The 72089-nt window shown below is 34.6% G+C and overlaps 2 protein-coding genes across 2 annotated transcripts; both read right to left on the bottom strand.

Annotated features, from left to right (window-relative positions):
- Window positions 1-4444: 4444 nt before the first annotated feature.
- On the bottom strand, window positions 4445-11273 carry LOC145061521 (uncharacterized). Its single transcript, XM_079009025.1, has 22 exons — window positions 10486-11273; window positions 10172-10286; window positions 9923-10023; window positions 9671-9762; window positions 9291-9426; window positions 9100-9168; window positions 8919-9020; window positions 8756-8854; window positions 8006-8116; window positions 7700-7906; window positions 7509-7616; window positions 7307-7402; window positions 7179-7235; window positions 6793-6939; window positions 6657-6716; window positions 6462-6566; window positions 6217-6378; window positions 5672-5745; window positions 5447-5570; window positions 5215-5306; window positions 5004-5124; window positions 4445-4798 (listed from the first exon to the last, which is right to left on the bottom strand). Exons 1-22 carry the CDS (start codon window positions 11089-11091, stop codon window positions 4646-4648), a joined length of 2937 nt encoding a protein of 978 aa, XP_078865151.1. The 5' UTR covers window positions 11092-11273; the 3' UTR covers window positions 4445-4645.
- Window positions 11274-45711: 34438 nt separating this feature from the next.
- On the bottom strand, window positions 45712-55301 carry LOC145062804 (homeobox-1). Its single transcript, XM_079010396.1, has 18 exons — window positions 54648-55301; window positions 53904-54389; window positions 53200-53282; window positions 52815-53099; window positions 52402-52494; window positions 51585-51972; window positions 51289-51395; window positions 50927-51013; window positions 50686-50838; window positions 50235-50390; window positions 49590-49799; window positions 49145-49505; window positions 48405-48589; window positions 47870-48322; window positions 47229-47771; window positions 47012-47116; window positions 46652-46912; window positions 45712-46555 (listed from the first exon to the last, which is right to left on the bottom strand). The coding sequence occupies exons 1-18, from the start codon at window positions 54769-54771 to the stop codon at window positions 45875-45877; spliced, it is 4761 nt and encodes a 1586-aa protein (XP_078866522.1). The 5' UTR covers window positions 54772-55301; the 3' UTR covers window positions 45712-45874.
- Window positions 55302-72089: the final 16788 nt, after the last annotated feature.

The raw sequence follows: 72089 nt of genomic DNA on the forward strand, positions 1-72089 counted from the left end.
TTAAACACGTATGAAAATGATTTCATTGATATATATAATATAATATGGGATTGGGAGGTGATATTTCAACTTAAGTTTTTGATTTAGCTATTTAAAAACAATATGATTTCATATTTGTATTATTTATCGTGATTTCTTCTCTTCAATGTTATAAAAATTAAATCATCTTAATTTTAAGTAGACGAATTAAAAACCGAAATGAAAATAATACATCATATAAAATATTTGTTTCGAAGCATAACAATCAACAATCAAATAAGAAACAATTATTCACAAAAATTAACGAAGAAGAACCAAACTGGATACAACCGGTTTTTGGTCAATCCGGTTTTTTCGGTTTTTATAGATGCGGACCACTCATAATAAATATGGTTGTGAATCGTGATGTGCTTTTTTGTGTTTGACCAAGGCGCCACCTTTTTCACATAAGTATTTTGATATTTTATTCGCGATGTAATTTATTGCGTGATTTGCGGAAACGAGTTTTACCCATTTCTTTTACAATTTTGGCTTTGGGATTGCAAATACTATTTTATTAAACGTATCAAAATCAATCAACTTTCATTGAAAAGCAAGACGTTAAAATCTTAATTTAATAACTGATTTCTATATGAAAAAATATTACTTTATTGAATGGGTTTACAAGAAGTTGACCATGATTTTTTAAATATAGGAAAACTCGAGCAACATGAGCATGACGATCAAATGAAGTCGAAAAGCAAGACATTTATTCGATGTTATTAAACTAACAAGAACCTAAAAACAAAATAAACAAATTACATCAAACAAATAGTAAGTTTAGGGTCTTAAAACCAACCTATCTAATTAAGGTTCTCCCTTTCATTCCTATTGTTAACATAGAAATACGAATGAGTAGCGATTTTTCAAATAAGGTTGCTTTTTACAATGGTTGTTACCAAACAACAAGGAATTCCTATAAACAACTAAACATACCACTACATAGTATAAAAAAGTACTTTCAAGATGATCCTTGCCTTGTCATTTTAGAGCAAGAAACTTATAACCAATTCATATACCTAAGATAAAAAGATCATAAGCCAAGGAGCAACCAAATATAAGAAATGACATGTATATTACGTTTAATGCAATGGGTAGATGGTTTATGAAACATTGAAAATAGTAATTGTGTATCAGTGTAGTGTATGGTCATAGCATTAGTTAATGAAAATTGAATCGAAATGAAGAAGCTTTGTTGGTGATTCCTACGTACGATGAAGAAGTTGCAATTGTGGGTTCCTAAATGAAATTGACATGGACGGAAATCTTGTTATTTTTAAACTTACATACAAAAACTCATTTTATACTACAAATCATGTCAATTTATTCGTAATAGAAGTACGACTCAAGATGCATTTAGGGTCTTTTTCTATTTGTAAACAATAAATTGGTATGATCAAAGGAGAAATTATATGTTTTTAGTGATGCAAATACTTTTACGTCAATTTTGTTTATTCATTTACATGTAGATCGAGCTGAAAATTTTATCGCTCATAAATTTCCCAAAGAGCCCATTGGAATGATTATTAAGAGTCACATGAGTTGTCTGCTACTTAATTTACTACAAGTGAATCGTGTAAGACTGTATATAAGTCTATATATCATTAATTGACAAGGACCACCCTTCGATAGTGGCCCTTCTCCATATAGTAACCAACTTTTAGGCTCATTCATTCTTGTAACGTCGATAATTGTTTTTATTTTTTGAACAAAATTTATTCTACTTCTAAACTATTCATTAACTCCACCAACTCGATTGTTTTTATTTTTTGAACGACAATTTATCCTACTTCTAAACTATTCATTAACTCCACCAACTCGATTGTTTTTATTTTGTGGTACTCGATTGTTCATCTAAGATGTTTTTCATCACTTTTTAAAGAATTAATAAATTTATTCCTAAAAGATTAATATTTTGATTTGGAGGGTGCTTTTGTGTCGAGGATAACCAATGTGAGTACAAGGGGTATCGATCTAGATTCTATTTTGTATCCTTGTTGTTCGAAGGCTACCTTAGATGTTGAGCATTTATTCCTTAGTTCTGAGGTGGTGAAACAATCTTGAACTCGTTTTGGTTATTGATGGGATATTGTTATTTCTAGTTGTCTTTCTATTTGAGATTTATTTGTGTAGGTTGATTCATTGAATGTCTCTACTAACGTTGGATGTGATTGTGTTGATTACATTTGGATGTTTGGAGTTGTCGTAATGCAAAGGTGTTCGGATCCAAAAGTTATCATAGAGATTCTAATTTTATAACATTGTTTTTTACTCGTTTAATTGGTTTGTTCATAGAAGTAACAAACTAGAGATCATGCTTACAAAACCCAATATTAATTATCCCTTTGTAATTATTGATTTCTTTCTAGTTTCTTTTATATAATTCAGTAATTAAAAAAAACGATTTACTTATATGCATATGCAAACGGTTATCATTTTATGCTATATAACCGGTCAAATGAACTTGATGGTCACTCAATTTGTTAAAAGTTATGCAACTTTAATATATTTGTACATCAAAAATTATATCATTTCAACTATAATATTATACTCTCACACGCTCAAATGTTATTTATTATTGAATCTCATGATGTTCCAATTGATAGCACATATATATATATATATATATATATATATATATATATATATATATATATATATATATATATATATATATATATATATATATATATATATATATATATATATTTGGGGTGGGGGGGGGGAACGGATTTATAAAAAAAAGGGATAAAAGGTAATAAGAAGAATAAAAGAAATTTTCCAATTATTTTTCATCATTACAAATGGGTCCCTAAGAAGATGACTTTAAACCCAACTTATCCTGCAAATGATTAAAAATGGTTGTGACTAGTTATAATCGAATGTTTTTTATTATTTCTTAAAAAATGATAAAAATATATTGTTTAAAATACAGAAAAATCATTTATTTACTAGCATTCACAAAAATCTTTACATTTTGTTTATATGCGGAAAAACTTTTACATTTTTAGTTATCTTTCACATTAACCTAAGTATCCGATTTTTTTTTAAAGAAATTACTGATTGTTTTGTGGCATCACATTTATTTTTTTTGTTTTTAGGTTAACATAGAAACAAAATTAAGTAACGTTGCCCATTGTCCAAGGTAAAACATAAGAAATAAATCATTTATTTACTCCACGACCAATTACTCAAAAAAAAAGTGATATCGTTTATTTTCTTTTCATGTCAACTTAAAAACGAACAATATAAATATCATGTCACAAAACAACCGTTAACTTTAAAAAAATATTTGGATAAATCTAAAAAATAACTGAAAATGTAATAGTTTTTTGCATACAAAAAATATAAGTGTTTTTCTGAATATTGGTAAATAAATACTTGTGTTTTTGGTATTTTGTCCTTTAAAGTATATACAAATTAAATTAGATTATTATTTTAATTTGAGTTAAATAATTTGCTATCGTTTGCATTAAAACTTAATTGAAATAATAAACTAAAGTTTAATATTTTTGTTTAATATGGATGAACTCTCTATGTTTCTAAAAATCTAATGTCTAAAAACATTTACAGCTTTTAAAAAAACAATATGCATGATAGTTATAAATTAAAGATAATCAATAAAGGACCAAGATTAGTATATTTTCTATCACAAAATATTCACTTTATGTTATGAATGTGACCTTCATGAAACATTTTTCCTCATAAAATAACTTTTTTGAGAAAAAAAAAATACAAGTTTTTCAACAAAATAACGATTTCTTGAAGAATTTTTAATTCATAGAAATGAGTCGAAGCAACAAAAATGTTAGATTTTCTTGAATTATGAATATCATGATCGAAATTCATTGTCATTTCATGATAAATGTTGGAATTCACTTCTTTTATAAAATTTAACTTCATGAAACATTTTTTTCACAAAATGTTTTTTTGAGAAAAAAGACAAGTTTTCAAGAAAAAAAAACGATTTCATGAAGAGTTTGTGATTCATAAAAAGGTGTCAAAAACAACAAAACGATAACTTTTCTTGAATTATTAATATCATGATAAAAATACATGGTCATTTCATGATAAACATTGAAAAGATGGTCTGGCATCACACCTTTCAATTTGATCTTTTTTTTTTATGATTAACCCTACAAATTATCTAGTTGATTTTGATGTTTCACAATTTATAAAACTTGATAACAAAAAAAAAAACATTCTCAATAAATTAAGGTTTGAAATCCAATAAAATAGCCCTAGCAAACGAGTTTCCACAAAACTTACATAAAACAATCGCAAATAATTATTTTCCACACATAAGATAAATAAGCATACAAAAACAATACATGCACATAACGTTAGACATAACCTATAGCTACCTAGCTTGAGAAAGTAAGTCACAATATCCCAAATGTCCCAAAAATAAGGAGCACGATACCCAAGTTTGAACCAGAGAACTAGAGACCTAGTCTAGATTCTCTGATATCTTTGCTGCTAAGACAAACATGTAGAGACAATACAGACGATTAAGTTTTCATTGTGTCATTTATGGGGTCTTAATAAAGGTCTCCATTAAGTACATTAACTTCCAAAATTCTACAAAGATCAAAACTAGTTTATTGAACAACATATGAAGAAAGTGTTATAAGGGCAATTTACATGGCTTGATTCCCCATGTTTTTTCTGCATAATCTTCAATTGTACGATCACTGCTAAATCTTCCAGAACCAGCAGTAGAAAGTATGCTCATTTTGCACCATTTCTCCTTATCCACATATGCTCTATCTGCTGCAGCCTACACTTGATACAAATCTACTCAATTTCATATCTACTGTTTCTTTTTTTTACTTAATGGGGACATAACTTTATCTGGTAAGCTATATAAAGAAATTCAAGAAGATGGGTCTTCCCATTTTGCCCCAAATGTTTACATATTAGCCCTCGTTTGGAGGGAATGAGGGAATCTTGAAATTTAGGCAAAAAAATCAAGAATCACTTACCTGAGCTTCTAGATAGCTAGTGAAATCTGACCCTAAAAGATAGAAATCTTTGCCATTCTCTACTGTATCACATAAGGATTTGAAGTAGTCTTTGAATCCAAAGTACCCATCTCTCACCATCCTAGAAAAGTAGAAGGGATTTTGATTTATCAGACATTATGACATCTAATTTGACTAAAGGGTATTTTAGACATTTGGCTAATAGTCATACCTTACTACTCGTCTAAATTGAAGGGGTGCTTTAATGGTGGATTCTTTCTCACGCAATTTCGGGACTTCATTCATCTTTGCACCAAATATAAACTAAAAAGAAAGTTGTCAAATAGGTTTGTGGAAAACCAAATTTGACATGGGAATTAGAAATTATCGATTAAAAAAAACAAAAGAAAAGAAATGCAAATTCATCATGGAATATTTTTAGATATTTGAAGTTATACTTATACCATGTTTTCTGCACCTATTTCTTCAATAATTTCATTTGTTGATCCATCAGCTGTTGCAAGCAACAAACATCCATTCATAAGAAATTTCATGCTTCCAGTACCAGATGCCTCATGTCCTGCAGTGCTGAAAAATAAAACAAGCACAATCTCCATTAAACCTAGCTAGGGGTATGTTGGTAATTTTACTTTTATCTCAATAATCACTTTTCACATATCAATACATACCTAATATGTTGTGAAAGGTCACTTCCAGGAATAACTAATTCAGCAACCGAAACATTGTAATCAGGAATAAAAACCTGCAACAATAAAAAAAAAAAAAAAATTAAACTCAAGAATTTGAATTTAACCCAAATAATTAATACCTCTTCCACACATTTTTTTTTTCATCACAAAATGATCCTATTTTACCTCTTTGTCTGTATAAGACAATCTTTCCAATATATAATTTGTTTACCACTTTTTCTGTTTAGATCCAAAAAGGAATCTTTTTCTACTTTTTGGTTCTTATTGACTATTTTACCTCTTTGTCTGATTATTTTCACAAATTGTAATATCCACTTGTAAAATCAGATAAAGGGTAAATAGTCATTTTATTAACTATAACTGCAGAAAGATTCTTTCTTGAACTCAATCTAAATCACCATAATTGACAATCGATAATTACAATATACTAAAATGGGTTACTAATTTTGAGGCAAAATCACATCATAAATATTAACTTTTGGGAATTTAAAAAATAAAGAATACCAAAAATTATGTCAAATTACCAATTTAAGAAGGTCACCAATATCAGTGTCATTATTAATTTTTTCTGCAACAGCATGACATAATTTGATGATCTTCTTTGCAATTTCATAACCTGGTGGAGCTTTCCCACCAATTATGCAGACACGTGGCACCACTTTCCTTCTATCACTTTCCTCCATATTCTTTTAAATAAAAATAATATATACTTTGTTATTACAAAAAGTAACAAATCAAGAAACATTTTCCCTTTTCAAAAAGATGATACCTTTATGCAGTCATATCGATGAATAACACCTAATATATTCAAAAACTGTCTTTTGTATTCATGTATCCTCTTTATTTGCACATCAAACATTGCATCCAAACTAACCTACAGTTGTAAGGTAAAGAAAATAAGTAAAATTGCATTGCTATATGGAAAAAAAAATTAAATAAAATAGAAAAATAAGTTATCAAAAACCTTCACTCCACTCATTGTTTCAATGTATTCAGCAAGCCTCATTTTGTTTATCTTCTTTACCTAAAACATTAAAAGTTTTTTTTTTAGCAAAACAACACTTGTAAATGAAGTAAATGAAACTGAATTCAAAACCTACCATTTTCCATTCATGTTGTAACTCAGGATTTGATGCATGATTTTTGAGATGAGTCAAAAGGTCAACATCATGGATCCAAGATTCTGTTCTTAACCACTTTGAGATAAGAGCACACAGTGAAGGATTGCTTACTACAATCCATCGACGCTGTAATTACAAAAAAAAAAAAATTAAAAATTAAAAATTAAAAAAATAGCCATGTTATCTTATGGTGTTTCTTTCTGACTTAATACATAAAGAAAAAGTAGGCTTTCCACTTTTTCTTCATTAAGTCCTGACTTTCTATAAAATTTCCTTCCATTTTCGGATATTTTTTAAAGTAAGATGACACTTAATGAGGAAATAAAAAAGAAACATGGTGTAAGTATTTGTCTAAGAATTTTTACCTGAGTTACTCCATTTGTTTTATACTGAAATTTCTCAGGCCACAGCTCATAAAAGTCCTGCAAATAGTTTAAGTTCAAAAAATTAATATCTAAAATGAAATATAAATAAAAATATTAATATTAATTACCATGAATACACGTGTTTTTAGCAATTCAGAATGAGCTCTGGAGACTCCATTAACAGTGTGAGAACAAACAATGGACAGGTTTGCCATTCGAATATTCTGTCAACTCAATAAGAAAGGTATCAATATAAAATATAAAACCTTTTCTATTTTTTTAGTAAAATTTCTTTTTCAAGATATATAAAAGTTTAGATTTTATGAATACCTTAACAGCACCTTCCTCAATGATTGACATTTGTGACAAACGAACATAATCTTTTCCAATCTTATTTTTTAACTCCTCCATGAATGCAAAGTTTATATCATATATAATCTGTCAAAAAAAGGATTCATATCAGGAATTATAATAAAGTTCAAAAAAGGGTTCATATCACGAGTTATAATGAGTTGACTCACTTGTAAATGGCGAGGTAAAACGGTTTCAAATAAATCCATGGGGACTTTTTCCAATGCTTCAGGTAATACTGTGTGAGTAGTAAAAGTAAAAACTTTGCATACAATATTCCATGCCCTTTTCCAACTCAAATGTTCTTCATCAAGAAGCACTCTCATCAGCTCAACTACTGAAATAGATGGATGAGTATCATTCAGCTGCAAAGCAACCTGCATTTGATGAAAGATAAATGAGGGGTAGATTGGTAATTTTACAAAATAATATTAACAAAGATAGAAGCTGTTGAAGCTTTATATATATAATATAACCTTATCTGGGAATTCATCAAAGTTGTTATGCATGTCTTTGAACCTTCGAATAATGTCTTGTAAAGATGCTGACACAAAGAAATATTGTTGCTTTAGCCTTAATTCCTTCCCCTGAAATAATGAATATGAGTGTAAATGACCATTTTACCCTTGTGTATAGAAATGATGGTAGATAACAAAATGCAGTTAATGTAAGAAGTGTTATAAATCCCAGGTTATTTTTCTTGTAATATTAATACAAACAGAATTATATTAAATCACAATATGATCTGCAGAAACTTAAATGAAACACGGATATTGAATATTATAAGTATAATTATATGGTTTACTTTATCATAAAAATATACAAGTATTTTTGTTTGGTGTAATATCAAAAACTTGTTTTTCATAAAAGAAAGGGAATACGTAAAAAGAACAAAAAAAATATGAAAGAACTTTTGTCAATATATTTGCACTCTCTTTGTTAAACACAATTTTATATTCTTAGTCAATAGATGCTAAAGATCTGATACGATTGAATTTAATATTTACAATAATAGAAAATGTTATAAATTTCGCATGCAAATCAAAGTCAGCATATTCTAAAAATCATGAAATGAGTTTGGAAGAAAAAGGACATTCGAATATTTATTGAACATCATTTATCCAAATAGCCTTTAGAGGAAAAAAGAAAAAAGAAATACAAATTTCCAAATCAAAAAAAAAATGAAAAATGTAGACAAAAGTAGGTTGCTATGATTAAATTCAAACCTGATAAGAACGATCATCAGGATATAAAACATTGCTTATTATTTCTGCTTTTTGTCTATTCACAATAGCATTGATATAATCTCCAGTATTATAAGACTCCTGCAATAAAATTATAATTAATTGCAAATATTCTAAAAACAAATACCAAAATAATCACACTCACTATATCAAGTCCTTCACTCGGTTTAGCAGCCCATAATCTGAGATTTATTGTGTTTCTTGTTCCATAACCAGGTATAGGATTATCATAAGCAACAGCTTCAACCTACACCCAAGGGCAAAATGGTCATATAGCAAATATACTTAACATATTAAACTTCTTTATTACAAAAGAAATAACTCACTGTTTCTCCTGGAATCCAAACTTTACATTTCTTTCCATTCACAACCTCCTCTTTAACACTCCCGTAAAACTATCTTCGTGATCATTAAAAGTAGTTTAGACTTATCACAATATATAAATTATTAAACAACTATAGGTATATTTGAAAAGAGATATATAAAAAAAATAAAATAAAAAAGAATATTTTATAACCTTTACAGGATATGATACATGGACACGTTCTATTTCCCATGGGTTTCCAAAGTTGAGCCAATAATCAGGTTGTTCATGTTGGAAGCCATCTATTATTATTTGCCTAAAAAGCCCATATTGGTAACGCAATCCGTATCTGAAAATTAAAATACAAATTTTTTATTTTTATTTTTAATTTTATAACCAAAAAATGTAAATAAAAGTAAAGACTTTGAATTTTAGTAACATGACGGGACTCTTAGACTTGAGATTGTTTGGATGTGTGTTTCAAAGTGATTATTGTGGCTTGAAGAATTGTAAAGAGATAATTTGGTGGTTAATGTGAGGGGTAGTTAGGTAATTTCACACTTAGGAACCAATGAAGAATAAAATAATATTACCCCCATGCAGGAAAATCCAATGTTGCTAAAGAATCCATTTGGCATGCAGAAAGCCGAGCTAAACCACCATTGCCAAGGGCTGCATCTCCTTCCTTTACAATAATAATAATAATAAAACAAAATAAAATTACTCATACATGCATGAAAAAATCGTAAGTCTGCATTTGTACCAGTTACCAGTTACCAGTTACCAGTGACAGTGACAGTGACAGTGACAGTGACAGTGACAGTGACAGTGACAGGTGATTTTACCTGCTCTGCAAGAACTTCATACTCAAACCCAAGTTGGCTTAAGGCTTCCGCACATTGATCCTTTATGCCAAGGTTAATAACACTGTTTGATAATGAACGACCTGAAATTTGAAATTTGAAATTTGAAATTTGAAATTTGTTATTGTAAAGCAAAAATCTTGAATTTGATTCACCGAAATAGTTCAAGATTGATGACAAAAGACTTGTTATTAAAATAAATGTTGTACAAAAAAAAAAAAAAAAACTTGCCCATTAGGAACTCGAGTGAGAGGAAGTATAAACGTTTAGGATCCTTCTTTTTGAAATGTTGTTGTGTGTCATGCCATCGTTCAATTAATCGGTCTCTCACACTATGTGACAATGCCTGTAATAGCAAGAAATAGCAATGTACTTTACTATTGTTTATATTTATTTGTGTATTATATGCACTTTTTGAGATGCAAAAATCTGATTTGTTTTTGAAAAGTATCAAGAAAAGGCTAAACTTTACAAAAAAGTTTCTCAAGTTTCGTTATTATTACAAGTAAAAACTAAAAATACACAAAAACTGTTGAAATCGTTACCTGATAAGCTTCAAAATCATCAAAACTGAATCTTGATCTTGCTACTGTGTACTCAACATGATGAAGAATATCCTTTTGAAGACTTACTGGATCGTTTTTCAAGAACCCGTCCATCAATTCAAACATCCTTTCTGTTTTAGCCCCCGAGAACCCTGCTTTCCTCACCACAACACCTTCACCGCCATTAATGGCGTCCATCAATGCATTCTCGATTCTGATCAAACTCTCGTTATCTTCAATCTTATTCCCATTCGAATCAGTGACCTGAAACTTTACCACAAAATAATCTTCTTTTTCATCAAATTCCATTGTAGCTTTCTCAATTCTATGCCCTTTTAAAACCCTAGTGATTGCCGGAAGCAAACCCATTTTGTCTTGAGCTCGAATTACGAAAACGGTACCGTATGTTGCATCTTTTTCGACTGTTACAGATGAGATAGAAGTACTCGAAGCTCGAATTGTCAATTTGCAGACATTTGTAAAGGCTTTCTTGAGTGTATTTTTTCGAAGTGAAAGTGGTTTGAGTGACGCTAAAGACGAACATGTTTCGTTTCTTGGTTGATTACATTTTACTGTAGCGAGAGAAAATGGAAGGACTGCAGACATTGCTCAAATTTTCCAAGAATTTGCGGACGTTTGTGTGAAAATAGGGATGAATTCATGAACAGGTTGCAGGTGTGTGATCACGGGGATTCTGTGTGTGGGTTTAAGGATCCAAGAAAGAAGTCGATTTGAAGCAACATAGAATTTTTTATACATTTGAGCCACAATTCAATGCATAGAAATTAGAATCGAAAATTAACAAAATAAAATGTATTCGTAAAAGTAAAATCTGAGTCGTGGTTTGCTTTGTTTATTACATTTCTGATTGCGACATATTTTCGAGTTCTTTGAGCACAATTTTAATGGGTTTATTGAGTTATTCAAGCTCTTAAATGTTCTTTTTAGAGATTAAAGTGATGTTCTTGATTTAATGAATATAAGATTTAATCTTATAAACTATATAAAATGTTATTTATACATATTACAAAAAACTGTTTTAACAAAAAAATTTGAGAAAAAAAAGCCTATAGGCTATTTACAACTTTGTTTCTATTTATTTTACTTTTATTTATCAAATGTGACGTAATTTTTTAAAATATTTTAATCCGGAAGTTATTAGTCCCTGTTGTGGGGATGCAGACGGGTTTATCCGTATTGTATTTCAGAAAAAAAAAATATATAACATATTATGTTCAAAAAGACATTATACAAAAAATACACAATGTAAATTATGTAGATAATTTTTGTAATTTTTTTTAAATATGTGGACCGTTTCTGTAAACAAAATACACAAGGATATTTTCTATAAATTAAATATACAAAATCTAAGATATGGACTACTTTTGCCAAAAAAAAAAACCTGGCTTTTCTGTAAATTTAAAAATTACATGGATTAAATCTACATAAATCTAAAACTTTTATGGAAAAACTCCAAAAATAAACGGGCTTTGTTTTCCATTTAATAGAGACTTAAAAAGATAATATATATTTTTATTTCTACGGTCACTATTTCGTCCATATATACCTCTTTCAACTTATTTAAACTGCATACATTCAATCCTTATGACCGGCTACTTCAGGTAAGCCGAAAAAAATGACTTAATATAATAATATATTTCTCACTTTTATACATTTAGTCATTAATATTTTTTTGTTGCAAAGTATGTCCTTGTTGTTTTTGTATGTATGCAGTACTTATAACCGGTGTAACACTCGATTCTAGATATGAAATTAGTTTCGTTGTGTATGATATTTTCTTTTGAAGGCCACGACGTGGCGATAAGGTTTTGGGCGGCGGGAGTTTAATGACCCACCACGATGTAGAGGCGGTCGTTGGAGAAAAAACCTGAAGTTTATGGGTTGAGCCCTTATTTAAACTTCTTAACCTCTCATAGCCCCCCTCTTATCATCCTGCATCTCTCCAAATTGTCCATTGCAAACCCTAGATCCCTTGTGTGAGTTTTTGGCCTCTAAGTGTGTGTAATGTGTGCTTATGAAGGAAGAAGGTGGTGAAAGATCATATTGGGAGTCCAAAGCAACTTAGGTCCAGAAGTTTATCTTCCTCAAGTATCTCAACAAGGTATATAGTCTTCACCTTGATGAGTTAGTTGATAGATCTATGGATTTTGTCCACTTTTCTCTATGCCTTGTTGTTTGGAAGGTTGAATCTCATAAAGCTTGCAACTTTATGCATCCCCAAGCCATTTGGAGCATTTGGTTCTTTGTATCTTATTTAGATTTGAGTTTTGAGGCCATACATGGATCCTTGGCCTTTTTAACCTAATAAGAGTTTAAGTAATGCATTGGACATGCATGTCTGGAAAGCACCGATTTTTATGATATGTTTGGTGTTAGAAACCCTTATGGAGCCTTTGAGCAAGTAATCTTAAGGATTGAGTGAATATTGCTTAAGTTATGTGATGTTTTGGACCTTAAAGTTGAGATCTATGCACTTTGGAGGGTTCTAATGGATAAAGTTGGAAACTTTATCCATCTAGACCCTATTATGGACCAGATCTGAGTTGGAGACCCTTTTGGATCAAAGAAAGTGGTTTTATACGTTAAGCTGCCGAAAACCATGTTACCACGACGAGGTGGCGGGGTTGGTCGCGACTATTTTGTCGTATTCGACGCCACGACATGGTAAAGGGCTACCACGACTTGGCGGTCAACTGAGTTGACTCTTTTGAACTTTTTGACCATTTAACCCAGTTTGACCTAATGAGGTATTTTGGGTATTTTGGATTATGTTGAGAATTGGTCTTTTGATGGTTAGGTATCGGTTAGAGCAGAGATTCGGAGTTAGGGCCTCATCAGCTATTGATTCAGATTTAGAGGTAAGTTTTCTCACTGGGTTTAACGGGTCGATGACATTAATGTCGACCCATGATTGTTATGTTAGGATGTTAGAAGTCTGCGTGACTCTTGCATGTGTTATGTGTTGGTATGTATACCGAGCGGGGATCGATGTCGAGCGAGGCCCGATGACTGCTTTGTATGACATTGGCTTTGTGATTATCGTATGTGTTAGCATGATTATATGTTTATATGTTTATATGTGTACCAGGCGGGGCCCAATGTTGGGTGAGGCCTAATGAATGACAGATCTATAACCCGAGTGAGGCTTGAGGTCGGGTGGGGCCCGAGGCTGAGTAGGACCCGATACCGAGGGAGGCCCGATGTGGGGCGGGGGCCCAATATGTGTCTATTTATGTATGGTATGTGGTATTTTCGGGAACTCACTAAGCTTTGTGCTTATGGTTTTCAGTTTATGTTTTAGGTACTTCATGATCAAAAGGGAAGAGCCCGAGATGATTGTAGAGCACACACCACCTTTTTTCATATTCTGAGATTTACTCTGATATGATATGATGTAGTGTCATACTTTGGTCTATCTGGGTTGTATGGTGTGACATCCCCAAAATCTCGGCCAGAAAAGACCGATTTTCATTTATGCTTTTAAATATTTTCAGAGTAAATCTTTTGATTTGAAAGAGTTGCGGAATTTGTTCCCAAAACAAAACATGATAAAATAATATTTATCAAAGCATTTCATCAAGAGATGCATTTCATTATATAATCAAAACTCGGGATGTCATGTTCCGATACAGACCATAAAGCATAAACGATAAACATTACAAGTCATTCAACAAATATATACATATACAGACTTGTAAACAAAACAACAAGATGATCCATCCATCTTACGCCCTTGTGCCACTTCCTGTAATACAAATAAAACTGAGTGGGTCAGGCTTGGGAGCCTGGTGAGCATATAGGGTTTTCAACCCACAATAAATAAGTTATATTTAATTTCACCAACCAATCACTATCCCGATTACCCATTCCCGTTATCCTCACTTTACGTCCCTAAAACAACTATCTCAAGGGACCTAATCTAGGATTTTCATCGGGACGGACATCACTGCGAAGGGGTTTCCTCAACAATAGATATCCTAAAGGCAACCATGAGGGGGATAGAGTACACCGGTGAACACATCGTTCACAACACCTACATGTTATGAACCTGCTAGCGTTCCACTGGACTGTCTAGAAAGAGTCCGTGGTCGTTATCCATACTCCGCTGAATAACTAGATCAACAACAACAACAACATCGAGGCCTCTCATCTGTTTATTACACACCAACTATCTACCCATGTTCTACCCAACATATTAGTAGATAAAATATATATTTTCATACGTAGTTTAAAGAAAACCTGTATAGCATGCTTTAATCAACACATATATCACATAACAGATGAGGCACACACACACATAACACATATCTCATAAAGAAATAAGCAGATCTATAAGATAGAAGAGAGTGAATACTCATTCACACATAACACAACCAAATATATACACATAGCACGTATTTTTATATAAAATACTTCGTATTATTGTATTAGAAGAAATAACTACACACTCACTTGATCAGAAGACGATCCGACAGCACTACGGCTTATAGAAGTAGTAATCCACAGCAGATCTGGAAGATCTCCTCGAAAATCGAACTTCTCGCGGGCAGAGCTTCGACTCGGGAACCGCGCTTCTCGGGATCTTCGGGATCTCGGGACTTGCCTCGGGGCTAGAGTATGATACCGGGGCTTCGGGGTAGCTTCGGCACGAAAAACGATGCAAAAGACTAGAGAGAAGAGAAGAAAATGAACAAGAAATGAGGCTGTCTTCGGATCCTTTATATAGAGGTTGGAGCCTCGGAGTACGCGGGGCGTACAGGCGTACGCAGCGCGTACGCGTCCGAAATCGTCATTGCATGCGTCATCCGAAGTGTCGACACTATCGGAGTTACGCGATAGCGTAACCTCGTACGCGGGGCGTACTCCGGATTACACCGGTGACTCGGCTTCGGATAATGCCTCCGATTTTGAATTAAATAAAAATACAAAATGATTAATAAACTTCGGAAATTCATAACTTCTTCATACGAACTCCGTTTTCGACGTTCTTTATATCCACGGAAAGGTGAGACCACGCTCTACAACTTTCGTTTAGACTCCGTCGGCTAATTTTGACTTTATTTTTATTAATTATTTTTAATAGGCCGCGACAGAAACTTTCGTTATAAATTCATAACTTCCTCGTTTGACGTCCGTTCTCGCCTAACTTTTTATCGCTTCGATACCAACAATGAGATCTTCGATTCTCATTTAGATTGCTTCGGCTAACAACCGCTCGATCTCAAATCGAGTAAAACAGGCTGTATACCGCTAAGCCGGAACTTCGATAAATCATAACTTCCTCATACGAAGTCAGATTTGGGCGTTCTATATATATTCGGAAACCTCATTTCAACTACTACAACATTAACCAAAGATATTAAGTTTATTTTACACTTAAATTTTGACGCTTATTTTTATTCTTAATTAATCAGACCACATAATTAAGCAATTAAGCACAAAACACATAATACTCAAATAATACATTCTTATTATTTCAAAACGGGTTACAAAGGTTAACCTAGACTATTATATTGCTAAATATGGCAAGCCCGGAAACACAGGCGTTACAATTCTCTCCACCTTAGAATGATTCCGTCCCCGGAATCACACATCAACAAACAAATGCGGATAGCGACCCATCATGTCACTCTCCGTCTCCCAGGTGAGATTCGGCCCATTCGTGTGTTTCCATCGGACAAGCACTAACCCAACCATCTTGCGTCGCAATTTCTTAGTCTTTCGGTCAACAATTGCCTCTGGTTCTTCGACCAACCTTTTGTTCTCATCAATTCTCAATTCAGAAATTGGAATTATGTCGGGAACTTCTCCCGTGAACTTCCTCAAATAACACACATGAAAAGTGTTGTGAATTCCATTCAGTTCTTCGGGTAATTCGAGCTTGTAAGCTTGGTTCCCAATCCTCTGAAGAACTTTAAACGGTCCAATAAACCTTGGACTCAACTTTCCCCTTTTACCAAATCTTATAAGTCCCTTCCACGGCGAGACTTTAAGCAAAACCGAATCCCCAACCTCAAAAGTTATCGGTCTCCGCTTCTTGTCAGCATAGCTCTTTTGACGATCCTGAGCCGCTAACATTCTTTCCCTAATTATTTTCAACTTTTCAGCAGTTTGATGAACCAACTCCGGTCCCATAAACTGCTTTTCCCCAGCCTCAAGCCAACAAGACGGCGTACGACACTTCTGTCCATACAAAGCTTGGTACGGTGCCATCTTAATGCTCGAGTGGAAACTATTATTATAGGAAAATTCTACCAACGGTAAATGTTCATCCCAATTACCTAGGAATTCCAAGGTACATGCTCTCAGCATATCTTCAAGTGTTTGTATCGTTCGTTCGCTCTGACCATCAGTCTGCGGATGGTAAGCTGTACTTAAACACAACTTGGTACCCAATTCCTCTTGTAGACTTTTCCAAAACCTCGATGTGAAACGGCTATCACGATCCGACACAATTGTTAACGGAACACCGTGAAGCCTCACAATTTCCTTCACGTAAGAATTCGCAAGCTTCTCCATAGACCATTTCTCCCTGGCCGCTATGAAATGCGCACTCTTAGTGAATCGATCAACGACCACCCAAATCATGTCGTGACCATTCTTTGTTCTGGGCAGTTTAGTGACAAAATCCATAGCAATGTCTTCCCACTTACCCATAGGCACAGGCAAAGGTTCTAAACTCCCGTACGGTTTCTGATGTTGTGTCTTGACTCTCGCACAAGTACACACTCGGCCACATACTTTGCAACATCAAACTTCATCGTCGGCCACCAGTAATAGGGTTTCAGGTCCCTATACATTTTAGTGCTACCCGGATGAATCGAGTACATGGTCTTGTGAGCTTCTTCCATCAGAAGATCTCTGACTCCTCCTGTCTTAGGTATCCAAATCCGATCTTGGAACACCTTCAGTCCATGACTGTTTACACCGAACACCAACGTTTTGCCCAAACGTTCCTCCTTTCTGTCATTCTTCTCAGAAGCTTCGCTCTGAGCTTTCTTTATACTTTCCAAAATAGTTGAGACAACTTCAATTCTCAACGCTCTTGGCCTTTTCCTTTCGGGATTGACTTTCCGACTGAGAGCATCAGCAACAACATTAGCTTTACCGGGGTGGTAAAGTATCTCGCAGTCATAGTCTTTAAGTAATTCTAGCCAGCGTCGTTGCCTCATATTCAATTCTTTCTGATTAAAGAGGTATTGGAGACTCTTATGATCAGTGAAAAGTTTGCACTTCGTGCCATAGAGGTAATGCCTCCATATTTTCAGAGCGAAAACTACCGCTGCCAACTCCAAATCATGAGTCGGGTAATTCTTTTCATGCTCTTTCAGCTGTCGAGACGCATATGCTATCACCTTTTCTCTTTGGGTCAAAACACAACCCAATCCAACCCTAGACGCATCGCTATAGACAGCGAAGTCTTCAACTCCATCGGGTAGAGAAAGTATCGGTGCCTCGCATAGCTTCTCCTTTAGCTTCTCAAATGCTTCCTTATGCTTCTCACCCCAAGCATAAGTAGCTCCTTTGTGGGTCAAAGCTGACAATGGACTAGCGATCGAAGAAAAGCCTTGGATAAACCTTCGGTAATATCCAGCTAATCCTAAAAAGCTTCGAATCTCCGTGGGACTTTTCGGTTGTTCCCACTTCGTCACAGCTTCGATCTTCGCTGGATCAACCATTATCCCTTCTTGGTTGACCACGTGACCCAAGAATTGGACTTCACGAATCCAAAAATCACATTTGGAGAACTTAGCATACAGCTTCTCCTTCTTCAAGACTTCTAACACTTCTCGCAAGTGTCTGCCATGCTCCTCCTGGCTTTTCGAGTAAATCAGAATGTCGTCTATGAACACTATCACGGATTTATCAAGGAACGGGTTACAAACCCTATTCATCAAATCCATGAACGCTGCTGGAGCATTGGTTAGTCCAAACGACATAACCAAGAACTCGAAGTGTCCATATCTTGTTCTGAATGCAGTCTTCTCGATATCTTGCTCTCTTACTTTCAGCTGATGATATCCTGACCTAAGATCGATCTTCGAGAAATAGCTCGAACCTTGCAATTGATCAAACAGGTCATCAATCCTCGGCAACGGATATCTATTCTTTATTGTTGCCTTGTTCAGCTCTCTGTAATCGATGCACATTCTCATACTTCCATCTTTCTTCTTTAAAAATAACACCGGAGCTCCCCAGGGCGATGAACTAGGTCTAATGAAACCGTTGTCCAATAACTCCTGAAGTTGCATCATTAGCTCCTTCATCTCCGTCGGTGCTAATCGATAAGGTGCTTTTGCAATTGGCGTCGTTCCTGGCAACAAGTCAATACGGAATTCCACTTGTCGATCAGGCGGTAATCCAGGAAGATCTTCGGGAAATACTTCCGGATAATCATACACCACTGGAATATTCTGCATCACCTTCTTTTCCTTCTTAGCATCAATCACGAATGCTAAATACGATGTACACCCCTTGGTCAAACATTTTCTGGCTTTCATCAATGAAATGATTCCAGAATTCACTCTGCGTTTATCTCCATACACCATAAACGAATCTTTCCCAGGCGGGTTTACTTTGACTATTTTCTTCTTGCATAAAATTTCGGCGTCGTTGGCGCTAAGCCAATCCATTCCCAATACGATGTCGAAACCATTAAGTTCGATAGGCAATAATTCCTCGTGGAACTTATTCCCATTCAGATCAATTAAGATGTTTTTCATGCGATAGCTAACAGGTACAAACTTGCCACTAGCAACTTCGACTAATAAAGCATTATCTAGTCTAACAACAGGCAAAGCTAGCTTTCTACCAAATTCATGCGATATAAAGGAGTAATTGGCTCCAGAATCAAATAAAATTTGGGCAGGCAATTCGTTAACGAGAAAGGTACCTGAAGCGACATCAGCTTCATCTTTAGCAGCTTCCAGTGTCATCTGGAATGCTCTCGCCTTTGGCTTTGGCGGAATGTTGGGTCTAGCTGCCTCCTTCTTCTTCGGGCAGTCCCTCGACATATGACCCTCCTCACCACAACCATAGCAAACTTTCTTTGTGAGGGTACACTCATTGGCATAGTGCCCTGGCTTTCCACACTTGTAGCATGTGTTCGCCACCTCACATTTTCCATGATGCTTCTTCTTACATTTTTCGCACCATTTCGCTTCACCTCCACCTCCCCTCGAACCAGACTTTGAGAACTTGATTTTCTTGTTGGACCCTGAAGTTCCATCGAACTTCCTCTTCTCACCAACATCTATTCTTTCCAGACCCTTTTCCTTCTGCTGGGCCTCCACATTCTTAGCTGCACGAACAGCCGTTTTCAGAGTGGTTGCCATTTTGACCGTCGGACGAAAGTCAGCAGGCAGTCCGTTAGCAAACCTCTCAATCTTGGAGAGTTCCGTCGGCACTAGGTACGGAAACAACTTCATCTTCTCAGTAAATGCAGTAGCATAGTCATCTATGCTCATCTTCCCTTTCTTCAAGTTTTGGAACTCATTGTTCAGATCAATCAGATCTATCTTTGAACAATACTGCACCCTCAGCTGTTCCAAGAACTCCTCCCATGACATTTTCAGGGCTTCTCCTCGTGGCATAGTATCTGCCAACAACTTCCACCAACTCAAGACCCCAGTCTTCAGTTGTCTAACCGCAAAGACGGTCTTCTGTTTGTTGCTACAGTCGCAACTTTCAAATACCATCTCCATTTCGGAGATCCAATCCATTATCTCAACAGGCTTTGGGCTCCCAGAAAGACTTGGCGGTTTGGCGCCCAAGAAGTTCTTGTACATACGCCCATCCTTGTTGTTTCTCCTTTCTGGATCGTTCCTTCGTTCCTCTTGAGTCCCAACTTGACTCACCATGCGACTATTGTTCCCTTCCTCCGATTGCTCGGGAATCAATTCCGGTTCCTCAATAGGTATGATAGGTTCATCCCTATTATTATGCAACATTTGTCGCATCTCCTCCCTTTGTTCGGCTAGCATAGCCCGAATCATGGCTTGCACCGCAGCCATTGTTATTGGTTCTGGTGCTGCTGCTACAACAGGTATTTGCTCAATCACTGGCGGTTGATTCCTGTTTTCATCTGCGTTTCCAACGCCACTCCTTATTCTCACCATTTTTGATCTACACACCGAATAAGGTGAAATTAGATCCTCATTCACGATAGATATTCAAATCATCCTTATCACTCCGAAACGTTTACATGCTAGTTCTAATAACGTAGGCATACGCTTAGAATCCTACACACATAAGGTTTCCAGATCCGGTCGGCAACAGACCGTAGATCCAAACAAATAATATCATATATGGCAACATATAACATTTAGCACATAAAAACATTTTAGGCAACTTTCCTAAAATAAACTAGTGCTCGTGTCTAAAATCCAACAGACACACATCTCAAAATTCCATTTAGCATTCTAAGTTTAAGTCTAGAAATCCTACAAATTCCTAGTTCGCTTAAACTAATGCTCTGATACCAACTGTGACATCCCCAAAATCTCGGCCAGAAAAGACCAATTTTCATTTATGCTTTTAAATATTTTCAGAGTAAATCTTTTGATTTGAAAGAGTTGCGGAATTTGTTCCCAAAACAAAACATGATAAAATAATATTTATCAAAGCATTTCATCAAGAGATGCATTTCATTATATAATCAAAACTCGGGATGTCATGTTCCGATACAGACCATAAAGCATAAACGATAAACATTACAAGTCATTCAACAAATATATACATATACAGACTTGTAAACAAAACAACAAGATGATCCATCCATCTTACGCCCTTGTGCCACTTCCTGTAATACAAATAAAACTGAGTGGGTCAGGCTTGGGAGCCTGGTGAGCATATAGGGTTTTCAACCCACAATAAATAAGTTATATTTAATTTCACCAACCAATCACTATCCCGATTACCCATTCCCGTTATCCTCACTTTACGTCCCTAAAACAACTATCTCAAGGGACCTAATCTAGGATTTTCGTCGGGACGGACATCACTGCGAAGGGGTTTCCTCAACAATAGATATCCTAAAGGCAACCATGAGGGGGATAGAGTACACCGGTGAACACATCGTTCACAACACCTACATGTTATGAACCTGCTAGCGTTCCACTGGACTGTCTAGAAAGAGTCCGTGGTCGTTATCCATACTCCGCTGAATAACTAGATCAACAACAACAACAACATCGAGGCCTCTCATCTGTTTATTACACACCAACTATCTACCCATGTTCTACCCAACATATTAGTAGATAAAATATATATTTTCATACGTAGTTTAAAGAAAACCTGTATAGCATGCTTTAATCAACACATATATCACATAACAGATGAGGCACACACACACATAACACATATCTCATAAAGAAATAAGCAGATCTATAAGATAGAAGAGAGTGAATACTCATTCACACATAACACAACCAAATATATACACATAGCACGTATTTTTATATAAAATACTTCGTATTATTGTATTAGAAGAAATAACTACACACTCACTTGATCAGAAGACGATCCGACAGCACTACGGCTTATAGAAGTAGTAATCCACAGCAGATCTGGAAGATCTCCTCGAAAATCGAACTTCTCGCGGGCAGAGCTTCGACTCGGGAACCGCGCTTCTCGGGATCTTCGGGATCTCGGGACTTGCCTCGGGGCTAGAGTATGATACCGGGGCTTCGGGGTAGCTTCGGCACGAAAAACGATGCAAAAGACTAGAGAGAAGAGAAGAAAATGAACAAGAAATGAGGCTGTCTTCGGATCCTTTATATAGAGGCTGGAGCCTCGGAGTACGCGGGGCGTACAGGCGTACGCAGCGCGTACGCGTCCGAAATCGTCATTGCATGCGTCATCCGAAGTGTCGACACTATCGGAGTTACGCGATAGCGTAACCTCGTACGCGGGGCGTACTCCGGATTACACCGGTGACTCGGCTTCGGAAAATGCCTCCGATTTTGAATTAAATAAAAATACAAAATGATTAATAAACTTCGGAAATTCATAACTTCTTCATACGAACTCCGTTTTCGACGTTCTTTATATCCACGGAAAGGTGAGACCACGCTCTACGACTTTCGTTTAGACTCCGTCGGCTAATTTTGACTTTATTTTTATTAATTATTTTTAATAGGCCGCGACAGAAACTTTCGTTATAAATTCATAACTTCTTCGTTTGACGTCCGTTCTCGCCTAACTTTTTATCGCTTCGATACCAACAATGAGATCTTCGATTCTCATTTAGATTGCTTCGGCTAACAACCGCTCGATCTCAAATCGAGTAAAACAGGCTGTATACCGCTAAGCCGGAACTTCGATAAATCATAACTTCCTCATACGAAGTCAGATTTGGGCGTTCTATATATATTCGGAAACCTCGTTTCAACTACTACAACATTAACCAAAGATATTAAGTTTATTTTACACTTAAATTTTGACGCTTATTTTTATTCTTAATTAATCAGACCACATAATTAAGCAATTAAGCACAAAACACATAATACTCAAATAATACATTCTTATTATTTCAAAACGGGTTACAAAGGTTAACCTAGACTATTATATTGCTAAATATGGCAAGCCCGGAAACACAGGCGTTACATATGGCAATGTTTTGAAGTATCGTTTTATTTAAATTAAAAATGAAATTTTTGGTCTTATTTTTCGGACGTTACAAGTTGGTATAAGGGGCACGGGTCAATGTGTTTGACATGGACATCGAACTTTATAATGGGGGTGAAGGTGGGGTTGCACCTTATCTCACATCGACTGGGAATGAGAACTAAGCATTGCCTTATAAGGGGTGTACATACCTTCCCTGTCACAACGTGTTTTAAAGTTGTGAGGGCAGTAGATCCCTTAGGAACTTTACAATTAATCATGCCCCAACGAGAGCAATTCAGGGATGGGTGACCCCCTGGGAAGTTTTCGCGCTAGGAGCCCAAAGTGGACAATATTTTGATGGGTTTTGGTCATAAGACATCCTATGTGCTCATATAAACCCTAATGCTTGGATCTAGGTTTCTCTATTGTACATGCAAGTTATCCAAGGCTATAAACCCTAATTCTAGCATATGGGAATCGATATTAACATATAATTAGGTTTAAGATATTACCTTGATTGTTATGTAGCAATAACAATCCAATTCCTCCTTGTATTGACTTTAGAACACTGAGAGTCACAAGTGTCACTCCTCTAATGGCTTACAAACACCAAGAGCAAATGGAGAAGGTATAAAGAGAGAGGAGAGGTATAAGATTTCGTCCCTAAGAAGCCTTGGGAAGGTCTGGCTGAAATCAAGAGCCAAAAGGGTGTTTATATAGGTGTAGAGATAGGGTTTCAGTCCTTATCCTTATCTAGTTGCTTGCCCACCAAGCAACCCATAAGATAAGCCTTGAATCCTTATCATGGTCGAATTCTAAGGCCTTATCACCTTAAATTCGTCCAACCTATCCTTAGGATAATCCTTACCCTATTTTGTAACTATCACATAATTATAATTCAGCCCCTCTAGTTTAATTAATTACATTTGATCACAAAATTAATTCTTAATTAATTATTGACCAATATTAATTAAGCAAATATGATTTCTCATTTAATATATTATTCTTATAACATATTAATAAATCATAATAACCTTTATCTCCATTTATTTCTCCAATCAAGTTGCTTTGGTGAAGGCAACCCAAAAGGACCATGCACCATCGGGTTAAGTACATACCAAAATAGTTATGGACTTAGACACTAATCCAACAGTATCCCACTTGGATAAGTCTAATAACTATTATGCGTATGACTTCAGATCCTGATCTACAATCGTAGCTTTCCAAAGCCGCTGTTAACTCTGATCCTATCAGATACGTGTGTCCTTAGATAAGGGATCATATATTCCTCCATTCTAGATATCGTATGAGACATGATTTCTAATCATTCTCTTTTGTACTATATCTCGATTCCCGATTTATGACGACTGACTAACTGAACAAATCAAATTAGCCCTAGCCCGGCCGAGCATTTACGTTTGTCATCACTAAATCATCGAGGGGCCCAAAGATATCGCTTTTATCCTACTTTGGATAAAAGGAACGGATAAACTTTGATACAATGCTTGCTTGCACTCACTAACCAAATCACACACAACAATATGTTTTATAACACCAAGTTACTAGTGCATTTACATATTATCAATGTGCAACCGATTTGCAAGATACAACTCACACATCTCGGTTTCAAGAATATAAGATGTTATCGTGTCACCAATCACTCGTGATACAATTCATGGAGTGATCCAAGTGAGCGTGGGTTTAATCCAATGCTCAAATCATATTCATAAGCACTCATGAACGTTGCAGCAAACATTTGCTTATGTCTAATGCTCTTTAGAAAATCCACACACCAATTCACGACAGTCTTTATTCATACCTACTTCCAACATATGAATGACTGTGGCCCGTTCGAATAATTCGATTATTCTTAATAAACTCAATTATTCTGGAAGTCAAAACATGCAAAGTGAAACACAAGAATAATACTAATCCCATATGGCCTCAAACCTTTGAGTATAAATAAAACGTCTTTTATTTATCACCATATCGATTACTCATTATTTGTCGTTTCGGTTAATCAACTTCTTACTTGAATTACAACACTTGTCCCATGCTCCTAGCATGCACACAATGTTTACCTATGGTTCTTACTTTGTGAAATAGATCACATTGAACACATTTCCAATCATTCTCATTTCACAACTCCAAATCCTTTTTCCATAAGTGAAACAATATCAAATTCTTGCTACTTATAGAATATGCTAGATTCTAACATTTTATGCAATGATCCTTTCGTAATTTCACTGCACCAAAGTCACAAAGACTATTGCCAATGATATTACAAAGTCCTCTATCAGAGATTGTTACATGACAATTCCTTAGATATGATGTCTCTCACTCAAAGTACATTCCTTTGAACATCCTTTTGCATAAAAGTTTCTAATCTAGACATAGATTTTCAATATTCAATTCCCCATATGGACATGTTTCCATATTTTCCATATGACAACTCATTCTTAGTAGAATCTTTTCTATTCATAATAATGTCGATATTGTCCATCCAATACCATGCTTCCAACTACTCACAAGCAACCAATCCTCGTCGAACTTTGGATTGTCCTTTGATTGTTGTTTAATTATTTTATTCAAAACCAATTCTTGTCCTTTTTCCCTCTAAATGCGCTAGACATTTTGAAAATTTTATAATGGTCAAACATTAAAGCATTTGCAATCGAGCCTATACCTGAAGCGTATGGGACACGACGCATAATGTTTTATTTGCTATGTTCTTAAAATTCGAATTGTGAAGAGGAATGCCGTAATCATAATCGAAATTTTAAGAACACACTATGTACCTTTGACTAAATTTATTAACATTTCTCAACCTAAGCCTTTAGATTTGAAATGAAGCATAATATTCTCTCCCTTAATTATAGCAAAACAACCTTTCAACTCTTACAACTTTGCAAAGTATGACTCTTGTTTTCTATAATTAATATTGCTAACCTTGCAATACTTTCCTTAATAATCATACAATCATAACATTTATGCTCCCACTATCATGATGATTATTACTTATGCTCCCACTAGCTTCGACATGTATTCATAAACATCTTAACTTTCAGAAAAACAATGCTTATTGAATTTCTTAAGTTCATGTTTCTAATACTTAGTGCTTTGATAATCTTTTATCAAGGCTTCTTGAACTTATACACCTTTGCCTTCGATAGTTCATATGTGTGTCTAAACACTTAAGACTAATTGCCAAACCTCACAATTCAAATTATGGAAAGGGATACCGTAACCATAATCGAATTCGAGAATACAATTTTACAATCACTATCTTCTTAAAATCTTTCTTAGTGAAAGCATTTCCTCACAATCATTTTCATGAAGGAGGAAATCCATGTGAATTTGTTAAAACCAAAGTTTACGACAAATTCAAACTCATATGGATCGAACTTTCTTAATCTCGATTTCTTGCCTTATGGTAGCACAGCTGCCCACCATGTCTTCCAAGTAGTTAAGCAGCTCACCCTTTCCTATCAATGTACCTTTCATTGATTAAGGTGCCTTGCCCTTTTATGCGTTCAAAATGAGAACTCATAGAACTCACATGCATAATTAACTTAATTGGAACAGCACAGAAACAAAATAATGTCAACACGATGGGTTGTAAACCTTAACTCGTGTGCTAGTGATGATCGATAAGGTTTATTCGATTTGTTCTTGAATCCTTTCAAGATCATTAAGACTCCCACTGACTCCTTGACATATACGATTCTCTTGTTAATAACCATTTCTTAACAAACAAATATTCAAGAGTTAGTGTAGTTTTTATCAAAACATAACACTTCATAAAATGGTCCTAGTTGTTCTTTGTCTTATCCAAGACATCACAACTTTCCATATTTGATGAATGTTAAAAACCTTCTTAATACTTGTCACTTATTGCCACAATCCTAACTTTAAGACTTGTTATTGGAACGAAGTATGATTGACTTTTTGATTTAACCATTTCTTCAATTCTTGATTCCTCTTCTTAGACATACAGTTGTACTAAGACTCACTTAGAGGATCAATTGAGATATTGTTCTTAATCATTAAGACCTATCATAAAGCATAAAAGCTACTCTCCCTTCTTCTTAGAATGGAGAAACTTTTATCTTTCTGCCTACATGATTCTTCTTATTCGTTTTGCTATTGATTTAAACCTTTTTTAATCAATTCAGAATTACACTTAATCTTGTAAGTATAATCATATTTACTAAACCTTTAGTAAATCATTACGAATATCTTTGTTACTCACACGACTTTGTGTACTCGATCTCCTAGTCCTTCACTTGACACTTTGTCAATGAACTAGTCTAATTTCCAAATATGAAATTTCTCATTCTTCGTGCAACCAAGTTGCATGATTCCAAATTTCTGTCCAATTGAAACTTGGGCGATGAGAAACTCTCCCTATTTGGTAAATTCTCGACTTTTCCATAAACACCATAAATAAGAATCATATCCATTTGTTGTAGAAATATGCAAACACCAATTTTCATAACGATTTAATTGCAAGGAAATAAACAAATAAATAAATAAGTCAAAAAAAAATTTATTTTATTTATAAAAGCAGCGGAAAACATTTGTCCTTACAATGCAAAATCCATTGAAAACTATGTATTTCAAAAGGAAAAATTTCTAACAACTCTATCATAACTATCTAAGTTCAAAAATCTAATCTTCAAGTCCATGCGATCAAGATCCATTCCTTGTGATTAGATTCATCTTGCTCTTTCACCAAGCTTCATTTCTTTTCACTGATCCTGCAAAACATTCAAATGCAATCTTATCACATTATATATTAAGAATCAATGAATAGGAACTTAATGGAGTTAGATAGTGGATTTTACCTGAAGCGCAGCCATACTCTTTGACTCTCCCATCTTCTGGACTCTTCCGGCTCTTTGGGCAGACTTGTATCCAACGCCATTTCTTTTGGCAGCAAACGCAGGTCGGTTCTCCTAGAACGTCCTCGGAAGCATGGTTGGTTGACTTTCCCAACAAATACGCTCCATTGTTTCGCCAAATCATTTCTGATTCAGCAGCAATGAGCATGTAAGTTAGGTCAATGAGGTTGTCGTCATGATCCATCATATAATACTTTCTTTTGAACTCATTATATGATTCAGGAAGTGACTGCAAAACCCAATTCACAGCCAACTCATCTGGGAATGACACACCCAACATTATCAACCTATCAATGTGTGATTTCATTCCTAGAACGTGGGCACCCACGGGTTTACCATCTTCATGTTTCATTTCCAATAGGGCTTTAGTGATATTGAACATTTCAATTCTTCGATCTTGTGGGTTGGGGAGAATGTTGGAATAGTGTCTAAGGCTGCAACTATATTAGGCAAGTATTTGACCCGGTTGTGCATGGTCCTTTTGGGTTGCCTTCACCATAGCAACTTGATAGGATGATTTATTATGAGAGAGTAAATATTATTAATATATTATGAGAATAATATAAAGAATAATATATTGTTATTTGTTTAATATAAGTCATAGAATTAATTGGAATTAATTTGGTGACTTAAAGAGATTAATTAAATAAGAGGGTATAAACTGTCAATTGTTTGATAGTTAAGCTTTAGACTGTAAATCCATATATATATACAAGGGACGGATTCTAGAAGCTAGGATAGCTTCAAAATCGTCCAAGGGGTTATCTATGGAATGGATTTGGATAGCCTTAAGAGAAGATTATCCAATTAGGGTTTAGGTTGTAACCCTTAAGGTGTCTACAAGAATAAATAGACCCTATGGCTAAGGGAAATCGGCACCTCACCTAAAGTAAGAGAACCCTGGCCGATTTCCTCCCCTCTCCTCTCTCCTAAATCATCTTTCTTGCTATTGGTATTTGTAAGCCATTAGAGGAGTGACAATTGTGACTCTAGAAGCTCCAAGACAACAAGATCAACAAGGAATTCAAAGTTATGGTTCTAGATCTGTTTCAATGTTGTTATTCAACCTAATTAGTCATTAGAAGTCTTGGATTCAAAGCATGTTTAATTAGAAAGCCTAGATCCAAGCATTAGGGTTTTGCATGCGCACATAGGAAAGTTCTTATGGCTAAAACCCATCAGTGGTATCAGAGCCTAGCTTGGTTTTCATTAAATTGTTGCTTGATTAACTGAAACTAAACTGCACAATTCGATTTTTGTGTTTCTGAGTCATGGACTCGGCGAGTTGGCCTGACTCGGCGAGTCCCTTTGTGCACTCGGCGAGTCCAGGCGTCAGGAATGGCCAGATTTGGGATTTCTTCATGATTATCTTATGGAAACTTACCTTAATCATATTAGATCAACCCTAATCCGATTTTTTGATATATATGACTATAATCTTGATCTAATTAAAGATATTTATCAACTAATAAAATATTTAATTTCCTTATATGATAATTAATTAATTATTTTGATTATTTTGGTAATTACCTTGAAAGGAATCTTGAATAAAATCAAATATAGATAATTAGGATATTAATTGTTAATTGGAATTATTTGTTATTTGATCCTACATGTTTTAAATGTTTAAAACTTGTCCTCAAGTTTTGAAATTTATATTTTGTGATTAAAAGTTTTAATTTAGACAACTTAAATTTCAAAACCTAGATTTTAAAAGGTTTAAAAATACAACCCTATACTAATATGATATTACTAGAATAATATATATATATATATATATATATATAACTAAATGCTAGTCTTACCGTTAGTAGGCCTCATTCACGAAGCCGATCTATAAGGTGGGTATAAGGTTGCGGCCTATAAAATGGCGCTTAATGGGTGTACACTCACACCCACCGCTTGCTTGATTGGTGGAGGGTCGTTAGCCGAACGGGTAGGATAGGGCAACCTCATCCTCTCATTAAAAGTATAATAAGTAATACAAAGTAACTACACACATTTTAAAAATTTCCCAATCTTAGTTACTTTAGGAAAAGTGAATTGATGCAATCCCATGAAATTACACTTTGCACCCTTGCTAAGAAGTTAGTGGAGCGTGTGTGGTTTACCGGCACACTAATTGGTTCTAAGCAAAGGTGGCAAAGGGTGATTCATTGTTTATCATAGTTCGATGGAGCGTGTGTGGTTTACCGGCACATCGAATAGGTGATCGTTACAATGAAGGAACCATGTGAATTTGCATGATAATTCACACCCGCTTTGTGATCCTCAGTATCCCAGTCACAAACAAGAGGGGCATATCGAGATTTAAACATGTCATTGAATAGTTTCAATGAATCTCATCCGAACCTAGGAATTCTCAATACATTTAGGACTAATAGTTAGGTTTTTATGGTGGAGAATTAGTGAATCGTCATTCACTTACCTTCAATTTATTTGCATGTTAGATTACGGCATCCCTTTTCTACTATATAAATGTTATTGTTGGATCCTAGCCCTAATTCTTCTTATTGGGTGATAATTAGGGATTCTTATTCTAATCTATCTTTGTCCTTTCTATTTGTAGATGTCGAACGCAAACAACGCTGCTGCTAGTTCTTTCACATTGATGAGCCTTTGCCAAAAGGTCACCTTCGATGGAACGAACTTTAGCGAATGGATAAGATACATTCGCACCATTGCTCGCTATGAGGATAAGGAGTATGTCCTCGATGAGAAGCTTGAGAAGATCAACCCCGAAATCACTACTCCGGCTGAAATCACCGCTTTTGAAACTCATGAGCGAGATGCAATGAAGGTACATTGCATCATGATTGCCACCATGAACTCCGAATTCCAAAAGTCCTACGAGGACATGTACCCGTACGAGATGCATCAAGACTTATTGGAGAGATACCACCAAAACGCGAGACAAGAGCGTTATGAGATTTTCACCAACATGATTTACGCTAAGATGGGTCATGGAGAGTCTCTTACCGTGCACCTGCAAAAGATTCAAAGGTATGTCGACCGCCTTCGCAAGTTAAATGTTGACTTTGGGGAAGAATTGGCGATCGATATGGTGCTTCACTCTTTGCCTCCGATGTACAACCAATTTAGGATGACCTACCACATGAACAAAGAAGAGGTCACCCTAAGCAAACTCCAAGGTCTCTTGAGGGTCGCTGAGAGCAACTTCAAAGACAAGTTTGTTGCACCAACTCCCAATCCACCCGCTGCTCCTGTCTTGGCTATTGGTCAAGGAAAGGGAAAGAAGAGGAAAGCTTCATCGAAGAACTATCGCAAGGTTAAAGCCCGAGATGGTGCCTCTTCTAGTGGGACCAAAGTTGATCCCGCTAAGCCCTGCCCTAACCCGAAGGAGGCAGAGTGCCACCACTGCCACAAGATAGGACATTGGAAGAGAAGCTGCCCAGAGTACCTGCAAGCCATCAAGGAAGGAAAGATCAAGCCATCTTTCGCAGGTATATACACAATTAAATCTAACGATTCTAATCATGCTATTTCTTGGGTTCTTGATACCGGTTGTAGTTACCACATTTGTTCTAATGTGCAGGGACTAAGAAGAAGTAGGGATGTGGAGCAAGGAAGAATCAATCTAATCATGGGGAACAGAAGATCGTCGCCTGTGACCAAGATTGGAGTGTATTCTTTAGTGCTTAGGAATAATTTGTGTTTAGATTTGAACAATTGTTGCTATTTGCCAGAAATGGCTAGAAACATCATTTCATTTCATGGTTTATATAGACAAGGTTTTAGATTTTCTTTTAATAATGAGAATGGTTCTATTTTAGCTTATCTGAATGGTGTCTTTTATTTTGAAGCTATACCATGTAATGGAATTTATGAAACTGTTATGATTGTTGATAACTTAGGAAATGATGTTTTGAACATAGATTCTTCCAATAGTATGGATAGAGCATCCTTGTGGCATTGTCGTCTGGGACATGTCAACAAGAAACGCATAGCGCAACTCCAAAAGGATGGAGTGTTGGAGTCATTCGACCTTAGGGAAGATGACACATGCGAATCTTGTTTACTTGGAAAGATGACCAAGTCACCCTTCACAAGTACGTGTGAAAGGGGCGAGGGTCTATTGGACCTAATACATACCGATGTCTGTGGACCGTTTAGATCAACCACGAAGGATGAGAACCGCTTCTACGTGACTTTTACCGATGACTATAGTAGATATGGGTATATCTATTTAATCAAGAAAAAGTCAGAAACTTTTGAAAAGTTCAAAGAGTTCAAGAATGAAGCAGAGAATCAATTGAACAGGAAAATCAAGATGCTTCGATCCGATCGAGGAGGAGAGTACCTAAGTCTTGAATTCCACGATTATCTCAAGGAGTGTGGAATAGTTTCACAATTGACGCCACCTAGGACACCACAATTGAATGGTGTGGCAGAAAGGCGTAATCGAACCTTGTTGGACATGGTTTGCTCTATGATGAGTCGTGCTTCACTACCAATCTCTTTTTGGGGGTATGCCTTAGAGACTGCCGCCCATATCCTTAACCGAGTCCCTACCAAGAAGGTTGCCAAAACACCTCACGAGATGTGGACAGGGAAAGCTCCCTTGTTGGCACATATCAAGGTTTGGGGTTGCGAGGCTTTCGTAAAATGAGATACTCACGACAAGCTCGAACCTCGAAGTGAGCGATGTATTTTCATCGGCTACCCGTAGACATCCTTTGGATATCTCTTTTATAGACCGAAGGACAATGTTGTCTTCGTTGCGAGGAGAGGAGTTTTCCGAGAGCGAGAACTCATAAGCCAAGGAGACAGTGGGAGGCAAATCGAGCTTGAAGAGATTCAAGAGTCGATAGATGAAGGAACCTATACCGCTGGCACTCAACCCGAGGAGGAAACTCCGGTTGAACCGATTGACGAGTCCTTACCTCTTAAACGTGCCGATAGAGTTAGAGTTCATCCCCAGTTTTATGGTTTTCATATTACTACCGAAGGGGACACATATATTAGTGATGGTACACTAATAAATTTTGATGAACCTAATAGTTATAAGGAAGCCATGGCAGGCCCGGAGTCTGCAAAATGGAAAGAGGCAATGGATAGCGAGATCCAATCCATGTATGACAACCAAGTTTGGAATTTGGTTGATTATGTGCCCGGACGTAAGACCGTTGGGTGCAAATGGATCTTCAAGAAGAAAACCGACGTGGATGGAAAAGTACACACATATAAAGCACGATTGGTTGCGAAGGGCTTTACTCAAACTCCCGGAGTTGAATATGATGAGACCTTCTCACCAGTTGCGAAGATAAAATCTATTAGAGTGATGCTAGCAATTGCCGCATTTCATGATTATGAGATTTGGCAAATGGATGTCAAGACCGCTTTCCTTAACGGGAAGTTGGCTGAGGATGTTTACATGGCTCAACCAGAGGGGTTTGTGGATCCGAAGCATCCAAATAGAGTGTGTAAGCTTGAGAAGTCCATTTATGGACTTAAGCAAGCGTCTCGCAGATGGAATCTTTGCTTCGATGAGAAAGTCAAAGAGTTTGGATTTGTACGAAGCGAAGACGAATCATGTGTATATGTCAAAGCCGGTAGGAGTATAGTAAGCTTCCTCGTTCTATATGTCGATGACATATTACTCATAGGAAACGACATCCCGACTCTGCAGGAGGTTAAGTCCTGGCTCGGGAAGTGCTTCGCTATGAAGGACCTCGGAGAGGCTTCTTACATTTTGGGAATAAGGATAGTAAGAGAAAGAAGTAAGAGACTAATTGGATTTAGTCAGAATACTTAGTTGGATAAAGTACTAAAACGATTTAGTATGGAAAACTCGAAGAAGGAAGAATTACCGATACAAAGTAATGCCAAGTTGAGTAAGACTCAAAGTCCGAGTACCGAAGCTGAGATAGCAGAAATGAGCCGAGTACCATACGCTTCCGCAGTTGGCTCAATCATGTACGCTATGACTTGTACTCGCCCTGATGTAGCCTTCGCTTTGAGCATGGTTAGCAGATATCAAGGGAACCCTGGCAGAGCACATTGGATTGCGGTGAAGAATATCCTTAAGTACCTTCGGAGGACGAAGGAATGGTTCTTAGTCCTCGGAGGGAGTGATGACTTGAAGGTGCGAGGGTATAGTGACGCCAGTTTTCAGACCGACAGAGACAACTACCGTTCGCAGTCGGGCTGGGTCTTTACCCTAAATGGAGGAGCAGTGACATGGAAGAGTTCCAAACAGGAAACCGTAGCTGATTCAACGTGCGAATCAGAGTACATTGCAGCGAGCGAAGCGTCGAAGGAGGCAATATGGCTAAAGAACTTCATCGGTGATCTTGGAGTTGTACCTGCCATAAAGGAGCCCATGGAGATTTTCTATGATAACGAAGGAGCGGTTGCCTTAACCAAGGAACCGAGGGATCATGGTAGATCAAGACATATCGACAGAAAATATCACTTCATTAGACATCGTGTAGAAGAAGGACAACTCGTAGTGAAGAGGATATCATCAGAAGATAACCCAGCAGATCCGCTTACGAAGGGACTGAGTAGGGTTAAGCACTTGCAGCATCTAGGAGTATTGGGCTGAAGGATGATATTAGCATAGATTAGATAGTATTAGAAACGTGTAATAGATAAATGTAATTAACATTTGATGATTAAATAAAGGAGTTTTATTTATGAGTAATGTTACTATCTTATGTTAATTGTTTAGCTATTTTTTCACTTTGCATGTTTTGACTTCCAGAATAATTGAGTTTATTAGGAATAATCGAATTGTTCAAATTGTCCACAATCGTTCATATGTTGGAAGTAGATATGAATGAAGATTGTCATGAATTGGTGTGTAGATTGTCTAAATGGTTTTAGACATAGCAAAGGGTTGTTGCAACGTTCATGAGTGCTTATGAACTAGTTTTGAGCATTGGAACAAACCCGCGCTTGCTGGAATCACCTTATGGAATATGATATAAAAAGGGTGATCGCAAGACGATAATATCATATAGTCTTAAAACCTAGATATATGGTTTGTTATTTGTTAATTGATTGTACATTGATAATGCGAAAACGCAAAAGTAACTCGGTGTTATAAAACGCATTGTTGTGTATAGTTGGTTAATGAATAAGTAAATGCATATAAGTCGAAGTTTATCTGTAACTTTTTTCCTAAGAAGGTAAAAGCGATATCTCGGCCGCTCGATGATTTGATTTGACTTATGTGTTGGGCCCGGTCAGAACTGAATTGATGTGTTCGATTAAGTTCTATGTCGAATAAATCAGAGATCGAGAAACCTAGATGTTTGACTAACCGTTCCATAGGATTGTCAGCATGATATCTAACAGAGGACTGTACGATCCCTTATCTAAAGGACAAGATTGATTAGATCAGAGTTTGACAGCGTCTTTGAGACCTACGATTGCAAACCGAATTGTACTTGTGCATATAGTTACTAGACTTATCCAAGTGGGAGACTGTTGGAATAGTGTCTAAGGCTGCAACTATATTAGGCAAGTATTTGACCCGGTTGTGCATGGTCCTTTTGGGTTGCCTTCACCATAGCAACTTGATAGGATGATTTATTATGAGAGAGTAAATATTATTAATATATTATGAGAATAATATAAAGAATAATATATTGTTATTTGATTAATATAAGTCATAGAATTAATTGGAATTAATTTGGTGACTTAAAGAGATTAATTAAATAAGAGGGTATAAACTGTTAATTGTTTGATAGTTAAGCTTTAGACTGTAAATCCATATAGATATACAAGGGACGGATTCTAGAAGCTAGGATAGCTTCAAAATCGTCCAAGGGGTTATCTATGGAATGGATTTGAATAGCCTTAAGAGAAGATTATCCAATTAGGGTTTAGGTTGTAACCCTTAAGGTGTCTACAAGTATAAATAGACCCTATGGCTAAAGGAAATCGGCACCTCACCTAAAGTAAGAGAACCCTGGCCGATTTCCTCCCCTCTCCTCTCTCCTAAATCATCTTTCTTGCTATTGGTATTTGTAAGCTATTAGAGGAGTAACAATTGTGACTCTAGAAGCTCCAAGACAACAAGATCAACAAGGAATTCAAAGGTATGGTTCTAGATTTGTTTCAATGTTGTTATTCAACCTAATTAGTCATTAGAAGTCTTGGATTCAAAGCATGTTTAATTAGAAAGCCTAGATCCAAGCATTAGGGTTTTGCATGCGCACATAGGAAAGTTCTTATGGCTAAAACCCATCAGAGAACAATAGGAGGGGGAGGAGGAAGTGAAGCATGATTTCTCGTTCCTCGATTGAATCGTGGAATACCATCTTCATGTGGAATGCTTGTTCCACGGAGTTTGGGAAGACCATAGTTGTCGAACTTTGACATCTACAAAACGGGAGAAAAACAAATTCAAGTTAGTTGATAGATTGAGTCCTTAGTAAATCACCCAAATGAAATACTAAGGCTAGGACCCAACACAATATTCCACAACTCGGGAGAGGGATGTCGTAACCCTAATTGCAGAACATTTGAAGGTAAGTGAATGTCGATTCACTAATTTTCCACCATCAAAACGAAAAGAAAATTTAAGTTTTAAATCTATGAAAACTCCTAGATCCTTTGATATTCATTGAACTTTCAATGGCATGTTTAAATCTCGATATGCCCCTCTTGTTTGTGACTGGGATGCCGAGGATCACAAAGCGGGTGTGAATAACCATGCAAACTTACATGGTGCCCTCACATGTTACAGTCACCTATTTGATGTGCCGGTAAACCACACACGCTCCACCGAATTATGACAAACATTGAGTCACCCTTTGCTACCTTTGCTTAGAACCATTTAGTGTGCCGGTAAACCACACACGCTCCACTAACGTCTTCGCAAGGGCACAAAGTGTAATTTCATGGAATTGCATCAATTCACTTTGCCTAAGTAACTAAGATTGGGGATTTGTAAAACATTTAGTTACTTTTATATTTCATTATACTTATAATGGAAGGTTTCGTCCAATCCTACCCGTTCGGCTAATGACCCTCCACTAGTCAAGAGTGCGGTGGGTAAGAGTGGATACCCATTCAATCGCCATTTTATGGGCAATTTCCTTAAACACCCCTTATAGACCAGCTTCGTGAATGAGGCCTACTAACGGTAAGACTGACTTTTACTCATACATATATATAATGTTAGACTTTTAATGTTATATATAGTATAGGGTGTATTTTATACTTTCAAAATACTAGGTGGTCTAATTTAACAATTATACTTTTAATTCAATTAAATTGTAAACCTAAAATTTTATGGATTTATCAAACCTCTTTTAATTATACACCTTAATTAATTAATAAAACCATAAGGGTGTGATTTGAACTTTTTCAAAACAATACTAGAGTTTTAGAATTTAACATTCCTAATTAAACTTTTAATCAACTTTTAAATTCCAAAACTTGAGGGTAAGTTTTGAAACATTTCAAGACGTTAGGGTTTGGAATTTAAATATACATCAAATTAAACTATTAATCAAAATTTAAATTCCAAAACTTGAGGGCAAGTTTTGAAACCTTTTTCAAAACATTAGGGTTTCAACTATTTAAATTTCAAAACAACAAAACTTTTGGGTTCAAATTTAAACTATAAAACCTAAGGGGAAAATATGAAACATTTCATAACATAGGGATCAAATAACAAATAATCTAAATTAACAATTAATCACATAATTATCCATATTTGATTTATTTAATGATTTCTTGCAAAACAATTTACCAATTTAATCAAAATAATTAATCAATTATCACATAAGGAAACAAATATTTTATTAATTAATAAATATCTTCAATTAGATCAAGAATATACTCATATATATAAAAAACGGATTTATATTGATCTAATGTGATAAGGCAACTTTCCATAAGCAAAAACAGCAAGAAATCGCGAAGATATCCCCATCTGACGAGTTGACTCGTCAAGTCAAGCATGGACTCGTCGAGTCTGCATGGACTCAGCGAGTTCAGCTATGGACTCGGCGAGTCCAGCCTCCAGAAACCAAAAAATTCGAATTTTTCAAACATATCAAGCATCAATACAATAGAAACCAGTCTAGGCTCTGATAGCACTGATGGGTTTTGGTCATAAGACATCCTATGTGCTCATACAAACCCTAATGCTTGGATCTAGGTTTCTCTATTGTACATGTAAGTTATCCAAGGCTATAAACCCTAATTCTAGCATATGGGAATCGATATTAACATATAATTAGGTTTAAGATATTACCTTGATTGTTATGTAGCAATAACAATCCAATTCCTCCTTGTATTGACTTTAGAAAACTGAGAGTCACAAGTGTCACTCCTCTAATGGCTTACGAACACCAAGAGCAAATGGAGAAGGTATAAAGAGAGAGGAGAGGTATAAGATTTCGTCCCTAAGAAGCCTTGGGAAGGTCTGGCCGAAATCAAGAGCCAAAAGGGTGTTTATATAGGTGTAGAGATAGGGTTTCAGTCCTTATCCTTATCTAGTTGCTTGCCCACCAAGCAACCCATAAGATAAGCCTTGAATCCTTATCATGGTCGAATTCTAAGGCCTTATCACCTTAAATTCGTCCAACCTATCCTTAGGATAATCCTTACTCTATTTTGTAACTATCACATAATTACAATTCAGCCCCTCTAGTTTAATTAATTACATTTGATCACAAAATTAATTCTTAATTAATTATTGACCAATATTAATTAAACAAATATGATTTCTGCTTTAATATATTATTCTTATAACATATTAATAAATCATAATAACCTTTATCTCCATTTATTTCTCCAATCAAGTTGCTTTGGTGAAGGCAACCCAAAAGGACCATGCACCATCGGGTCAAGTACATACCAAAATAGTTATGGACTTAGACACTAATCCAACATATTTTTATATGTGCCATAGGGGGATGTTACAACTGGTTTCTTCAGCTTTTGCTTATGGCATCCTACATGGTACAATTATTAATGAGGTGTTCGAGGTTGTTGACGTTTATGACCATTACGGCCTCGACTGCTTGGTTGCTTAGGTCTTGTAGTTGCACTTAGTTCTTGTGTTCTGAACATCGTAATTTCTTCATATGATCTCGAATTTTAATGATTTTTATATCCATGTATTCGTATTTGAGTTTACTACAACTTTCGTTTAGATTACGCCCGTTAAAAAGTAATATATTTTTACTTACGATCTGTATATCCACACGTTCTTTATGATGTATATATGAACGTTTTTTTATAAAATCCTAAGTAAAAATATATTACTTTTTACCGCTAAAACGTTTATACATACATTCAAAAAATGTGTGGATATAAAGATCGTAAGTAAAAATATATTACTTTTTAACGGAGATAATCTAAACGAACGTTGTAGTAGACTCAAATACAAACGTGTGCATATAAAGATCATTAAAATTTGAGATCGTATGAAGAATTTATGATGTTCTGAACACAAGAGCGAAGCAACCAAGCAGACGAATCTGTAGTGGCCATAAGTATCAACGGCCTCGAGCACTTCATTAATGATTGTCCCACGTAGGATGTTGTGAGCAAAACCTAAAGAAACCGGTCATAAGTATTGAATGTGTACAAAAACAAAAATGATTTATTTTGCACCAAAAAAATATTAAGGACTAAATGTGTACAAAGTGAGAAATATATTAGCTTATTAAGTCATTTTTCTCTGCTCACCTGGAAGAGTCAGTTATAAGGAGTGAATATGTACAGTTTAAACAAGTTGAAGGGGTAAATATGGATGGAAAAAAATCCAGTGGCCAAATGTATACAAATCAAAAAGTATATTACCTTTTTTTAAGTCATTATCTCTATCATATACTCAAATAACACTGTGTAGAAAAAATATAACAAAAGGAAAAAAAAAATTACAACTATTAGTAGACTCGTAAACTATCAGATTAAATCAAGCTCAAGCTTGACTAAATTAATTTTTTCCTACAATGCATTCAACTCTAGAAAGTTCAATAGAAAATTACAAAAGTTAATTTATAGTATGTATTTAAGATTAGAAAACTTTCTTTTTTCCCATCGAATAGTTCAATGGCCATTAAACTAGAAATCCATTGAATGCCAAGGTGGCATCTCACTATGGTAGAGTTTCATCCATTAAATGACAACTAAACATGACATCTCATTCAACTCTCCCATTGAACTCACCATTATGGATGTTCTAATCTCATATGGGAACCTAATTGAGTAACTGTGAGAATTGAATAATGTTTATGGTCGTTCCAATCGACTCAAATTTTACAATCTTTTAAGATCTTTATATGTATGGTAATTAACAAAAACATAAAAGATATTCTACAAGTAGATTTACAATAATAAGTATTGATACAACATAATATATGGCTAATAGTTAGTGGTGGACCCATAACAAAATGTCAGGAGTAGCACGTTGGAAAAATTGCATTATTTGAGGGATAACACAGACTACATCAAACTCCCACTAAGGTTTACTAATGCTAATAGCCCCCACAGTCTAAACGTGAGGCGAACAAATACTGATAAGATTGTCTTGAAAATCATCAAAAAGTGCATGTGGGAGTCCCTTGGTAAAAGCATCGACAATTTAATAGGGAATATGCAACACTCGAGCTTCCTCATGAGCCACCTTTTCTTGAACAAAGTGAATATCCATTTCGATGTACTTTGTACATAGATGTTGAACTGAATTTCTTGAGAGATAAATAACACTCGCATTGTCATAATAAATAAGAGTATATATTTAAGAAGGGAAATAATGGAAATCAAGTAAAAGATTACATATCCAACAAACTTTGAATACAACATTAGTGACATTGTGGTATTCGTCTCCGCACTAGACCGAGAGATGATAGGTTGTCGATTAGAAAACTAAGAAATGAGATGATCACTGTGAAACACATAATAGCCAGAGGTTCTCGAGACAACCATGCTAATCTACATCGGTATAAGAGATAAGACTCGTAATGATAGATTTGAAAAAATGCAACATGTGGTGATAGTCCCTTGAAAGTAATGAATAATGTATTTGAGTGTATTCATATGACTAACAGGTGGGTTATGTATGTATAAGCATATTTGTTAAACAACATAGGAGATGTCGGGTATCATGAAGGTGAGATGTTGCAAATCATTGCCTAAGTTGTAGTAATGGGCGGGATCATAATATAGTATCCCAAAAGTGGCACTTAGTTTACCATCAGTGTCCAGTGGGGTATGCATGGGTTTAAAAGAAGACCTACCCAAAATGTTCAATGATGTGTTTGGCATATTGCATCCGATTGAGAAAGGGACCACTCGAATGACGGTTGATGGATATGCCCAAAAAATAAGTCAATGGTCCAAGGTCATCCATGGAGAATTTCCAAGCAATGTATGAAGTTGGTTGGTGATGTAGTAAGAATAATGTCATCTACATATAAAAGTAAATAAGTGACATCATTACAATTATAGTAAACAAAGATTGAGTGATCACATTTTTTGTACACAAAACTGATGGTAAAAACATGTTGAAACAGCCCATGCAACCTCTAAACAAATAAAAAAGAAAACTAAGAGTTGTTCCCTGTTGTTGCTGTACACGAAAAGAAAATAGAGAAAATTCCTTAAATAACCAAAAGTTAGGGGTGTTTTCAGCAAATAACCATGAAATTTTGAGTTTCGTAAAATGACCATCAGATCCGCGGAGGGGGCTCAGCAGATCACTTAATGTCTCTGAGGAACTTAGCACACCTCTGTGGAAATGAGGTGGCAGCACTAAAAGACAAATTTTTTTGGGGGTTTTTAAGGCTCCGCAGAGGTGTCTCTACATATCTTGTGAACACCTCTACGGATCGTTTAACGTCTATGAGGAAAGGGTATGAACAATGTTTTAAGAGAATTTTTTTAGGATTTTTAAGTATTTACCCATTCCTTAGAGACATTAAACGATCTGCAGAGGTGTTCACAAGATCCGCAGAAACACCTCTGCAGAACCATTAGAACCCCCAAAAAAATTGTTTTTTAGCGATGCCACGTCATTTCCGCAGTACTGTGCGTCGTTCCTCAAAGGAGTAAAGGGATCCGCAGAACCCCCTTTGCGGATCTCATGGTCATTTTCCAAAACTCAAAATTTCATGGTTATTTGCTGAAAACACCCCCCCCCCCCAACTTTTGGTTATTTCATTAATTTTCTCAAGAAAATAAGAAGAAAACAGATGGAGACTTTGTTTTCACAGAAAAACTGCTCTCACATAAATCCAAAAGTAAATGGGGGATATAAATAGCCTACAATACACAACGGAAATTAAAGAAAAACAAACTAAAACCTAGCCACTAGAATAGGACTCTATAAGACCAGGTACACAACGTTTTTCTTGCTTTGAACCTAGTAAAATCTCTTTTATTCAAATACTAGATAAAACAAATAAAAACTAATCTTTTTTACTCATACCCATTATTCAAATCATCCCATTATGTCAAGATTACCCAACACTCACCCCTTAATCTTGACAATAATTTGATTCTTCAAAGTAGTGTTATAGGTTCATCATCATCTTGAGTCAAATTAACTTCTTCTTTTATTTCTTTCTTAGGACACTCAGCTGTATAATGTCCATATTCTTGACAATTATAGCATTTAATATGTCTGTTGTCTCGATACATACCATGTTCCCTTCAATCTTCATAGCTTTGGAACTGACCATCTCGACCTCTACCACGACCCCATCTTTGACCCCGACCTCTTCCTTGTCCAAATTGATCTTGATTGAAGTTACCACGCTTGGTTCTCTCTTCCCATTCCTCTTTTGACAATAAAAGCTTGTTTTGATTTTGATCATTATTATCTTATCAAGAACCTTGATTCTCTCTTCATATTCCTTCAACCTTCCCACAGCTTCCTCAAGTGACATGTCCTCTATCTCGAGGTATTGATCAATAGATGCAACAATCTGCAAAAAATTCTTAGGAACCGAATTTAGTAGTTTTCTTACCACTATCTCATCCTCCAAGCTAGACCCAAGACTCTTGAATTTGGATGCAATCTCACTAAGTTTCCCCAAAAACTCATCAATCGTATCACCCCCTTTCATCTTCAACATCTGTAGCTTGGTTCTAAGTGTTTGAAGTCTCGCCTTTTGAACTCTTTCGGCTCTCAAATACCGCACACGAAGCGCCTCCCACACATCTTTTTCATCCTTATGCTTAGCCACTTGAAGCAATATATCTTCAGGTAGAGTTTGAAACACAAATGCTCTTTCCATTAGATTTTTCTTTGCCTCCACCGCCCAACCCGTTTCCGGATAAACCGCTTCCCATAAACCATATGCTTGTAGGATCGAATCCACCATAATCGACCAACTTGTATAGTTTGTATCTGTTAACTTGGGGCATTGCAATGGGATACTTTGACTGCTCATGGGTACAACCTGACTTGCACCACCAGGATTTGTTGTTGGCATCGTCCCTAACTCGATCCTTTCTTCTTGTAAAGTACCAACCACACAGATCACACAAATCTGAATTATTTAAGATCTTCTTCCTTTCTTCAAACCACCCACACACACTTGCAGTTGCACCAAAAACTTGTCTTCTGATCTTCTTTCTCACTTTTACTAGCTTCTTCACTTATACTCCCTCCGTCCCAAATTGATAGTCCACTTTTGACTTTTGAAGTCTTTTGTCTTCAACTTTGAACTTAAATATTTTTATTTGTGTTATATATTACTTGATAAAACTTATAACAATTGAAAAACATATAAAATACAAGCCATTAATATATTTTGCATCAAGTATTATCTATCAAAAATAAAACTATTAAAGGTCAAAGTTGAAGAAAAAAGACTGCAAAAGTCAAAAGTGGACTACCAATTTGGGACGGAGGTAGTATTAGCTTTACTACACAGTTCCTGTCTTCTTTGTTCACTCAGAACTTAAATTCAGCACACAACACTTACTCAACACACATATTAATCATCAAAACAAAAACTCAATCACACATATTTCGAGCTATGAACTCAGCTCACACAGAACTTTGTTCGGCTCACAGAGCTTCTACTTTCTCTGGACTCTATTATGGTTTAATAGAACCCCTCCCACAGATCCCACGAGCCCTAAGGCTCTAATACCAAAATGCTGGAACAGTCCCTGCAACCTTTAAACAAATAAGAAAGAAAACTAAGAGTTGTTCCCTGTTGTTGCTATAGACGAAAAGAAAATAAGAAGAAAACAGATGGAGACTTTGTTTTCACAGAAAAACTGCTCTCACATAAATCCAAAAGTAAATGGGGGATATAAATAGCCTACAATACACAACGGAAATTAAAGAAAAACAAACTAAAACCTAGCCACTAGAATAGGACTCTATAAGACCAGGTACACCATGTTTTTCTTGCTTTGAACCTGGTCAAATCTCTTTTATTCAAATACTAGATAAAACATATAAAAACTAATCTTTTTGACTCATACCCATTATTCAAATCAGCCCATTATGTGAAGATTACCCAACAAGTTGTATTCAAAATTATTGTATTTAACTGGGACATCATTAAGAATAGAGCATATAATCGACATAGTATCTTGAGAATAGCAGCATCAAAATATTAATCATTTTTTTGAATAATAAAGCATCAAAATACTAATCATTTTTTTGAATAATAAAGCACCTAGTGGAATTGGCTTTGTGATTGGGGAGAGTAGAGATACACCCATAAGAAAGAAGCGGACTATAGAAATAGTCGAGGAAGACACCAATGATCTGTGTCGACGTCAGTGCAAGGAGTGGATGGTAGGGGTGGGGGGCGTATTACATAACAACAATCCATGGTCAAATTCGAATTTATATGGATCAAAAAGTGATCCATAATGACTAGTGTTCAAAATATTCACCAAAGTTCTATCTATGAGAATTTGACCAAAATGATGGATTAACTTAAATATTAATATATTAGTAATATAACACTAGAAGCCACCACTAAACCTATTAAATCAATGCCATTAGTGGATCAAAGAGTTAATTCATCATTGTTAAAATGAAGAATAAAGTTGACACATAGACGTTAACACTTGGGGGTGTTTGGGGTATCTTTTCAGAGGACAAAAGAACTTTTGGGAAAAGTTTCAAAAAGCCAGATTTCCCTGACTTTTCCAAAAAGTCAGTTTTCCTTCTTTAAAAAATTCAGAAGGAACTTTTAAAGAGCTTTTTCCAAACATCTTTTGTCTTTTATCTTTTCCCAAAAGTTCTTTTGCCCTCTCAAAAGATATCCCAAACACCCCCTTGGTGTTAATGCTAGAAATCGATTTGTATCACTAATGATGGACGGAATGGTATTGGTAGGGGTCAAGACTTTTAAACTTTGGCGTTTTGGCAAGACTAGTCCCTCCCTTCCTTATTTTAGCAAAATAAACCATATCCAAGACTTTTCAACTATCAAACTAAATCCCTTGGCTTTTAATTTGTCCCCATACATTAATCATTCTTACAAACAATCACCACACTAGTTTGAAATGTTAAATCAAATATACATACATCAACTCCAACATTAACCTTTCAAGTAAATATTTTTAATTACTTTGTATTTATTTAATTTTAATTTTAGTTTACCCACAAAATTCAGGTGCTACACGTGGAGGATGAAAGCTGATGGAGTTGAGGGTTTTGACTTGTATAGGCTAACAAAGGCACCATCGTACACAAACAAATATACAACAAGAAAACCTCAAATTACAAAACGCTTTTATTTTGCTTCCTACGTGATTGATTTTGCAAAAGAAAACATGGACTAGTTATATATATGCTGCTGTATAACAACTAAAAAAACCACAAAAAAGAAGAAAGAATTTAAAATCATATGCTACCTTCAAAAATGATATATATTTTATGGGCTTCAATCACTAAAATCCCCCGAACCAAAAGAATCCGAATCCTCAACCTTAAAATTCCTTCCATCATCCCCATCTACATAATCATCATTCATAATCCCATCATCATCATCTTCTTCTTCTTCTTCTTCTTCAACACCTTTAAACCCTTCATCTTCACTCATTTCCACTTCTGCCCATCTACTTTCATTATTTGCAACTCCATACCCTAGACTTTCCTCATTCCCCATCATTTCAAACTCCACCCGATGTTCATCATCTCCTTCATCTTCACTTTCATCTTCATCTTCTTCATCTTCACCTTCACTAATATGAAAATTCACAGCATCATCCGTTTCCATTTTCTCAACAGGTTCATTAACCCACTCTTCATTTTCAAAATTTCTCATCGGTTCTTCTTCTTCTTCTTCTTCAATGGTTTTTTCAATTCTTTTTCGCCTGATTGTTCTCCGGCCTCTTCCATGTGCTTGTTGCTTCATGACTTGACTCATTGTGGCACTGTCTCTGAAGTTTTGCCGGCTGCCGGAGGCCGACATTGAACCTCCACCTGCCGCCCGTTGCCGCCACTTGCCGCCACGGTTCCGTCCACCAACGCCGCCACGAGGCGGTTTAATTAATTTTCCATGTTCCGTATCGGATACGGTTTTCCCGATGTTCTTCAAGAACGTGAACTTCAATGGTGCTTTCTGTTAGAGAAACAAGGTTAAATCCGGAATTTCATACAATAATATTGTTTCTTTTGGGTAAATTACAAGAAAAACTTTAATAGAAAGTGATAATACCTCCATTAAGACATCATTTGATTCATCTACCAAATGGATTTCAGCTTTTTGTTCAGGGGTATAGGAAATTGAAGCATCAAGCTCTAAAAGCCTTAGAGTCACAGCAGCTGTTGTTTGTGGGACCCACGGAAGGAGCGGGACTGAACCGGTGCCGGAAACAGCCTTTTCCGGTACACCGGAGGTTCCAAGAAGCTCCTCTGTCGTCTCAAAGTTTAATGACAGGTGGTCCCGCTTTATCACACTTTCAAACCATGTAACAATCTACAACCAAATTTAATTCATGTTATTAACTATTAAGTCCTAATATTTTACAAATTTGCCCTTAATCAGACAACACTTAACAAGAAAAAACAAAATTACCTGAAGAAGATCCAAAGGCGACAAAGAACAATGCAACTTTGAACCCCATGCATTCCTATTGTTATCCATCCAAGAAGATTGCAATGCCTCAAAAGGAACCGAAGCCTGAAATTATAAATAAATAAAAAAGTCAAACAAGACTCGATGATAATACAATACAAAATATAAAATAATAATCTCTTTATGTAATCATATTATAATTATATTATATTCATACCTCCAAGAAAGTTAATAAAGACTTAATCAATCGGATTCTCAATGGATCATTAACATCCCAATCACACAAATCATTAAAATCACCAACATTTTCCCGAATTTCTTCAGGGTAACTCAATTTACCCCCAAACGAACTAAACGGCCTACAACACCGGGGGCAAATAGGACAATTCACGTTCTCGAAGCAATAACACGCATGGCAAAAATCACAAACTCCATGTAAAGGAACACATCTTTGTTTCCCATGTGTCATTGCAGATAAATTTGATGAATACAAACATTCTTTCCACATCCATGTCTCAAGATCTTGATACCTTTTCATTGCATTCTTTTTCTCAAATTCATTCCTTCCAAGCTCAATGTTGAAAGAAGGTGATTGTTCGGTTGAATCAGAAATCAAGACATTTCGATTTGTGTTTTTGGGGAAATTGATGTTTCTTTTGATGTTTTCTTTGAATGATGTCTCGATTTTTTGTAGCATTACATGTAAATGGGATTCGCGGGTCCCACGTGTGTCTAATGATGTCAAAAGAGCATCAAACGCCTGCATCAAGAAGAAAGATTGAATAAACACCCTAAAATATAACTCTTAAGTCTTAACATTTTCTTCAAAACAATTAAATAATTTATAAAGTTTATTACCTCTTCTGAATCGATTAGTCTCCAACAACCATTTTGTAATTCCACAAATATCCTTCCAGACCCCGGATCATTACTAGAAGTAGATGCAACAAATTGCCAATAACGGTTTCGCCTTCTATCTTGACCCAAGGGTAAAGATCTATACATATACATTTCTTCTGCTTTATGACCTATAAAAGCCTTCAATTGCAACCTTGATCTTTCAGCTGTGTTATATCCGTTATTATGAATTTGATTTTGACCCGTGGGTTGACCCACGGAACTATCTTGACCCGTTTGTAGTATCCCATCATTGACTTTATTGTCAATGGTGGGCATCAATGGGCTTTGACCACCTTCCACTAAGGAAGAATCTTGAAATTTGGATATGAATTCTTCTTTCATGCGTTTTTTATCGAGTTGTGCTTCTGTCCACATTTGCTTTCTCACAGCAGTTGCAGCATCTAAGCGATCCTGTACAAGGGTCGTATATAAGATGACAAAATATAAACAAAAACTTTTTAAATTTTGATTTTTTTTTTATTTTTATAATTACCTCAAGAACTACACGGATAATGTTTCCTTCATTTGCGATACCAATTAAAGCAACTAGAGCACTGAGTCGATCCTCCACACAAAGATCCGAATATTCTCCTTCAGTAAGCCCTTGAACCCACGCTTCTCCTGATATTCTTTCATCAACTTCACTACTTCCTTGATTGATACTACTTGCACCAATAACTTTAAAAGCAAACAATTATGAAATCATTTCTAATTCAACAAACCATAAAATTGGAGTAACTCTCTATACAACTATATGTAGAAGCTTTCTAGGGATGTTTTCGATGATCAAGATGAGAAGGGCATTTACGTCTTTTACACACATGAGAGATCAAGAGCAAGTCCATGTCCCGCCTTGTTCCACCTTTTTGGATGGGGATAAAAATTGTAATTTTTGTCTCATTGACATCAGTCTCAGTCCTAGTCCAATACATGCCAAACACATACAAGGGCATGTTTTGTCCTGTATAACAAATGGGCCCTACAAGCCCATTTGTAACACAACACAGGACAGAATAAAACATGTGTTTGGCTTGCATTGGACTGGGAATGAGACTGATATCAATGAGGCAAAATTACAATTTTTGTCCCCATCCAAAAAAGGTGGAACAAGGCGGGAAATGGACTTGCTCTCGATCTCTCGTATGTGCAAAAGACGTAAATACCCTTCTCGTCCTAATCATCGAAAACATCCCTAGAAAGCTAAAACCGCAGCCTTAAAGGATCAAAACTCACCGGTATTTTCATATTCTTGTTTTATATCTACATCAACCTCTTCTGTCTTAACTTCTTCAATAGTAGATGAAGTACCAAAATCATCGATTTCAGTCCCCTCAGCAACATCACATTCATAATCTTCATCTTTCTCAACATCTTCAGCATTGACCCCAGCCAAAATCCCATTTGCATAGCTTTGTATCTTCTCTTTAGCAGATGAAATCACTTCCTCAGCATCTGCAGGATCCTTCCTAAATGCAGGCCTTACACAATACGTTGAAGGCGCAATTCTTTCAAACAAAATCGGGTCCCGCGATAATGCAACAGAGATTGAAGCATCGGGTGTCTTGCTTGTTGTAAGATCACGAAGACCAGTTTTCTTCAAAAAGAAAGAAAACATAAGAATAAAGAAACAAAAAGGGGAGTTGTTAAAATATAAAGTTTAATAAAAAAAATAAAAAACCTGAATTTTTTCAGCGAGTTCTAATACGTTTAGGCCTGTGGGTCCCTCAAGACAAAGAACATGATAGGCGGCGAATTTGACTGTTCCAGGAGTCAAACGATGCCTTGACTTTCTTTGAAGAGAAACTCCTTTTTCTTGCATTAATGTAAATGCATTTTCAGCAGCTGAACCATTTCTTAGCATTGTAATTACATCCTCATTGCCTTTACTCTGCACAAGAAAATCAAATACTAGTTAGTGACTATTTGGTTGGATGGAATCATGGAAGGGAATGGAATGATGAAAGAATGGAATGGAAATGGACAGGGTAATGGAAATGGAATAAGCAAGTAAATAGAGTAGTTTTCATAATCGACTTACACGTAAAAAATTTGAAGACGATTTGTCATCAAATAGTTACATAAACAAAAAATGGTTTCTATTGAATTTTTTTCATTCCATTTCATAATAAGAAAAGGGAAGGAATCACATTACTTCAAGAATGGTCCATTTCATTCCGTCTTTTTCATACCAATGGAATCACCCATTCCATTCCTTCCCGGATTCCATCGTACCAAATACTACTTAATAGTCTTAGTTTTTTCATACACAATCCACAAATTTACACCACAAACAAAAAGATCAAATTAAAGAACATGTATGCACCTCATCATTTTCAGTCAAGCCTGAACGTTTTCCTTTATCTTTTTTCAAGTGGGGCCCAAAGCCTGCTGATAAAGCAAATTGTCGAAGTACTTCAGGCCACGTCAGCGGGTTTAAATGTTTAAGCCAATTGCGTATGTCAAAGCCCCACATATATGCCTAGTAAAACACACCATTTGTCAACAACCATATTAGAAAAAAATGTTAAATACAAGAAATAGCAATATAACTTTCATTTATATGTTCATTATAGCATCCTACTTTCATTTTTTTATATTACAAGTAACATAGTACCTCCAGCTTTTTTTAAATTCTACCCAATTATATAGCCTTGTTCTTCCAAATTTTTTCTTATACACATAGGTAACAAAATGAATATATATATATATATATATATATATATATATATATATATATATATATATATATATAAATGGATTTTATAGAAAATTACCCCTTCAACAATTTGAGGATGACCACCTTCAGGATTGGCAACTGTGTATTGATTTGTTCCGGGCCCACCTGAGGGTGTCCTTGCAACATCTTCAATATCTCTTATGATCAGCTTCAACAGAGCAATGTGAACCTCTCCCAATAATCTTGAATCCTGATAACTCGAAAAAGAAAAAAGTTATTTGAAGGGTCTCACAAATAGAAAAAGAAGAAAATTAAAGATTATTCTTTGTGAAACTCACGTAATCATGAAGAGCTTGAACAAATTCATCAAGGGTAAAAGGCCAAAGGCCAAGAACATCGGTAAATGTCATACAAAATCTCCAAACCTGGAACAAAAAGCAAATAGTTAGGGGTATATTTCTCTTTTTAAAAGGGTAGATTGCAGGAAATACAATCAACATGTTGACATTTCTTTAAACATAAAAACAGCACATTTTTTTAGTGATAAGAACAATATGTAACAAATAAAGTGCATTATCCATATTGGTAGATAATGTGAGTAAATTTTTGGTTTTAAAAAATAAGGTAATGTTACTATTATCAACAACTATAATAAAATCAAATTTTAAAGTAACAAAAGAAATGCAAATTATGAACCTACCATAAGAAGATTTCCAACATTTTCTTCTGAATCAATCCATGGATGAATTGAAAATGGCCTTTTTAATCTCACTTGAACAGACTTTGGTGGGAATACACATAAGAGATCTGAAAAAGGATGAAACTTGATTATGTAGGAGAAAAGAAAAAATCATTCTTCAAGTATCTGCCTAAAATACCCTTCGATAATGACAAAATAGACACAACCATGTACACGAAAACAAATGTCATCAATAAGAGAATGGTGTTTATACTTTATATAATAAGCATTAAGCAAAGTTGTAAGAAAATATATACCTCGAAAAGAATCAAGATTTTGTGAAGTTTCATAATCAAGTGAAACTATTGAAGTCAAGCCTTTGCTAGAAGCAGCCAATTCCAACAATTCCAATCTTTCATCTTCAATTAACTCCATTGATTCTTTAGCAATTTTTCGTGCTGCTGCCTTTTCAATGGCAGCTTTGAGTTTTATTGCTTCTCTTTCTTTTCGAAGCTCTTCTTTTTGTCTTCTTCTTTCTGCTTTCAAAGATTCCTTTTGTAAAAACTTCTCTCTCCTTTCCATTTCACGTTTTTCTTCACGTTGAAATCTTTCCTCTTGTCTTTGTTTTTCACGCATCATTCTCTCTTCTTCCTTTCGCCTCTCACGATCTTGTTTCTCCATTTCTTTCTTCATTTGCTCTTCTCTCTAATACAAGAAATTGTAAAAATATAAGACTCTATTACAATCCTAAAACAATATCAATAATTCTAACAGGGTGTTTGGATGTAATAATCAAGATTTAGTGTTTGATTATTTAGGGTTCATAGAAATTTTCACAACTATGATAAAAAGAACTTTGAAAGAAATAAAAGTAGATGCTAATGCTATAGTATACAAATATATGGAAGTGGATTGCTATTTCTAACATTTATCCCATTTATCTAGTTTTTTTTCCTTCAATAGTGAGAATTTGCTAAAAAAACTCGATTAACTTCAAGCAGCAAAAAACACAACCAAACTCTATCTTTTGCAAATATTTTAGTTTTACTACTGTTGATTATTTGATTCTACTTATTCAGTATCACATAATCACTTTCAAAACTCACATCCAAACACCCCCAAAGATACTTGTACCTTTCGCCTCATCAAATCTTGCTTCTCGAGCTCTTTTCGCATCCTCTTTTCATTAGATTGTTGACCTTCCCTTCCACCAACAACATCCTCACTCTACAAGAGCAAACATAAATCAATATACAACAAGAAATAGCAACGTACTTTGAATCTTTTTTCTTATTAAGACAATGTACTTTGAAAGAAAGAGAAAGAACATGACAAGTATTATGTATATTTCATGTTCTTGAGTCGAGGGTAGTATTGTCTTAAAAAAGTTGAAGAGAAAGATAGCCAAAACTTTCTCTTAGGTTCTCTCATTAACTAAAGAACACAAAAACTTTTATGTTTTCTCCATTCTTTCCAAATCTATATCCATTCTCTTCACTTTTAATTTATGAAAAGATCCCAAAAACTACATTTACACATACACATACCTTGCGTTTCCTCCACATTTGCATAACTTCTTCGTTTGGTTGAATAAAATCATTATCTTTTGTAGGTGAGGACAAATGTATCATTTCACCTTTTTGTGTAATTAAACTAACACCTTTCAATTGTCCTTGAGAAACATAAGAAGCATGTGGCATTTGTCCATTTTGAACAACTAATCTTTGGTCACTTGAGTAACCAATTGGTGAATCATATAACCGAGAAACACCTCCATACGGTTCATGTTTAATATTAGGGCCCACAGGCTCACGAACACCACCCACCTCAGTCTACAAAAAATTACCATTTTTTATCACAAGAATGTTAAATTTTCCAATATTTTTTATAATAAAGAAGATAAAATGTTTGTAGTAAAAGTAGAGGACTTACTTTGATTGACCGAGGATCGGATTGGTCAAATAAATTTCCATCATAAGAATGTCTGTTGGTTTGTCCATGATGCTTTTTTGCAACTGTCAAAGACGAAAAAAAATTATATATAAATTAGAAGAATTATCGATAATTAACAAGCAATAAATCTAAACTAAAGAGTAAATAAACCATAGGTCATGGGAGCATAGTAACATAATAAGAATATGTCATCCAACAAAAGCATACAAACTACAATACATTAGAAAAATACGAGAATGAGGTGTTAACGGGGTAACTTTTTACCCTTTAGAACTAAAGGATTTTACAGTTTTACCCACCCCTACATTGTAAATTGTCATACTCATGTTCTAATCATAATACAAAGCTTTGCATTCACTTTATCGATTTTTCATTATTTTCACACTACAAAACACTACAATAGATTCATGATATGCACTATAATACGAAAATATGCTTTCATTCTATCAACTTTTTATATGCTTACACTACAAAACACTAAAAAGATTCATGGCATACACAATAATACAAAAAAGAACTACATTCATTACATAAAATTAGCAAAAACCAACATGAGAAGTTTGAGAACACGATGAAAACTCGCATACACCATTCACAATAGCATAATACATCATTTCTTCAAGTACAAAAAGGCATTTTTTTATAGACATTATTTCTTTTTATAGACATAAATTATAAAATACCTATTGGTGTTCCAAATGCTCCAGGTGGAAGCTCTTCAAACTCCATTCCAAGAATTGGTCCATCTTCCCTCAATGGCTCACCTAATTGAACCTCAACACATTCAATTACTCTTCTCAACATCATCTTCTTTTGTGTCACCTCATACGCCCTGCTATGAACCAATGGTTCCTTAAACCGATTGGAATCCGATTCCGATTCCGATTCTGACCCTGATGCCGACCGAGACCGCGACCATGACTCACGGTGTGACCGAGACCGTGAACCATGGTCACTCCCACCACCACCACCGCCGCCACTAACCACCACCACCAATTCTTGTTTGGAAGGTTTCAAAGACTCACCACCATCACCTACCGCCCGTTTTACAGTCCCTTCTTTCTTGTCTTTCAACCGGCGGTGGCAGAACCACATTTGCAACTGGCGGTCGGTTAGCCCTAAAGTTTCGGACAGTTTTGCCCTTGTGGCCTCTGATGGATACATCTCCACTGCAAAAGGTTGAAGTCAATAACCATGATATGAAATAAGCTCTAGTAACATAATTTGCAGAAAAAAAAACAAATGATGTTTGGAGTTTGAAGTTATAACAACACGAAAATGCATCTCAATGAAGTGTGGTGAATAGCCATGGAGAAACTAACATGAAATCTATCGAATCTAGAACGAAATAAGCACAGAAATTATAAGAATTTGAATCGGAAAACGAATAAAGCAATTGAAACAAGGAGAAAAAGATGAGAACATACACGCATAGGTTTTTTCAAGCGTTCCGAGTTGGAAAGGCGTCTTCATCTGGCGTTTAGGTTTCTTGGATCCATCAGATTGACCATTGATGTTGCGATTGCTTTCTCCTTCCGAACCAGTCTCCATTGAAGAGGTCGAAAAATCGAGGTATGAACGAAACCCTAGATTTTTACACGCACAAAAAAAAAACTAGGGTTCCCAGACGAAAACCGACATAAAGATTTCAACTTTCAAATACCTATCGTCAAAACAAAGAAACCCAAAAGGGAATTTCGTTCGGGAAATCACAAAATATGAAGCTAATAATATTAAAGGCAAATACGTAGAGAGAGAGAAAGAGAAAGAAGGAATTGTTGAGAGAGAGTCGAAAATAAAATCAAGAAAAGAGGATGTGATAATGATATTATTACAATTCCAAAGGAACAAGGAAAGAACAACAAGAATAGTTGGAGTCGTCCCTCTTGGTTTGTTTTCTGATCTGATTAATCTTTTCATATTGTTTGTTTTTGCTTATTAAAGATTTAATTTTTGGGGTTTCTTTTTCTTTATTTGTACAAAATTTTGGAAATTGAATTCTATTTAAACTCAAACACGTTCTTGGATTCGATGATGATGATATTATCAAGCTATTTCACTTGTTTTTGATCTGAGAGACGAAAAAAGCAGTTGAATTTTGGGAATTTTGACTTTTTTTTGTTTTTAATTTACACTCTTTTTTTTTATGGAAACATTCCTATATTTAGGTTTTGGTAAAATCAAAATCAATTTATTGTTTCTTTTACTGGTTCCTGGGTTTTGGGTACGACTTATGTAAATCTTTTGTTAGATTGCTTCGGAATCTTTTTAGGCAATTCATCGGGTTCGTCGATGTGTTTTTCCCTCTTTTTAGTTTTTTTCTGTTCTTCGCAATTGCAGGGGTTTGGGCTACAAGGCCCAACAAGAAAAAGCTCTATCCACCTCATATTTCGCTCAAAATTTTAATCAAATTATATTTTATTTTCAAGCTACTAAAAAAAATGACATTTTACCTCTTTTGATATGATAACCAACACGTTTTATTCGTCTCACCTTCATGTCTACAAAGTATTTATTTATAAGGAATATACACATCGAGTCTGTTGGTTACTTTCATAACCAAAACATAAAATGTAAAAGCTTTAGATCTTAATCTCGCATCTGACAAAAGAAAACTTTAAACATGAAAGAATGATTACATACCTGATTCATTATGATTTCCGAATCTAAAGACTATGATGAGTTTTCCAGTTGATCTCAAGACCACCTCTAAGAACCCTCAGCAATGAGACTCGCGAATTTGTTTATGTAATTTTGTGTGTTTTGATTTGCTCATCATCACATGTATTTATAAATGGAGATAAACTCTAATGTGAGAGATAGAAGGGATCTTGAGGGTCTTGAGTCAAACCGGGAACTCAACCCACAAGGTAAGTAAATATTCTATAAATCGGTCCATCAACAATTTATATTCTTACCATAATAACCGGATTTGATGACAACATTATATATATATATATATATATATATATATATATATATATATATATATATATATTAAGTGGTCCCATAATTATCTAATAATTTCCCACTGGACCACGAATATGTAAATGTATATATAGCCGTATAAACGCTTTAATGAATGCTATCATAATATTGGTACCCTTAAACAATCTCGCCCACTAATCATAATAGTATAAGATCAAAACGGTTTTCGTTACAATTTACATAACTAAACCTATCAATGGTCACATATACATATATAACCTAACGACATAGATTAAATATGATGTGTGGTTTTAAAATTTAAATAGATTTCAAACGAGTTCCTCTTTAACTTGAAGTGAGATCAAACTTCAAATAAATGCAAATAATAATGGAGTTAACCGAGTACTTAACTTTGTACAGAAAAAACATAATTGTTCTTAAACAAAACATAAAGCACCATAAAACTCCCACTAAAACCAAATATCACACCAACGTGTGTAGTATGCTCTTGAAAGACCTAGGGAGGTAATCCCTTTATGGGTGGATTCGCTTTTATGGAGTTTGTTCATATGTGCTATATATTTCCATTTGCACTATTGTATTAACAGAAGGAAACTTGATGTCAATATGCTTTGACTTAATAAAACTTATGTTATTGGAATATAACATTGTTGACTTATTATCACAACTTTAATGGTCTTTCAATACCAATAATGTGTAGCCTCGTGATAAATTTCTGCAACCATATTCCATGCTACAAATTATGTTGCCATTATAGAATAAGCTACCGAAGTCTATTCCATGAAATGGCTCATCATGCTAAAATGTAAAAGTATCCTGATATAGATCGATAACCATTTTGGCATCTAATAAATCAGATTCTTAATAAAAATGATCTCTAAAACATCTGATTTCCTATAGTTGAGCATATAGCCCTTTTGTTATATTTAGATTTCTCAAAATCCATTTGGTTGTTTCGTATGATCCAAACTTGGGTTGTGTAGATATCTGCCCAAAACCAGAAAGATAAATTTACTCCCAGTTAATCTATGATACACAAAATCATCTATGTATTTACCTCAAAACCAAAAGAGATAAAATTTGATGAAAAATGTGATACCACGCATAGGATATCCAAAGTTGAGGTTGTTGAGTTTGTGTATTCTGAATAGGAGATTAAATAACATTGTCGGTCACTAATTCATAATTTGCATACCATCGAAAGCAATAATAGGAATCAAGGTTGATTCCTCCTTAAGGACAATGTTTTAATCTTGTTTCTCCCCCAAACTCAACATCCTCAAAGAATGTTGTTCTATCCAAAATGCAAGGTCAATATCCATGCAATTGTGAACTAACATAATGTCCTCATTCCATTCCTTAAAGTTAATCTCATTGAGTACATGAATCATACATGTGATCAATGTTAGCAGATATAATATCATAATTCAAAAATAAGCAAATCTATTTTATGTTCATTAATCCATAAACTTCAATCAATAAATTCAATTTATGACATATTTACAAGGTATCAACACAACATTAATATCAAGTATTTGGACAGTAATACTAACTTGCAAGAGATATCCTTGTCTTAGAGATAAACCTTGACAATAAATCATGTCAATTAACAAGTCCATCTTTGGATTGACTTATTAATTGCATGGAACCAAAAAAATCGACACATGATTATCACCGCATATATGTTTATTCGGCCAAATATCACTCTACCTTTGGGTCGGCTAATACTCGCATTAATAAACACATAAACTATAAATTTTGATAATAAGAATTGACAATATATCATGTCGATTAATAAGCCCTTATTTGGATTGACTTATTAATGACATGTAACCAAAAAAATTGTCGCACATTTATCATCAAACATGTGTTTATCCAACCAAATATTAACCTACCTTTGGGTCTATTAATATCTGCATTAATAAACACAAACCATAAAATTTAAGTTATTTGTAAATTAATTTTCACAAAAGAGATCACTTTGGCGATATATTGTGTCAAAAAATTTACTCAAAAAAATAAATAAACATGTCATAATTGAAGTTTATTGACAATTAACCTGAAATATTTTGAATGTGTCTACCTTTAGGCCGAACACAGTTCACATAAACAATATCATATAAAACTTTAAGGCTATGTTTGGCGGACTAGCTGAAAGCTAGCTGTTAGCTGAAAAGCTAGCTGATGGCTGAAAAGCTAGCTGTTAAATAAAAAGTTAGCTGATAGCTGAAAAGCTAGCTGATAAAAAATAACGTTTGGTAAAACTGGCTGAAAAGCTAGCTGAAATATATAAAATTACATAAAAGGACATGTAAGAATATGTGTTTCTATAATTAATTAAGGGGTGTATTTAGAAAATTTTAAAAAAGCTCCTAAAAAGCTAGGCTATGTTTGGCGGACTAGCTGAAAAGCTAGCTGTTAGCTGAAAAACTAGCTGTTAAATAAAAAACTAGCTGATAGCTGAAAAGCTAGCTGATAAAAAATAACGTTTGATAAAACTAGCTGAAAAGCTAGCTGAAATATATAAAATTACATAAAAAGACATGTAAGAATATGTGTTTCTATAATTAATTAAGGGGTGTATTTGGAAAATTTTTAAAAAGCTCCTAAAAAGCTAGTCTAAGTAGCTTTTCAAAAAGCTAGCTTATCAGCTACTTTTTGGCTTACCAAACACGACAACATAAAAAAGCTCGAAAAATAAGTTAGCTTATCAGCTAGCTGTGGCGCGCCAAACACATCCTAAGTAGCTTTTCAAAAAGCTAACTAATAAGCTAGCTTATCAGCTAGCTGTGGCGCGCCAAACACAACCTAAGTATTTACAACCAAATTGATAAAATAATAGACATCACTTTGGTAACAATATTATATTAATCAGTAACCCAAAAACAAAAAAGAATATCCATAAGCCAAAAGGTTCAAATATTCAATCAAAAAATATCAAACTAAATAATAGAGAGAATCATTATTATGGAGATTTGATGTAATAAATATATTGACAAAACGTCTTAAAACCACCATAAAATGCAAACATTGTGGTCACGTTGAGACAATTTGCAGCTTAAAATTTCATTAAAAAATGACTTGGCCATCTTTTACCCAAACATATTTCTAAATATTATTAAAAGAGAATCTTTAATTCACCAATAAAGTAATCAGGACCCTTGATTGCATTTCAATCCTATGTTTTCCACCATTAGATTACATTGCTGACATCATCTTCTTCAAATAAAATTCAAACACAGTTATATTTAATTATAGAATCTTTAATAATTATATAATCTTTAAATTTAATAATTACATTATCAATTACAACATATCATTCTATTTATATACGAGATATTAGTTTCTCTAAGTAATATTGTTCATAATTTAACTCCCTTATTTATAGCTTCTGACTTCAAAATTCAAACTCATTTAGTTTTTATTTATTTATTTTTTTTAAAAAACTCATTAAATAAGCATATCAATAATTTGGTCATTAACTTATAAAATCTAATCTAATCCTATTAAATTAGCAAAATATTTAAGAAACAAAAATAAAGTCAATATTATTTATAATTTATCTCCCGATATATCCCACGTAAAATAAATCAATTTGAGATAATGGTGTTGAATTTAAAACTCATTAATTAAACAAGTTAATTAATTTGAAATTTTGATTCAATATAAATGATATCATTTTTTTCCAGATGAATAACCGAAAATCTCAAAGATAATATTTTAGGATCCCATTTTTTTGGAAGATAATGATTTCCTTATTGAAAAACAACATATATATATATATATATATATATATACGATTACATTGAAGTTGTTCTTCTTATGATTTTGGATTGAGTCCTATGATTTACAGTGTTCTTCTTCAGTGGTCTTATTCTATAATTCTTTTTTCTAGGCTCTTTCTTTACCCTGTTCTACTTCTTCTTCTACAATTTCCTGTATTTACTTTGTTCTTATTAATTGTTATTATTGTATTTCTGTTGAAAGGTCATGAAAAAAATTAATCAATCTACTTTAAGTATATTAGTTTCATTCATTTAGTTATAGAAAAAAAATTATATCTTTTATATTAATTTTTTAATATGCTGACCTATGTTTGTCAAGAGAAAACCATAAAAGACGTTTTAACGTATGATGGAAAAACTCGTGGAACGGACGAAAAACAAATTATGAAATTAATATTATATTTTTGTTCATAACATGTTTTTTTCTTGTAATAATTTCTTTGATCAGAAGATATGTATATGTGATTGGGTATAGCCCGAAAAATCATATTTTAATTATTATAAGGAAAAAATACTTTATAAATTTACCAAATTAAAATATCTGAATTTGATGTTTATGGTTATGACAATGCACTTAAACTGTAATGTTTATCGAATTTCTTTCCAGAGTTTAATGTTGCTGGTACATATAACAACTTATTGTTGCTTTAGGTTTTAAAGGGCTGATATGAAAAGAGTCATGTGAGCCTCCATGGAGGTTGGTACACCGGACAAAGTCAATTCATAAAGCTATTACAAACATGTTTTAATCAAAAAGTCGCATCATGTTGTGATAAAACAAAGATCACGTGGATCATTTATGTTAAAAATTACTATATTAAAAAACCAAATTGCTCTAATATAAATATTAAATATTTTTATTTAATAAGTTTGGTTCAAAAAGTCTAAAAATGAATCTAACTAACATTTTTTATTAAAATTTCACCTAAGACAATGCTACCTATAAATGTAATATGTATTGAATTTATGTTCCCCGCGTTTAACGCGGGCCATAGTCTAGTTGTAACGAAATGTTAAATTTTTAATATTCAGAATCATAGTAACTAATACATGGTACATGCATATCTAAAGGTCTAAAAAAATAGAATAAAATAAATATACATGCGGTCAGTGTCCAAAAATATATATAAAGGATGATTTCTTTCTTCTCAAAATGATTTGATAAAATCAATATATATTATATAATATTTGAATTATCCTTAACAAGTTAAAACCTTAAAAAATGGATTTCCACTTTAGAATCATAAACAAAAATACGTAGATTGAGATCCCAATTGAAGAATCAAAAGGTTTACAAAGAGGGGCAATTCTTGATATAATATGTTTTTTTTTAATTTCGAAAATAAATCAACCCGAAGCACATACATATGCAGAAGCGAAGCATATACAAATCATAATATTATAAAGTGGGGTTAAGAAATAATACATCGGCAACAACATGAAGAGTAAAATAACATATATCATGCATGTATGCTTTAATTTGAAGACAAAGGAACTAAAACCAATCTAAGTTTCTAATAACAGATTCAAGTAGGCTCTGATACCAATTATTGGTTATTTTCGTAACCAAAACATAAAATGCAGAAGCTTTAGATCTTAATCTAGTCTGACAAAAGAAAACTTTAAACCTGAAATAATGATTACATACTTGATTCATTACGATTTCCGGATCTGAAGACTAGGATGAGTTTTCCAGTTGATCTCAAGACCACCTCTAAGAACCCTCAACACTGAGACTCACGAATTTGTTTATGTAATTTCGTGTGTTTTGATTTGCTCCTCATCACATGTATTTATAGATGGAGATAAACTATAATGTGAGAGATAGAAGGGATCTTGAGGGTCTTGAGTCAAACCGGGAACTCAACTCACAAGGTAAGTAAATATTCTATAAATCGGTTCATCAACAATTTATATTCTTACTATAATAACCGGATTTAATGATAACATTATATATATATATATATATATATATATATATATATATATATATATATATATGAAGTGGTCGCATAATGTGGTTTGCAAACTCATAATTATAATTATGTTCTTGTATAAATCTGGTAATTATAACCACATGCAAACATTATGAATGGTGTTGGCAGTTGTTTTTGATCGAATGGACTTATGGACATGAAATCGATAACAACAGTTTAATATCGATCTACTGACGCAAACATATGTTATCAATTGTCATGTCTTTTTAGGTTCGGACTCGTTATAGACATAACTATACCAAAATATGATTGATTATGAAACATGTCAATTAGAGAAGACATTGTAGGTGCAATGCGTTGTGGGATAGCTGATGTGGCCATCCAGAACTGGATATGAACACCGCCCCATGCATGCAACATTGCCAAAAAAAAAATCTCAATCCGGTATGGTTGTCTCGATTATTACTTGTTGACTTTTTGGACACCAATAGTTAATTTTCAATTAAAAATATTGTAATGCCTTTTAAACATTCTCATTTTCACGAATTTTTTTTCACATAACATTAGCTTTTAAGCTTATACTCTACAATTGTTCAATTATAACACCATAATCAAGTTTAGAGTTTTCATCATCGAGCGCATATAATTATTCTTCAACGAGTATGTTTAAGTGTAAGAGATTATGTAGACATGAATCGTAAAGTTACACATTATTGTCTTATAAGAGATTAATTTGTTGAGAATTCCACATATGGTGCTCAAACATTAAGATAAAGGTTGCATATGTTAAGAGAATTATTCGTACGAATCATTGATGATATGTAAAAACAATTATCATATATTAGATATCATTGGGATGATAGAGGTAAAATGTCTTTTACTCGATTACATAAGTGCACATCTACAATATATTAACTAGCATTCTATATATATATATATATATATATATATATATATATATATATGCGGAGCTTTATAGGGGCAAAGGGGGACTGTGCCCCCCCTGATTTTTTTGTTCGATACATATATATATATATATATATATATATATATATATATATATATATATATATATATATATATATATAAAAGTTAGCTTAGGAATATCATAGTTTTTAGGTTTCAAACTTTTGTCATAAGATTTTTCTATATCGATGGAATTGGTCCATGTATAGAAAACAAAATTATAAAAAGCTATTCTTAAATTTAGGTTCATGTGTATATTTTTTTTAAATAGAAATGATCTACATGTTTTAAAAAATTACAATATACTCTTTGAATTTTAGACATTAACCATAAGACTTTCATATGTGTTAGGTTTGGTCAATATATAGAAAATAAATTTCAAATTGCCCCTCTAATTTACATAAAGTGTCTACATATTGTGTTGTTTTAAATATGGTCCATATGTTTAAAAAAAATTAAAAAAATTACCTCTACCTAATAAAAAGTTTATAGATTACACCCTTTGCTAAACAGGGGTAATATATATATATATATATATATATATATATATATATATATATATATATATATATATATATATATATATATATATATATATATGGAGTGGTTCAAATGAGAACCACAAAAGATTAAGAACTCTAAGAACCCACATTTCATAAGTAAATATGTATTGTCAATATTACTAAATATGCTAAAATCCTAATTTCTATCTTTTTGGTAAAAAAGGGGCAAAATCGTAATCTTTTAGTCTAATATTTGTATTTATAAATTCATTTGATATTTTAACGTAAACTTTATATAAAATACAATATTGTACAGCTCATTTATAGTTTAATAAACAAAATTCACATCTTAATACAATCAATTTTACACTAATTCCAACATTTAAAGAAGTCAACCCCAAACTTTACCACCACCACTCGCTGCCACAATCGTATGTGCCAGCGTCGGAACCATCATTCATTGCAAATTAGATATGTATATGAAGCCATGCAATGAGAGGTTAAATACTACATTCATAGTTTAATAAACTTATTAATTCATTCATTTTTTAATTTAATAAAAACAATTATAAAAAACTAATGCATTTTTACGAACTTATACAAAAAAATATATTCACAATAACATTAATACAAAAAATCATACATAAATCAATTATAATTTAACACAAAATTTATATAAAAAAATCACAGCAAAATACAGTCGATTCACAACTTAATATAAGTAATACTATTTAACACATAAAATTCATAACTTAATATAATAAATTAACAATTTGATACAATGAAATTTTATATTTTTAGCTTGAAACTTATATTTATACATTCATATGTGGAGGCTAGTGCTTCTTTTAAATTTTAATTTACACAATTTTCATAATTTTAAGTTTATATAATTTTTTTTTTTTTAAATTAGAAAAAAAAAATCTTATATGTGTATAATGATTACTTCTTCTCATATTTTAGAAGCAAGCACAAAATCCACAAACAAAAAAAACAAAAAAAAACAAAAAAAAAAACTTACAGCTTAATACAATCAATTAATAGCTTAATACAGTTAACTCATAGTTTATACACAAAATTCACATCGTAATACAATAGATACACAATTTAATACATAAAATTATATATTCATATCTATTTTCTCAACTTAAAACTTACATTTATACGTTAATATCTAGATGCATTTCTATGTATTAAATTGTGAATTTATTACATTAAGTTGTGATTAAAATTTACAACTAAATACACAAAATTCACAATTTAATACAATACATTCACAACTCATTTACAAGTATAATCACATATTTTAATGTATAAAATAGTCAATTCACAGTTTAATACATACGTATATTATCCCATATTTGAGAACCAAACATCAAAAGAAAAACATATACATAAATCATAAAAGATGATACTTATATGAATTCAGTGAAGAAGATGAGTGAGAAATAGAACATATCATCACTCTACCACCACCACAAACATCAACACTGCCAACTATTTTAACGAACGTCTTGTGAGTTGTATCAAAGTCGAATTTCAAGATGACATTTCCATGTGCTTTATCCAAAACTATCTCTTAGACTCTTACTGCATATTCTTTATAAGTTTACAATTAACTTTACAGAAATAAATCACAAGTTAAAATAATATTCACCTTTTAAAATCACAAGTTAAAACAATATTCACAGTTTAAAACTCTCATTTACAGTTTAATACAATGATCCATACACAATGTAACACCCAAAGTTTTGAAGGCCAAGAAAGGAAAGAAAACCTTAATTTTAAGGGGCGACTCGGCGAGTCCAAGGAGGAACTCGGCGAGTCCGAGCGGGATCCGGGTCGAGGAGTAAGTGACCGACTCGGCGAGTCGGCCAAGGTGACTCGGTGAGTCTGGTCTGTGCGTGGAAAACCCTAAATTCGGGACTTGGAGCCTATATAAACGTCTTAATCTTCTTCCTAGGGTTCCTTACTGCCTCTTTATCCCTGGATACCAAACCCTAGTCGTCATATCCTTTGATTGAGCCATTTGTTGCCTTGGAAGGTGCATTAAAGCTTGGAGAAGGAAGAAGGAACTTGGAGGAGCAAGAAGGGACTATAGATCTGGGATTGTGAGTTCATTCTGAGCATTTGGAGGTAATAAACTAGTTCCTGGACCCTTTTTGCACCTAGATCTATGTGTGGTTGTTGGGGCTTTTTAGCCATAATGTTATTATTTTGAGTTAGAAGCCAGATCTGAAGTTGCTACTTCAGATCTAAGCATATTATGGTCTTGAAAAGCATAAAGTAGTAGCCCTTGAGTTGATTATGGAGCCTCCTTGCCTTAAACCCTAGTTTGTGGTGTATTTTGCCTAGATCTCCTTCTCTATACGTAAAGTTTGCAACTTTACGTGAGGAATAGGCTTGGGAAGGGTAGATCTACAGTTTGGAGTCCCTGCATGACTTAAAAGTCCTCTGCATGTATGAAGGACCGGATGGACTCGGCAAGTAGCTTAAAGATGAGGAGGAACTCGACGAGTGGGATGAACAGCTCGTCGAGTCGGATGAAGTTGGGCATGAACTCGGCGAGTTGGAAGAACAACTCGGCGAGTTGGATGAAGATTGTCTTGGACTCGGCGAGTCTGTTCTTGGACTCGGCGAGTCAGGTCGCGAAACCCCAAACCCTTCGAGTTGAGACTCAAATCAGTGAGTCGAATGGAGACTTGGTGAGTTGGACAGGTCAGGACTCGGTAATCGGTAGACTCGGCGAGTCATGGACTGACTCGGCGAGTCGAGTTGCGAATAGAAGGACTCTAAACATATGAACTCGGCGAGTCAATAGGGTGACTCAGCGAGTAGGGTTGACCTGAGAGGTTGACTTTGACCAGGACTTTGACTTTGGCAAGAGTTGACTTAGTTGACCTTTGAAGGTCAGTTAGACTAAGTGTTATGTTGATATTGGTAGCTCGGGGAGCTAGTGGAGCAGCAGTTCGGAGTCAGTGGTCAGGTAGCGGTCAAAGGGATTAGCAGCAGCAGTTCAACAGTATCAGGTGAGTTTCCCTTTGTATGAGTGGGTCTACGGCCACAATGTCGGCCCATGTAGTTATGAGTAGAAGACCCGGGGGTTAGCCCTAGGCATAGTATGCTAGTATGATATTCAGGACAAGGTCTAACGATAGCGGGCGGGTGCCCAAGGAATGGTTTATGTGATAGTTATACTTGTTGTCTATGTGATACTTGTATGTGCCTGGTAGGGTGGTGAGTGTGGGCGAGGTCCCGTACCTCACCAATAACAGAGTGTGGATGGCGTTCCACATCTCATTAGCAGCAGATTAGGGGCGAGGCCCAAGATAGGGAAAAAGTGAGGGAGGGCTGGGCATGTATCTCACTATCAGTAGGAGCATAGACGGGGCTCCCTGGCTCATCAGTAGAGTTCGGTTGTTAGGACCGGAGGGTAGTCAGACACCCCAGATACGTCTGACAGTATGTGATGTTATGTTTATGTGCTAGCATGATATGATGTTATGTGATAGTGGTTGTAGGGGGTGAAATAATCCCCACTTACCGGTCGACAGGACCGAAGGGGTAGGCCAGCGCCCAGATATACTAGGCAGTATATGGCTTATGTGTTTATGCTATGCTTTTATGTGGTAGTGTTAGGGGGTGAAATAGTCCCAGGTTACCGGTTGAAAGATACCGAAGGGGAGGCCAGCACCCATATATGCTGGGCAGTATTCGGTCGAGAGGACCGAAGGGGAGCCAGCACCCAAATATGCTAGGCAGTATCCGGTCGAGAGGACCGAAGGGGAGCCAGCACCCAGATATGCTAGGTAGTATCCGGTCGAGAGGACCGAAGGGGAGGCTAGCACCCAGATATGTTAGGCAGTATCCGGTCGAGAGGACCGAAGGGGTAGGTCGGGCACCCAGATATGCCTGACAGTATATGTATGTTATATGATTGTATGGTATGATGGGGGAACTCACTAAGCTTCGTGCTTACGGTTTTCAGTTTTGGTTTCAGGTACTTCCGGTAGCGGATGATGGAGCTCGGGATGATCGCATGACACACACCATAGATTTGCCAGCCTGGGAATGTTTACTCTGATAATGAACATGTGTTTTATTAAAAGAATTTTTTGGTCTTAAATTTTGGGTCGTTACACACAATTCACATTTAAATACAAAAAAATAAAACATTATTTTTTTCAATAATTTTAATAGATGCTTTGTGTGTTGTATCAAAGTCAAATTTCAAGATGGCATTTCTATGTGCTTTATCTAAAATTATCAATTAGACTCTTACTACGTGTTATATCTAAGTTTACAATTGATTTTGCAAAAAAAAAAGTTCAAATAATATTCACATATTAAAATCACAACCAGGGCCGGTCCATTGTTTTTTACTATCCGGGACGAGATAAAAAAATTATGCCCTTATATGTGTACCGTACAATAACAAAAACATATAATCAAACAAATGTAGTAATTTCTAATATAAAAAATGCAGTAATTTTTATAATCAAACAAATAATACAAACAAAATATACAAAAAATCACCTAAAACGATGTCTTCGCGCATTTTTTGAAGCGAAAACATCTCTTATTTTACAATAATCAATATTTTTTTTAAAAATCACTTTCAATACTTAAAATTGCTAATCCATTCAATCTTTCTTGAGTCATGGTACTTCGGAGATACGATTTCAAAAGCTTCAATTTTGAAAAACTTCTTTCCGCGGAAGCAACCGTAACTGACACCGTCAATAATATCCTATATGCAACCAACACATTAGGGAACATATCCATTCTTCTTGCATACTCCATTATTTGAATAGATGTCCAAGGACTTCGACTTTTGTATGCTTCATCCGACAACATTTTCTGCAAAAGTTTTAACTCAATGAATAAACCATCTCCATCAATATCATAATGTCACAACTGTAAATTTTGAGCCACGTAATCTATATATTCAAGTTAATGTGAATCAAAAACTTCAATCAAATACATCATGCAAGTACCACAAATAGTCATCAAACAATTGGAGACCCTAGAAGTTCTTGTTAAGTCTATTTTAGACTAGAACTTCCTTATTGGATCCCAATGGACCAATAAGCTTCCAATTAGACTATCATGGGCTTAGAACCCTAATTGGGCTCTAATTGGACCCACACTTATTTATTTCAATATCTTGGGTCATATTGGGCCTAGAATGAAATAAATCACAAGCTTTGATCCATAATTTAACCTAACCTAGCTTATTAAAGCATAAAAATCACAATTTTATTTTATAAGGCTAATAAGCACCCAAAACTAACCCTAATTTTGGGCATAAGGGAAAAAGCCCAAAAATCTTTTTTTTCCCACCATTCTCGGCCCAAAGGCCCAAACCCAAGAAGATAAGGAAGAGTTGACTTAAGTGTGCCACCTCATTATTGTCCATAGGGTATCCATGCAATATAGTCCATGTATCCATGCAACATCACTTCAAAATCACTTCTTCCTTCTCTCCTCTCTCACTCTCGGCCATACACCCACACACACACAAAAAAATCTCTCAAATCCTCTCTAGATTACTCAAGAACAACTCTCCCCCTCCATCCAAAATCTCGAAAATTAGGAAGCATTCAAGAAGGTTCTTCCACAAAAATCAACATCTAAGGTAAGGTTTTGCTTGGATCTATGACTTGTATTCCTTATTTATCAAACATCTCTTCCTAATCCATGCAAAAATCATGATCTTGCACTCTAGAAACCCCCATAATCTCGAAAAGTTCATCAAGGAGTGCAAAGGCCAAAAATCACTTCATTTCTTCCAATCTTTCTTCGAAAACCGAATCAACACCCAAGGTGAGCTTCATACCCCCTATTTTCTGTTTTTATGAGTTTTTTTTGGGGGGGGGGGGAATACAAGTGAAAGTGTAGATCTATATGTGTTTTGTATGCCTTGTATGATTTCCATGCTTATATGTATGCTTTTATGTGTTTTTATGTTGGATCTAGCCTTAAAACCCATCAAAACCGAGATATATCTTGTGTTAAATGATTTTAGCTTCAAATATATTTCTAAACACAAAGTGTTTCAAGAAAAATGGCTAAGTGGTTTAGTAATAATTTTCTTTGGGTTAAAAACACAAATTTTGGGCCTAAAATGTGAAAAATACAAAAATAAGGGCCCAAATTGACATTTCACAGATTCTGATGGATGAAGTGTGCCAAAACAGTTTCCATAAAACTATTTCTGGAATTACACTTAATTATAGGATTAAAAACATGAATTTCAAGCTTAATGGGCTAAAAATGAAAATTTCGGCCCAATGAGGCCCATTATGCGAATTTTTCTGTTTTGGAGGGCCAAAACTGTAACTTTCTGTAAAACAGTGGACTATAAGTGTTCCAAATCCTTTTCAAAGGTTTAAAATGCTTTTTAAATTTAAAAAGGACCAAAGTTGCAAAAATTTTCCCATTTGGGCCAAAATTGTCAAATTTGCGAAAAGAAGGGATTAAAACCAAGAAAACTGCATTTTTAGGGTCTTAAGCTGTTTTCTATGAAAAATATGCTGGAAAATGTTTATTTCAATAATTTTTGGTGTTAAAATGTCAAGAAAATTGATTTAAATACCAAACCGGAAAATATTTTAAATAAAGGGTTGAAAAGGTAAATTTTACAAACGAGGAGGGGCTGAAAACAGAAAATTTCCAAGACTAATTCTATACATGCAATATGATCAAATAATGGTACTACTACTATCGACAAAATACAATACACTACAATACCAAAAGTCGTTGTCAAACGAATTGGTTCGGTCTCGAACCAATAAAAAAATCTGAAACCACAAACACAACGATACTATGATACTACAATACTATGATTCATACAAATAACGATTCGGAATACATTATACATGTGCACAGACGTCTACGCACTATCTTTGGGCCCCACAAGTGTAAAATCTTGTTCGTTGAGCCTAGCTAGCCCGACGACCTGATCTTAAGGCCCAAAGACTTCATCTTACGAAGTGTTGGGTTTTCCCAACCCGACACAACGTAACCGGACTTTCAATGGCTGTAGACTACTGGTCCCCAAGGGTCCTTTAGTGTCGCTAGTAAAGTCTGCCTTTTTTTGCGAGGCGGGTCTGGGACCCCTCGTACCTTTTTATCCCCAACCGGCTAATGGAGTCGTCGAGGCCTTCGTGTCCTCCTTCTCTTCGGATGTGGGACAACAGGACGGTTGGATAGCGTGACTAGTACGGACGACGCCTTCGGGATCGTTAGTATTGCTATAGACTAGTCGTTTGTGTAACGCGTGTTTGTGGCGGATAGTCTTGCTCATCAATGATCCAATGTCGTCTGGAATGACAACTTCATGCGTTGCAATGGTTTCAAGTAATTTCATGGAATTCAAGGAATTAGGAAAACATCGGGTTTTCCTAGGGTTTTCAATACATACAAATTCAGAATACATACGATTTCAATAAACAATATTTTACAAGTATAGAAATCAAACAAGCATACTTATGGATCTTCACACTTTTTTTTTTTACTATACTATTTTCAGAAAATATCGGATTTTCTGGTGGTTTTTCAAACGATACGAAGCATTGTTTTCAAATACAACTTATGAACTCACCAACATTTCATATGTTGACGTTTTTCAAAATACTTGTATTCTCAGGGAACCAGTGAATCAAGGGAAATCATATTCAGTGACGGTTGCAGTTTATTTTTGTATGAATTGAACAAATAAATTTTTGGGGGAATGTAATGTTTAAACAATGTATGATATGTAAACACTACTGGTTGTACTATGTTGATGAATGGTGACGAATGTTGTTATGTTTCATATATATTCAATGTTATGGTATTCAATTGAGTCACGACAGCCCCCGAACGTTTCCGCCGTCTGGTTCGGGGGTGTGACACATAATCTTCACCATTTTTCAAATTGGACTCAAGATTTAAACAACATTTCTTTAATTCATCATCAACTAAAGAAACTAATTTGGAACCATCAAACAAAAAACCAAATATCGATTCAAAATATTGCATTTGTTCAAATCTACTTTTCAATTGAACAAGAGTCATATCAACAAGAATAAAAAAATAATCCCTTTTAAATGCTTCTTGAGAAGATTGGTGTTCTCTTTCGTTATTTGGAATTTCATCAAAATGTTGTTTTCTTTTTTTATTGCGTTTTGAGGAAATTCGGGTTTAAATTTAACATTATTTGCTATTTCTTTTGCTTCACTAATAGCAAAGTCAAACCCACTTTCCCTATATCCTTCAAAATAATTAATTAACCCCTCTAAATTTTTTACAGCAACATCAAGAAGCATTTCTTTGGATTGTAACTTTTTGCTTACCAAATTAATTTTGTACAAAATATCATACCATATAACTAAACTTAAAATAAATTCAAAACTAGGAAATTCACCATTTACTAGTGAATCAGCATCTCTACACACTTGTCCATTATCACTTATTATAGATAGTTTTTTTTAAAGCTTTTCTTATTTGATAAAATTGTGTTTTTATTGCTTTAACACATTCAATATGACTTTCCCAACGAGTAGCTGATAATGATTTAAGTGTTAGATCATCAACAAACTCAAGTAAAACACTCCATCTTTTGGTTGAATTAGAAAAAACATTATAAATCGTTTGACATGTACCAAAAAAAGTTTTTGCCTTTTGGCAAGAATTTGCCATATCACACAAAACCAAATTTAAACTATGACATTCACAAGACATAT

The sequence above is a fragment of the Lactuca serriola genome, chromosome 7, assembly GCF_051521515.1.
Source record: "Lactuca serriola cultivar US96UC23 chromosome 7, Lser_US96UC23_V15, whole genome shotgun sequence".
Lineage (NCBI taxonomy): Eukaryota > Viridiplantae > Streptophyta > Magnoliopsida > Asterales > Asteraceae > Lactuca > Lactuca serriola.

What these genes read in the sequence shown, in the direction of transcription:
- LOC145061521 (XM_079009025.1), bottom strand. Translation starts at nt 11,091, where the DNA reads ATGTCTGCAGTCCTTCCATTTTCTCTCGCTACAGTAAAATGTAATCAA. An exon ending in ATGATTTTGAAGCTTATCAG is followed by an intron (nt 10,287 to 10,485) that starts GTAACGATTTCA and finishes TTGCTATTACAG; the next exon opens with GCATTGTCACATAGTGTGAG. An exon ending in AAACAATGAGTGGAGTGAAG is followed by an intron (nt 6,567 to 6,656) that starts GTTTTTGATAAC and finishes TTACAACTGTAG; the next exon opens with GTTAGTTTGGATGCAATGTT.
- LOC145062804 (XM_079010396.1), bottom strand. Translation starts at nt 54,771, where the DNA reads ATGGAGACTGGTTCGGAAGGAGAAAGCAATCGCAACATCAATGGTCAA. An exon ending in ACAAGAATATGAAAATACCG is followed by an intron (nt 48,590 to 49,144) that starts GTGAGTTTTGAT and finishes TTGCTTTTAAAG; the next exon opens with TTATTGGTGCAAGTAGTATC. An exon ending in CGCCTTTGGATCTTCTTCAG is followed by an intron (nt 46,913 to 47,011) that starts GTAATTTTGTTT and finishes ATTTGGTTGTAG; the next exon opens with ATTGTTACATGGTTTGAAAG.